The following is a 71,860-nucleotide window of genomic DNA, read 5'->3' as shown; positions in this document are numbered from 1 at the left end:
TCACTGCACGAACGTCGCTAGCTACGTCGAGGACTCCTTGGTGCTCGAACAACGCCGCCTACGCTGGGGACTCCTCGGTGCTCGGTCATCGCCAGCGACGTCGGGGACTCCTCGCTCCTCGGCGCCCAGACATCGCCAGCGATGCCGGGGACTCCTCGCTCCTCGATGCTCGGTAATCGCCAACGATGCTGGGGACTCCACGCTACTCGGTGCTCGGTCATCGCCAGCGACGCCGGGGACTCCTTGCTCCTCGGTGCTCGGACATCGCCAGCGACGCCGGGGACTCCTCGCTTCTCGGTGCTTGGTCATCGCCAGCGACGCTGGGGACTCCTCGCTCCTCGATGCTCGGACATCGCCAGCGACGCTAGGGACTCTCGCTCCTTAGTGCTCAGACATCGCCAGCGACACCGGAGACTCCTCGCTCCTCGATGCTCGGACATCGCCAGTGACGCTGGGGACTCCTCACTCCTCAGTGGTCGGACATAATCAGCGACATCGGGGACTCCTCGCTCCTCAGTGGTTGACATCGCCAGCTACGCTGGGGACTCCTCGGTGCTCAGACCTCGCTAGCTACGCCAGAGACTCCTCGCTCCTCGGTGCTTGGAAATCGCCAGCGACATCGGGGACTCCTTGCTCCTCGGTGCTCGGTCATCGCCAGCGACGCTGGGGACTCCTCGCTCCTCGGTGCTCGGTCATCGCCCGCGACGCTAGGAACTCCTCGCTGCTCAGACGTTGCCAGCTACGCTGAGGAATCCTCGATGGTCGGACGTCGCCAGCTATGTCGAGGACTCCTTGGTGGTCGGACCTCACTAGCTACGTCGGGAACTCCTTGCTGCTCGGACGTTGCCAGTTGCACTGAAGACTCCTCGATTCTCGGACCTCGCCAGCGACGCCGGAGACTCCCCGCTCCTTGGTGCTCGATCATCGCCAACGACGCCAGGGACTCCTTGCTCCTCGGTGCTTGGTCATCGCCAGCGATGCTGGGGACTCCTCATGCCTCGGTGCTCGGTCATCGCCAGCGACGCCAGGGACTCCTCGCTCCTCGATGCTCGGACATCGCCAGCGATGTCGGGGACTTCTCGCTCCTCGGTGCTCGAACATCACCAGTGATGCCAGGGACTCCTTGCTCCTCGGTGCTCAGATATCGCCAGCGACACCGGGGACTCCTCGCTCCACAGTGCTCGGACATCGCCACTGATGCTGGGGACTCCTCGCTCCTCGGCGCTCGGACATCGCCAGTGATGCCGGGGACTCCTCGCTCCTCGGTGCTCGATCATCGCCAGTGACGCCGAGGACTCCTCGCTCCTCGGTGCTCGGACATCGCCAGTGACACCGGGGACTCCTGGCTCCTCGGTGCTCGGACATCGCCAGCGACATCGGGGACTCCTGGCTCCTCGGTGCTCAGTCATCGTCAGCGACGCTAGGGACTCCTCGCTCCTCGGTGCTTAGACATCGCCAGCAACACCGGGGACTCCTCGCTCCTTGGTGCTCGGACATCGCCAGTGACGCTGGGGACTCCTGGCTCCTCGGTGCTCAGACATCGCCAGCGATGCCAGGGACTCCTCGCTCCTCAGTGCTCGGACATCGCCAGCGACACCGGGGACTCCTCGCTCCTCAGTGCTTGGACATCGCCAGCGACGCCGGGGACTCCTCACTCCTCGGTGCTCGGTCATCACCAACGACGTCGAGGACTCCTCACTCCTTAGTGCTTGGTCATCGCCAATGACGCCGGGGACTCCTTGATCCTCGGTGCTCAGACATCGCCAGCGATGCTAGGGACTCCTTGCTCCTCGGTGCTCGGACATCGCCAGCGACACCGAGGACTCCTCGGTCCTTGGTGCTCGGACACCATCGACGATGTCTAGGACTCCTCGCTCCTTGGATCTTGCTACGTCTTGTCGGTGTGCTATCAAGCTGCTCCATGTTGTTCGAATCAGGGTGCTGATCTTGGGCAGCACGTTTGGGGTGTTGATACGCACATATCAGACGACGTTAGCAAGCTTTCAGACTTCTTTGACCCTACTACAAGATTCATTCTTCATCTTCTAGTAGGCTCTGGGACTAAGTAGCCACACTTCCCCTTGCGGTGAATGTGCTTGTTCTCATCTCGAGGCTACGCTCGGGGACTGGCTGCCTGCTCGACTGGTCTTCTACTTTATAACCCTGGCACCACGTGACTACGTTACCTACTATCAGGCTCGGAGACTAGCTATGGGGGTATGGCCCCCGATATCCTCAAGACAAGATATGGGCCACACCATCAGAGGTGGCCCAGCCCACAAGATCAAGGTATGCACGGCGCTGCTTGGCGTGCACCGCAAGACATTGTATAGTACCAAATAGGATACTTTCCTTGTAACTCTACCTCCTCCAGAGTATATACGAAGAGGTAGGGGTCCCCTAGCAGACAAGATACATAGATGATCCATCTAGATCAACAATTCATACATCATGTATTCAACACAATACACCAAAGACACATGACATAGGATATTACGTCGACCAGAAGGCCCGAACCTATCTAAATCGTTGTCTCTGTGCCTTGTGTCATCATCTGGTTCCTGATCACACGCACCCCCACCGACAAATCTACCATCGCGGGATACCCCTCGGTGGACTGCCGAGCATATTCTATCAATAGTAGTCCTGGGTGGCTTCCCCACCGACGAGGCTCACCTGAAGAAGATTCACCGGAAGAGGTCCCCGTATGGCTCCATCCCGATGAAGGCCTCGTGGACGACGACAATGCCGACGACACTCAGCACCCTCTAGTGCGCCTCCTCCTTCGACAGAAGTGGCCCCTTCTTGGCGAAGGTGTCTAGCACCATCTCATCTATGTTGGATGACCTCTAGCTCGACATCACGCTCTAGATTCACAAACAGATCTATGAGTTTTCCTCTTGCTGGCATTACCCTCTCTCACTTAGGAACCGCTGCGATGCATGATCGCATTCTGTGAAAAGGAAGAAGGAGGGGAGGCAATAGCTCAGGAATAGGTGGAGGAATGGGACAAGAACCCTCTCCCACCCCCTATTTAAGGATGAGGCGCAGCAGTTGGGGAAAGGTGAAAGGTTGGGACAAAAAACTCTCTCCCTTCCCCTATTCAATGTAGACAGGAATTCGATGTTGATGGGAATTCGAGGAGACACATCTGGACCGATGGGATGCGCCCTGCTCAATGAGACAGCACCTAGTCAAACAGGATGTGGCTTCGGCATGGCCCACCACTACCACATGTCGGGCGCAAGAAACAAGGCACACCCACATGCAGGCAACTCTCCGCTTCCACAGGCAGGACCTAGAAGGACCCAACGATAGAACCTCCATCAAGGGGAGCCCAACGGGCCTCCTAGGTTGATCAAACAACAAAGGTAAACGCCAAACGAATGGCTGCTGAAAGATAAGCACGTTTGTTTACTTACTTTGCATGTCAATTTTACTACTGAGCCTCCGACCCCTACAACGGCAGGGGCGCAAACATCGCTCAGGGGCTACCGAGAGTGTCTACTTGTTTAGATATTCTCTTCGCCTGACCCCACCTTATGTTTAAAATCCAGAGGCACGATGCGCGGATGTTAAACTTTGTGTTAAACTGGACGAACCGCTAGACCATACGCCCTAGCGGCCACGACATTTTTGTTCACCAGCATAATCAAATTCATAGTTCCTCACACCCCAAGCTTTAGCATCCGCCTTCTTGAAATGGATTCGAAGGGGTCTGCCTACGAAATCACCTTCAAGGAGAAGTTGTCAGGTCGCGCAAGTCAATCGAACAGCTCGGATCGCCGTCGAGAGATAGAAATAAAAAATTGCGATGCTTGTGCAGGTCACACCAGCCCCATCGCAAACGTTGGACCCAAACCCCGCACGAGCATATCCGATAAGAGCTTCTAGTCACTCATGATCACCAAGGTAACATCACTGACCCTCACTCTCATTTCCATTATATCATACATACACCCAAGCATTGCATATGCAATTGCTGCATCTCAACGCTTCGCGTCGCGTCACGAAGCAGTAGTCACCTCATTCAATATGAGTGGCAACGGACTGAGGTTCGAAGGCCGACCCACGAAGGGCTTGAGGCCACCTCATGTCAAACAGAGCCAACAGAGAAAAACTAAGATGAGCCCCAGCGGCCTCGCCTAACCCCGCTCAGAAGCGGATAGGAACGTCTTGACCTTTCTTGTTCGATTCTAACCTCGAGCAAAACCCATAGAATCTCTGTCGAGGAGAGGCCAATAGGCCACCTATGCCTATTGAATAGCTTGGGCATCTGCTGGGAGGCGGGTTAAGAAGTAGTGGAATGCCACCTGAGGGATCTATCGACCCTATCAGCGAATGATGGACCCAGATTCCACACGAACATGCCCGTTAGCGAGCTCATTGAGCATGACACTCGAGTTGTTGAGGCAAGTATAGTTAGCTCAGCCCCTCCGGTTGCAAAAACCAAGGATGGGGTGACGCGTGAAACATGGTCGACCCCTATCAGACCCCAAGGGGCTCACGGGCTCGAGCCATCCAATCCTAGATCGAGAGACCAAGGTCCAAAGGCCAGCCCACGAAGGACCTGAGGCCACCTCGTGTACAACAAGAGCCAGGGGAGAAAACGCAGATGAGCCTCAGCAGCCTTCGCCCAACTAGCATAGAGGCGGATAGGGTCATCTCAACCTTCTAGTTCAATCTAGCCTCTAGCCGATCCCATAGAATCCCCATTGAGGGGGAATCTATTGGAAGGCGGGTTAAGGAGCAACGGAATGCCACTTGAGGGCTTTGTCGACCCTATCATGAGTGATGGGACCAGATTCTATTTGAACATCCCCGTTAGCGAGCTCATCAAGTGCGTCCCTTGAGCCATCGAGGCAAGTGATGTTGTCTCAACCCCTCTTGTTGCAAAAAACATGGACGGGGTGATAGTCACAAAACGAGCCAACCCTTGACCGAATCACTGCCACGCGTGTGGGCTTGAGGAAGGCCGGACTTGCAATGAGACCGAACATATGATCGCAGAATGATAGCTAAAATCCTAAGTTTGCTACCCTCGCTTTGGTCTCTAGTAACATCCGGTCCTAGTGACCGCAAGGGGTCGGACCTCACTCAGGGGCTGATAAAGGTATAAATACCTCCTTTTTCGAAACAGTCACTGCGTCGAACCTCTTCCTCATGTTAAGGTTAGTGGCAAGGTTTGTGGGAACAAATAACTAAGTATGCTTGGTAAGACTGCAAAAAACCCACACCCCGATGGCTATGGTAACTTTGCTCACCAGCATAATCAAAATTTCCCTCTTATACACCTCAGGCCCTACGGTCTTAACGAACGGAAGGGTCAGATTGCATAAGCACCTTTTTTGAATGCAAAAAGGAAAGAAAGCAAGTTCAATCAAATGAAATGAAATTGCGAATTTGTTTAAGCGAAACAAAGTTGCGAATCTATTTTCAAAAAACCAAAAGCGTCGATGCTTGTCCATAGGTTACAGATAAATGTCCATCAAGACTCATTCGACTAACTACCCCCTCTCAAGGAGAACCATATATTCAATTCTGCTCACCAGGGTTTCCACAAAAGGAGTCACTGTCGCTTCTACGACATCTAGCTCAGAGGGTTCACAACCAAGCGTGAAACCAAGGCTCATCGCCTTGAAATCGATGTTGTCATCATAATGCAAGTGGGTGATGGCAAAGGCTTGGGTAATCCCTAAGCGAAGAGCTTCCTTCTCCATCTGATGCACCCACATCATGATATCTGTGGCATGGGCTACGAGCGAGATGGTCCCCTCTGCCTGCACCACCTGTAGGTCATCGTAGACCACGCTAAGAGCAACCTTCAGGATATCGAGCTCGTCGCTCTCCGCCTAAAGAAGACTCCTCGCACTAGCGAGATCTGTGGCTAGTCCAACAGCGGCACCCTCGGCCTCCAGCTTCTGGGCTTTCGTGGTCTCCAGCTCGGCCTAGAGGGAGCGGATCCTCTGTTGTGCCTCACCATGCTCTCAGACAGCCCGGTCGCTCTCCCCTTAGACCGCGCCATGCTCCGAGCGGAGCCTCTCCTCAATATAGCATAGTTTGTCCCGCTCCTCACATAGCCGAGCGACCATCTCAGCGTTCAGTTTCACCCTCTGTTCTAGGGCCATGAACATATCCTTGGCTACCAGCCTGAGATCTCGCTCCTTCTCGGCCTTGGCCAGGAGGTCGATGATCCCCTGACGGGTCTCGGCATCCCGCTAGAGTAGATCATCATGCTCCTTTCGCCCTCTGGTGGCCTTCTCCTGATCCCACTGCGCCCTCTCCGATAGCTCATCAAAAGACTTCTCGATGAGCTCTGCATCCCCGCGGGCCTCGGCCTTCCGCCATCGAAGATCGTCGGCCTCCATGGCAAGGGGAGTTAACTCAGCCACCCTCTATCCGAGCTAGGTAGTCATGTCCCTATGCAGTCGTGCCTCATGGATGAGGCGGTCCAAACCCTCCTTGTGTTCACGAAGGAACCGGGATTTCTCCTGGTTCTGAGTTATAAGAGACTAAAAAAGACGGTGGTCAGAAACCAAAAATAGATGAAGAAAAAAGAGATCGAGAGGTAGGACCAAGTGAATACCCGGCTGGTGGGAACAATTATATCTCGAAGGACGCCACTGGCCTGGTTCAAAGCTTCCAGCGTGGCCATAAACCCCTCGCTGAGCTTCTCCCGCTCCATGCCCTCGGCGGCATTGTCGAGGATGAAGAGTTCCGACGATGGGTCCCACGGACTCACCCACTAAGACGGGGGCTCATCCCGTGTGGGCGGGTGGTGGCCCTCTGATGGTGGGACTAGGGACAACTCACTACCGGTCTCCTTGGCAACCACCACAGTGCCTGAGGGTCCCTAGGCCTTGACCCCCTCGGTCCTGCCCACGGCGAGCGTCGTCTTTGGGGCCATCGGTAGCATGGGACGTGCCGCTGCCTTAGACGCTGCCACCACTGCTCCTGGCTACGACCCATCCATCATAGCCACCATCACCTCCGCCTCTGTTGGCGGGACCTAGTCTAGCTACGCCGTGCCCACCGTGGTCGACGCGATGGGGTCGGCCAACAACTCCCCCTAGCTTGACGTCGGCAGCAGCATCACTTATGTCGCTGGTTGAGCGGTGACCTCTAAGGGCGCCTCCTCAGCCTCGCCGACAACTTGACCCACCGAGGGCATGGGCAACACCGCAGATGGCGCTAGACCGTCCAATGAGGCTATGACGCTGGCTCCGCTCTCACCCAAAACGGAAGCGACGCCAGATGGCGGCCCCCACCTTGCCTAAAGGGCGATGGTCTTCTTGGGCGCCAGTGCTATGGAAGTGCCCCATCAGACCTGTCTCTCGATGCTGCAGAAGAAACAAAAGGCGTGAGTCATTATAAAAAATAGAGAAAAATAAAGGAATCAACAGCTTACATCGATGATGTTGGGCGGGAGAGATGTTTGGGGGGACGAACCCCTAGTTCCCTGCTCCACCTCATTGGGGCAGGACCGTTTTGACCCATCCCCTGCTCTCGGGCCAAGGGGCTCGCCTCCCTCGTATCTAGAGGCACGGTGGCGGTGCCACCCCCCTATCTCGGCACCTCGAGAGCAGCGGCGGATCTGCCCACCTCCACCAGCTCTTGGGGCACGGCAATGGTTCCACCCGCTCCTGGTGGCACCTCAGGCACGGTGGCAGATCTGCCCACCCCCTGATGGTGCTAAGGACGGGACGACTGTCCGGCCTGCCTCCTCCTTTAGCCTCACGGCCTCACCTTCCCTTGCGTGGAATGGGAAGGGTCCCTGCATTAATGAGTGGGTGCCTGTCAGCGTGTCCTCGCTTCCCAAGTCACCCCACTCAATGTCGACGACTACCTCGTCATATTCCTTATCATTGTCACTATCCGTCTCCTCTCCTCGCTCCCATGCTTGCTGTTTCTACTGCTTCTTCTTCCTCTTGAACTCCTTTGTCTTCTTCTCCCACTCGACCATGATGCAATTCACCGCCGCCATGAGTGGGTCCTTCGGTAATAGAGCCGAGCTATCCGTGAAAAGGAGCCTCTTTGGCTAGTCCCGCTATCCCAATATCAGCATCAAGAGGTCGAGAATTTGAGTAAAAAGGAGGCACGAGGAAGGAGAACTTACAAAGTCAATGTACCCTAGTTCCGGACGCATTGGAGGATGCTCCGGCCCTGGATACATGAAATCAAGAACGACACCAGCATCGTCCTTCGAAGGCTCTATCGCCTCCTTGATGCGCTACGCCGCTTCGGAAGGGGGGAGCGCTTCATCGACAAGCGTCGACCCCTCGAGTGATGCTCTGGGCACCATTAGGTATAGGGGAAGCGCACGACTCATCAGCGGTGCCACCCTCCGTGTGTGGTAGACGCCGATGATCCCTGATCAAAACTATCATCAATTCACAACAAAAATTCGTAAAATAATTAACTTAAAATTATGAAGCACTTTCAAATTGAAAGGATCAAGATGCCCAAGAGGGGGGGTGAATTAGGCTAATTCTAAATTCTCTTGCAATAATCAAATCCTACGGATAGCCCAATTAACCCCTTGTGCCTAGAAAAGTGTTTATATCAAACTAAAGCACAACAACCTCGCAACCTAAGTTCCAAACTTACTCTAGCAAGCAATTCTATGGATGTAAAAACAAGTATTGAATTGCTCAAAGTAAATGCTCAAAGTAAGTGCTCAAAGTAAATAGAGAGAGAAAGAAACGAGGCGATGTTTTGCTGAGGTATCAGAGAGTCGCCACTCCCCACTAGTCCTCGTTGGAGCACCCGCGCAAGGGTGTAGCTCCCCCTTGATCCGCGCAAGGATCAAGTGCTCTCTACGGGTTGATTCTTCGACACTCCGTCGCGGCGAATCACCCAAAGCCGCTCACAACTTGAGTTGGGTCACCCACAAGCTCCGCCGGGTGAACACCAAACTCCCAATCACCACCAAGCCGTCTAGGTGATGGCGATCACCAAGAGTAACAAGCACGAACTCTCACTTGACCACGCGAAGCCTAATGAGAAGATGGATGCACACTTTGCTACTCTTGATTTGCTAGTGAGGCTACTCTCTTGGATTCTCAAATCACAAACACCTCACTAGGACCTTGCTCTTCTTGGCACTCACAAACGTGTTTCTCAGCTGTTGGAATGAGCAAAAGATCCTCCACTCACGAGTGGAGCTCCTATTTATAAGGCAGCCTGAAAACTAACCGTTATGAGCTTCTACGGGACGACCGGACGCTCCGATCGCTATGACTGGACGCTCCGGTCAGTTCAACCCGCGAACAGTTTTCAAGTGATGACCGGACGCTGTCAGGGTCTGGTCAGTACCGACCGGACGCGTCCGGTCGCTCTTGGATGCTTACTATAAACGACCGGACGCTGGATACTCAGGGTCCGGTCACCACTGACCGGACGCGTCCGGTCACTCTTTCCCAAGTCTGGACCCTTACTGGAGTCGACCGGACGCTGGCCCTCAGCGTCCGGTCACATGACCTTCCAGCGTCCGGTCACACCAGACTTGATCACCTCAGTCAAATGAACTGACTGGACCCTGCGGCCAGCGTCCGGTCGCACCGGAGCCAGCGTCCGGTCAGTGTTTGACCCTCCATTCACTTCCATCTTTCGAACATATGTGAATGAAGTTTGCTCCAAAGGATCTTAGGCATTCATAGGAGCTACCTAGAGCTAGTTTTAACAAGTGTGCACCACACCTAACTCACTAGACTCAACTAGGTCAAGCTACCCATTCATACCCCCCTTCATAGTATGGCCAAAGGAAAAACAAAGTCCTAAACTACTCTAAGTGTCTCTCCAACTCCAGTTGACACTTAGAACTAGTTATCCTTAACCTTGTCATCCGTCCTTTGAGAACCAAAATGATTTCCATCGTAGGGGCATGACAACCTCGATTGCCCAATAGATCTCCATTACCATGACCTAACTTAATTGCCTCTGCAAAACACACGTTAGTCATAGTAATCTTGTATTGACATTAATCACCGAAATCCAACTAGGGGCCTAGATGCTTTCAATCTCCCCCATTTTGGTGATTGATGACAATACCACCTTGAGTATGTTATGGAGTGAGGTTTTTGACGGGCTTGGTTCATATAAGCTTTTGTCAATAAGAACAAAAGAGTTAGTCAAGCTTATATGACCCAAGCCAACACAATGTACTCAAAGGATATGAATTAAGCATGAGTACAAATAACAAAGCTCATTTGCTTCGAAGTATAAACGCGGAAGCAAAAGCAACTGAGCATTACACAAGTGATATGACATATAGATAAAGCAAAGTAGAAGTCACACAGGTCAAATATCACAACCACGTAGATAGCACTATCACATATATATAATAGTATGCATGAAAGTAAACACACGAATGCATAAGTAATAGTGTATCACACAAATAAAACTCCAAATGTATATAATAAGCTAATACTAGATAACTAGCTCTAGCTCCCCCTAAAACTCGCTCCCCCTAAGTCTACATACTCAAACCCTCTCCCCCTTTGGCGTCAAACACCAAAACCTAGGGGTCGGACGGTGGGGCTACAGCGGACGTGTCGGGCGCTGAAGTACGTGGAGCAAGATGGAACTGGGCGCCATCATCATTTGACCCTGAGCTCTGAACTGACTGACCCTCTGAAGCAGGAAGTGTCGCTGAAGCAGTCTGGGTCTGAGCTGGGGCTGGTGCTGCCTGTGAAGCTGCAAGTATGTCTGTCGTAGGATCTGACGAGGCGACAGACGAGGGGAGCCTCTGAGTAGTCATGATAGCTGGAGCTGCTGTAGACGGACCGACAGTATGCATGTGAGGCGGAGTAGGCATGCCGATCAACTCGCTGAATGATGCTCCAAGACTCCTAGAGACTGACGACTCAGGCACGAATAGTGAGGAAGTCTGCTCTGGTGAGAAACCCGTGTGATAAGGAGTGAACTGCGGAGCTACACCAGGTGAGGCTAACCACTGGGACACCTGTACAGGAGGTGAAGGAAACTGAGCTGGAGGCTGTCCCTGACTCTGAAGCCCGATGGGCTGTACTGCTGGAGTCGTCAAAGTGGTAGGCGGCTGTGCAAGCTAGGGCAAAGTCTATGGCAGTGGGATCCCAATGGCTGTCACTACATGCTGCATGAATCCCATGAGCTGCTGCTGCATAAGTAACTGCCGGTGCTGAAGAAGCTGCTGCTACCGCTGAAACTCGTCCTGACGAGCCTGAAACTGTGCGAAGTTGGCAGCTGTCTCCTATGCCTGTCATGTCTGATCCTGCTGCATTCGCTCAAGAATAGCAATGGGAGCAGGGTCTGTCTGTGGAGCAGGTGGAGCAGAACTAGAGCTACCTCCCTCTGCATCGTGTCTGCATGGAGGCATCTGAGGTATAGGCTGGTAGTCGTCGTCAGAGCTGTCACTGTACTCGCTCACCTCCTGCTGTGCCTCTAGCTCCTCCTCCTCAGTGGCTGCAATCCCTCCGATGATCTCATCCTGCTGAGCTGTAGACTCTAGCATGTCGGGGCGACGGCTAGGCTGACTGGGTGCCTGAGGAGTGGCGTGTCTGATCCTTTGTGACAGGTTGTAGGCTGGGAACTCTGTGGTGGCACCTGTATACTCATCCATCATACCAGGGGGCTTATCAAGCACTATTCTGCGGATGAGGAACGTGATCCAGTGAGCATAGGGAAGCTGCCTGTGACCCTTGAATCCCTCAGCTATAGTGTCCTCCATCTCTGAAAGAAGGAGGTCCCAGATGTCAAACACTGTCATCTGCATGATGGCATTGAGAAGCCAGAGCTATAAGCGAGTCAGGCCCTCCCTGTATCCCAACCTAGGAAGCAGTGTCCTCCTGATGATGGCCTCTAGTATCCTCGCTATAGGAGTCAAGTCACTGGGGTTCCTGCTCGACCCCTCTCCAAACGGCTCCTTGAAGCAATGACGCACTAAATCTGTAGGGGGCACCAACCCTCCATGGGGATGCCTGGGAGGTCCCTGCTGTCCATAACAAACCTCATGCATCTTTATAGGCTGCTCCTGTAGCCTCAGTATCTCTCTGGCCCTGCCACTCGTCACTCTATAGTCTTTGCCTCTGAAAGCAAAGTGAATGAATCTGTGATGAGGATCGATGTAGAGCAAGGCATAAAACTGACGGACCCAAGAAGGTACATATATGCCCGTCCGTCCAATCAAATCTGTTAGTCCTAGCAAATATGACAAGTATTGCCGAATGCTCTCTCCGGCTGCTGCCACAATAGACTCTATCTAACAGACCCTCTGTGATCTGAACACTGCCCCACTGTTAAGATATGTATTGTAGAAATCCTCCTGCAGTGGCGTGTAGAACCCCTCAGCTGCTCTCTCATCCCTCCTCGGAGGAAACCAAACCTCAAAATCAACAAACCGCAGCTGCTGAACCTGCCTGGCTGTAGCGGCCCTCAAGTCGAGGTGTACCACTGGAGGCAGACCCTATGGTCTGGGCAGAGGGCGTGAACCCCTGCGCTGTGTAACTGGCCTCGGTGGAACTGCAGCACTGGTACGACTCGAGCGGCGTAGCTGAGGTGCCGGCTCGGTCTCCTAACTTTCCTGAGTCTCCTGGGCTGGCTGAGGCTCTGCTGATGGGGGCTACTGCTGTGCTGATGGACCCTCCTCAATGGCAACCCGTCGTCCTGCAAGCGTGGTAGTCCCAACTGGACTACCATGACGACGCTCAACATCCTCAATCGCAGCTCTGACTGCAGGTGAAACTGGCTGATCTGCAATGACAACTCCGCTGCGGGAGCCACCTCTCTCGGCATGCTCTGCGGCCTCTGCAACAGCTACAGCTCTCGCTGTCTCTGCGTCGGGGTACTTCCGTTTCTTGGATGTTACCTGCTTGGTTGACTTGCCCTTACATCCGGCTGGCTGACGAGGCGGGGGCCTCCGATCATCATCACCTGGGCCACCACCAACATTCTTGGTGCGAGCCATCTGAACTGACAAGATGGTGAACTGCCGCTGATGAAGATCAACTGTCAAACTGCCGCTTTCGAGGCTTGGCCTCGATCCTTACTCACGAGCTTGGCTCCGAGTTGACTGCCAATAGCCAGACGAAACACAACGGAACCGACTCGCTGCACGATAGAATAGATGGATATACAAATAAATACCATATGTCTAATAGATGCGAAACCCTAATAGAGAAAGCAATGTAGATGCGAATTTGAATCGAGTGGCTTTCTACCTGACGATCAGCGATCCGAGAAGAGATAAGATATCACGCGGGGGATCCTCGGAACCGGGCTAGGGTTAGGGTAAATGTCCAATCAAGGGGATGGTAGGGCTAGGGCACTCCGGTGTGAAGATCGGCCGCCTTGGCGACGGTGGAGCGGTGAGCTTGGGCGTGAGGTGGTCGGCGCGGTGCTGCAGAGGCGAGGCAGGGCTGGAGCTCGGCGGCGCTTGGCTGGCGAGGGGGCCGAGCGCGGTGGCGCGCGGGACGGCGGCACGTGGTGGCTGTCGAGCAGAGCAGGCACAGGAGGTGGTGGCTCGGCGAGGCTGCGGCGGCGTGGCTAGGCAGGGGCATGGAGGCGCGGGCGCGAGGTGACCGGAGCAGGTGGAGCGCGGCTAGCGAGCGGGGGCTGAGCGCGGAGGCATGGCGAGGCGAGGGCACGACGGCGCGGGCGCGAGGAGGCGGCGGCGCGACAGTGCGGTGGCTCGGGCTAGGGTATGACGGGAGACAGAGGTTGCAGGCAGGTTAAGTAATCCCCCAAATCGTGACAGAAAAGGAAACAGGAAAGGAGACCTTAAGACGCGCGAGATCCACTAACCGGACGCTCCGGTGGAAGCGATCGGACGCTACCACCCAGCGTCCGGTCAATTCCAGAGAGGTCCAAATCCTCTGGAATCGGGACCGGACGCGTCCGGTGGTCCATGACCGGACACAGGCAGGGTCCGGTCAGTACAACTTGATCTTCCTCCGATCGACCGGACGCTGAACCCTTCCTGACCGGACGCACAGACGCAGCATCCGGTCACTCCTTCATCAGCAGTTCACTTCCTGTGAACTGACCGGACGCTGGACAGCAGCGTCCGGTGCACCTTTTCCAGCAAATCTTCAAACTTTCTTCGCGCTGCCTGTTCCCAATCAAGTCCCAACTTGAATAAGATCCAAATAAACACCAATTGGGACTGATGTGAGTGACCTCTCTCAAACCCTCATATTTTTCAAAATATTTTGCCTTAGGCTATAATTCTTTTTAAGAAAATAGGCAACAAGAGGGCAAATGGAACAAAATGACAAAACAACATTCATGCATATGTAATGCTTGTGAGTAAATCTAGTTGCTTGTCAAGTTTGATCCAAGGTTAAGCTTCTTCACACGCTTCTCGGCGGTTATCTTAACCATGTTAGACAAGCCCTATATGCATTGCCACAAATTAAACATGTTGTATATTACAATGAATGCAAGGGACAACACAAGCTCAATTTTTAGTGAAGTTACTAAAATCAAGTACATTGAGCTCATTCCGCAATCTACAAAATGTAGCCTCATCTAGCGGTTTAGTGAAGATATCCACTAATTGATCTTCGGATCTTACACCTTCTAGTGATATATCATTTTTAGCTACATGATCTCTTAGAAAGTGATGGCGGATATCTATATGTTTGGTGCGAGAGTGTTGAACCGGATTATTTGCAAGTTTTACCGCACTTTCATTGTCGCACAAAAGAGGTACTTTCTCTAGAACTACTCCATAGTCTAGTAAAGTTTGTTTCATGTATAATATTTGTGCACAACAAGCACCCGTGGCAATGTATTCCACTTCGGCGGTGGACAAAGCCACACTATTTTGTTTCTTGGAGGACCAAGACACAAGTGATCTACCAAGCAAATGGCACCCTTCGGATGTGCTCTTTCTATCAACTTTGCATCCGGCGTAGTCTGAATCGGAATAGCCAATTAATTCAAATAAAGCTCCTTTGGGATACCAAAGGCCAATGCTTGGTGTGTGCTTAAGATACCTAAGGATTCTTTTTACGGCAATTAAATGTGTTTCCTTAGGACTAGCTTGAAATCTAGCACACATACACACACTAAACATGATGTCGGGCCTAGATGCGGTTAAATATAACAAGCTACCAATCATAGAACGGTAGAGAGTTTGATCAACCGAGTTACCTCCCTCATCTAGGTCGAGATGTCCATTGGTAGGCATTGGGGTCTTGATTGGCTTACATTCATCCATCTTGAATCTCTTGAGAAGATCTTTTGTGTATTTCTCTTGAGAGATGAAGATGCCTTCTTTCATTTGCTTGACTTGAAAACCAAGAAAGAATGTAAGCTCACCAATCATTGACATCTTGAACTCCTTAGACATCAATTCACCAAATTCTTTGCTTGAGTCTTCATTTGATGATCCAAAGATGATATCATCAACATATACTTGACAAATGAAGATATGCCCATCAAGCTTCTTGGTAAATAGTGTGGTGTCGACCTTCCCAATGGTAAAGCCCTTCTCAATAAGGAAATCCAAAAGGCGCTCATACCAAGCTCTTGGGGCTTGCTTAAGCCCATATAGTGCCTTGGACAACCTATAAACATGATTAGGATATCTAGGGTCTTCAAACCCGGGAGGTTGATCAATATAGACTAGTTCATTAATAAAGCCATTTAAAAATGCACTTTTCACATCCATTTGATATAATTTCATTTCATGATGTGATGCATATGCAAGAAGGATACGGATGGCTTCTAATCTTGCAACCGGTGCAAAGGTTTCTCCAAAATCTAAACCTTCAACTTGAGAGAACCCCTTTGCAACTAGTCTTGCCTTGTTCCTCACAACAACACATTGATCATCTTGCTTGTTGCGGAACACCCACTTTGTTCCAATGACTCTTGCACCTTTTGGTCGCTCTTTAAGATTCCAAACTTCATTGCGAGTAAAGTTGTTCAACTCTTCATGCATGGCATTGATCCAATCCGGATCTTTAAGAGCTTCTTCTACCTTGGTAGGCTCATAGCAAGAGACAAAAGAGTGATGAGCAATAAATGAAGTAAGTTTTTGAGATCGAGTCATTACCCCCTTTATTGGACTCCCTATGATGAGATCTTGTGAATGATCTTGTAGGAGAGGTGTATTTCTTCTATTGACCACTTGAGGAGGAGGTTGTGGAGCATCAACATCTTGTGCTTGTACCACCATTTGCTCATGGGAGATATGAGTATCTTCATTTTGTACTCTCCCATCTTTTTCACCGTCTTGTGGTACATTTGATGAAGAAGGTTGGTTAATGACTTGTAAATCATCTTCATCATCTTTTGGCTTGATGTCTCCCACCGGGATATTCTTCATAGCCTCCCTCAATGGTTCATCACCTACATCATCAAGATTCTCATGTGCTCCTTGGGAGCCGTTAGATTCATCAAATTTCACATCATATGTTTCTTCAACCAAGCCAGTGGCATGATTAAATACTCTATATGCTTTGGACTTCAATGAGTAACCAACAAGAAAACCTATATCACAATGCCTTTGAAACTTCCCTAGGTGTTGCCGCTTCTTGTAGATGTAGCACTTGCAACCAAACACCCTAAGGAAGGAGACGTCCGGCTTCTTCCCATTGAGCAACTCATACGGTGTCTTGACAAGGAACTTTTGAAGAAATAGGCGATTGGATGCATAACATGCGGTGTTGATTGCTTCCGCCCATAGAGCTTCGGGGGTGTTGTACTCATCTAGCATTGTCCTTGCAAGAGTGATCAAAGTCCGGTTCTTCCTCTCAACTACACCATTTTGTTGAGGAGTATAGGTTGCGGAGACTTCATGTTTGATTCCAACTTCATCACAATAAGCTTCTATGTTTGTGTTGTCAAACTCTTTGCCATTGTCACTTCTTATCTTCTTGAGCTTCACTTCAAATTCATTTTGAGCTCTCTTGGCAAACTTCTTGAAACAAGATGCAACTTCGGATTTGTCATGAAGGAAGAACACCCATGTATATCTTGAATAGTCATCCACAATCACAAGACAATAGAGATTTCCTCCCAAACTCTTGTATGTTGTTGGTCCAAATAAATCCATGTGTAGGAGTTCTAGCACTCTTGTGGTTGACATGAAAGCTTTGGTTGGATGAGTGTTTGCAACTTGCTTGCCGGCTTGACATGCACTACAAAGCTTGTCCTTCTCAAACTTCACATCCTTCAATCCTCTCACCAAATCATTCTTCATAAGCTTCTTGAGTGAGCTCATCCCAACATGAGCAAGCCTTCTATGCCATAGCCACCCAAGTGTTGTTTTGGTGAATAGGCAAGTCTTCAAGTTTGCATCTTCGGAGGTAAAGTCAACTAGATATAAATTGTTGTATCTAAATCCATTGAATATCACTTGATTGTCATCTATCTTAGATACAACCACCTCCTTCTCGGTGAACAAGCATTGGAAGCCAAGATCACACAATTGTCCAACGGATAGCAAGTTGAAACTCAATGAAGCAACATAGAGCACATTGGAGATGGAATGATCATTTGATATTGCCACTTTGCCCAATCCTTTGACCTTGCCCTTTGAATTATCTCCAAATGTTATTTTCTCTTGTCCATCTACCTCTTCATCTAGTGAAGTGAACATACAAGGATCACCGGTCATATGTTGAGTGCAACCACTATCAATAACCCAATGACTTCCACCGGTCTTGTAGTTCACCTACACATAAGAGATTCAAGCTTTAGGGATCCAAGCTTGTTGAGGGTCCTTCACCTTCTCAACAAGTGACTTAGCCACCCAAATTTTCTTAGGCCTACACTTGTTGGGGGGACCTAAGAACATGACTTTCATCTTTCCACTCGAATCTTTTCTAAGCATGTAGTGAGCATTGAAAGCAAAGGGTCTAGCATGCTTGGGCAAGGGTTGTGGTGGTGGAGTTTGACACTCATGAGCAAAGTGGCCTTCTTGTTCACACTCAAAACATCTCTTTGGCTTTGGCTTTGGCTTTGATTGTTGGTGTTGAGCTTGAGCCTTCTTCTTCTCTACACTTGCCATATATCCAATGCCACTTCTATCCATCTTCATGACGGTATTCATGAGTAGCTCACTTTAGAGATGCTTGCCTCTAGCAAACTTGCTCAATCCCACCTTGAGATGCTCTTTCTCCATCTTGAGTTTCTTGTTCTCTTCCTTGAGAATATCATTGTTCTTCTCCTCCTTGAGTTTCTTGATTTCTTCTTTTAACTTCTCATTCTCAAGGATCACCTCTTTGTCATGATCAAGAGTTTCTAGCACAATGGTGTTGTGACTTTTCATCTCTTCAAGATCTTTCATGAGCTTCTCATTGTTACTCTTGAGCTTGACATACTCATCATAGTCATTGCATTCAACCACTTGCTTGCCCTTGCTACTAGATCCATGCTCAATGCTTTCATCAATTAAATCATCACATGAGGTAGCTATATCAATCTTAACAACATGGTTAGTAGCATCATGTGGCTCATTTGGTAAGAATTCTTGTGCAATAATAAGGGTATCATAATTGATCTTTAGAGTTGCATATTCATCTTTTAGCTTATTGTGACTAGTGATAAGCTCATTGTGCACCCACTCAAGTTTATCATTTTTATCTTTAAGCTCTTTCTTAGAAGATTTGAGCTCCTTGAGTTTGGATGATATAGAATCATTTGTTTCCTTGAGCTCATCATTAGCCTTTTCTAATGTATCACACTTAGCTAAGAGTGAATCATTTTTAGCATCAAGTTTTTCATTTGTAGCTCTACTCTTTCTAATGATCTTAGTATATTTTCTTAGTATTTTGACAAGATCATCATAAGTAGGTGAGTCATCATCATCGCTATCACTATCATCATCACTAGCATATTCATCATCACTACTATCATCACTCTTAGTTACCTTGCGTTCATCTTTGGCCATAAGGCATAGGTGTGTAGAGGATGATGGCGATGGTGGTGGTGAAGATGCAAGATCAATAGCGATGGCGGCCACCTTTTCATCGTCACTATCATCATCGGATGATCCACTTGATGAATCAATGTCCGTGAGCCAATCACCGACAATGTAGGCCTTGCCACTCTTCTTCTTCTTGTAGAAGTCCCTCTTTTTGCCATCTCTCTTCTTGTATGGCTTGTTCTTTTTCTTTTCATCTTTATCGTTTGACTCATCTTTCTTGCCCTTGTTCTTGAACTTGACTTTCTTGGGCTTTGTGCATTGATGAGCTAGGTGGCCAAGTTCGCCACAATTGTAGCAATCCATCTCGGAGATTGGCTTTCTTCTTGAGCTAGTGAAGAACTTCTTCTTCTTGCCATCAAACTTGATGCCACTCTTGTTTAGCCTTTTTAGCATCTTGGTGGTCTTCTTCACCATGAGGGCAAGGCTTTCTTCATCATCTTCATCACTTGAGCTCTCATACTCAAGTCTTGCTTTGCCCTTGTCTTGGCTAGCTTTGAATGCTAAGTCCTTCTCTTTCTTCTTTGTAGAGGATGAGCCATCTTGTGGTGTGATGTGCATGTACATCTCATGAGCATTGATCTTTCCCAAGATTTGTGTCGGTGTAGTGGCGGAAAGATCACCTTGATGTAGCACAATCATAATATGCCCATATTTGTCAATGGGGAGGACACTCAAGATTTTTCTCACAACGTCGGATGGTGACATTTGAGTGAGTCTAAGCCCATTGACTTCCTCTACAAGAACATTTAATCGAGAATACATCTCATTAGCACTTTCTTTGGGAAACATCTCAAAAGAATTTAGCTTTTTAATCACAAGATGATAGCGTTCCTCACGCTCACTCTTGGTTCCCTCATGGAGTGCACAAGCGTCCGACCATAGTGCATGGGCATCTTTGTGGTTCCTTACACGATTAAACACATCTTTGCAAAGGCCTCTAAAGATGGTGTTGCGAGCCTTTGCATTCCATTTTTCATAATTCACTTCATCGCCTTGAAGTTGTGCGGCATTCCTAGGTGCTGGGAACCCTTGAGGCGGCTCTAAGAATTCCAACATCTAGAGCTTCTAAGTAAGCCTCCATGTGGATTTTCCAATATGAAAAATCATCTCCCTCAAAGATAGGAGGAGGTCCATCCCCGTGAGACATCTTGCTCTAAGCGATTAAGCTTAAAAACGTGAGCACGAGGCTCTAATACCAATTGAAAGGATCAAGATGCCCAAGAGAGGAGGTGAATTGGGCTAATTCTAAATTCTCTTGCAATAATCAAATCCTACTGATAGCCCAATTAACCCCTTGTGCCTAGAAAAGTGTTTATATCAAACTAAAGCACAACAACCTCGCAACATAAGTTCCAAACTTACTCTAGCAAGCAATTCTATGGATGTAAAACAAGTATTGAATTGCTCAAAGTAAATGCTCAAAGTAAGTGCTCAAAGTAAATAGAGAGAGAAAGAAACGAGGCGATGTTTTGCCGAGGTATCGGAGAGTCGCCACTCCCCACTAGTCCTCGTTGGAGCACCCGCGCAAGGGTGTAGCTCCCCCTTGATCCGCGCAAGGATCAAGTGCTCTCTACGGGTTGATTCTTCGACACTCCGTCGCGGCGAATCACCCAAAGCCGCTCACAACTTGAGTTGGGTCACCCACAAGCTCCGCCGGGTGAACACCAAACTCCCAATCACCACCAAGCCGTCTAGGTGATGGCGATCACCAAGAGTAACAAGCACGAACTCTCACTTGATCACGCGAAGCCTAATGAGAAGATGGATGCACACTTTGCTACTCTTGATTTGCTAGTGAGGCTACTCTCTTGGATTCTCAAATCACAAACACCTCACTAGGACCTTGCTCTTCTTGGCACTCACAAACGTGTTTCTCAGCTGTTGGAATGAGCAAAAGATCCTCCACTCACGAGTGGAGCTCCTATTTATAAGGCAGCCTAAAAAACTAACCGTTATGAGCTTCTGCGGGACGACCGGATGCTCCGATCGCTATGACCGGACGCTCTGGTCAGTTCAACCCGCGAACAGTTTTCAAGTGATGACCGGACGCTGTCAGGGTCTGGTCAGTACCGACCGGACGCGTCCGGTCGCTCTTGGATGCTTACTGTAAACGACCGGACGCTGGATACTCAGGGTCCGGTCACCACTGACCGGACGCGTCCGGTCACTCTTTCCCAAGTCTGGACCCTTACTGGAGTCGACCGGACGCTGGCCCTCAGCGTCCGGTCACATGACCTTCCAGCGTCCGGTCACACCAGACTTGATCACCTCAGTCAAATGAACTGACCGGACCCTGCGGCCAGCGTCCGGTCGCACCGGAGCCAGCGTCCGGTCAGTGTTTGACCCTCCATTCACTTCCATCTTTCGAACATATGTGAATAAAGTTTGCTCCAAAGGATCTTAGGCATTCATAGGAGCTACCTAGAGCTAGTTTTAACAAGTGTGCACCACACCTAACTCACTAGACTCAACTAGGTCAAGCTACCCGTTCATACCCCCTTCATAGTACGGCCAAAGGAAAAACAAAGTCCTAAACTACTTTAAGTGTCTCTCCAACTCCAGTTGACACTTAGAACTAGTTATCCTTAACCTTGTCGTCCGTCCTTTGAGAACCGAAACGATTTCCATCGTAGGGGCATGACAACCTCGATTGCCCAATAGATCTCCATTACCATGACCTAACTTAATTGCCTCTGCAAAACACACGTTAGTCATAGTAATCTTGTATTGACATTAATCACCGAAATCCAACTAGGGGCCTAGATGCTTTCACAAATGATTTAATAGCTCCTAGTGTCAACACATACAAACATGAATTAAATACACCAACAGATAGATCATAATTTTAGGAACCTAACAAAATTTGTTTTGGAATTTTGGACATCTACACGAATTTATATTAATTACCAAAGATCAGCTCAGAATTAAATTAGAAAACCATTCACAAATTCCTAGAAAAAGATAAACCAATCTCCCGCGCAGCCCACGCGACGCAACGCGCTCGCGCAGCGGCCCGCTTCCGTGGCCCACGTGAGGCCGACCCACGGCAGGGAAGCCCGCACGCTGGCATTTTTGCAAAAAAAGACCCTGATTTTCTTCTGATTCACACCTAAGCCCCAATACTATTTCCCCCTCTCTCAAATCTTCTCGCTTAATCCCCTGACTTTATTGGAATTTCCCCGGGCGCACCCCCGACGACTCAGCGCACGGTGGCGCGGCACGGTGACACAACGCGGCCGCGTCGGCCACCTAGGACATGCACCAGCCCACCTAGTGGACCGATCACCATCTCCGACCCGAGCGGCTACGCTAAGCGTCGGTGTGGGTGACATGACTTGCCGAGGGAAGGCTGCAGCGGCGCGCGGCCATCCGCGATAGCGGTGCCATTGTTCTAGTGAGCTGGGGCAGCTACAGACCTAATTGGTTAGCGCGCAAGCATAAGGAGGCTACCATGGACAAGGCCGAAGCGATGGTTGGAGCAGAGGATGACGGTGGAGGGCTGGCCATGTGCGGCCTAGCCATGCGGCGGCGCACTGCTGCGGCACGGTCGCGTCAACGACGACGGTGAGGCGGTAGTGGTTTGACTAAGGCGCGTAAGGCGAAGAGGGGCTCGAGGCGAGTCTAGTGATGTAGCCAATTTGGCTCGAGGTGGTCAAATGGGAGCTGCCCTTGGCGATGGGCGGACTCGACCTTATCGGCACGGTGGCGGGGAAAAGCTCTAAAATTGAAGCTCGGTCGGACACCACTCAAGGCGGGGTGGGAACAGTCGGCTAGGCGGCTTGATGGCAGAGCCAGAGACGCGACAAATTGGGCGATGGTGACTTCTCCTTGCTTGTTCTAATGGCGTGGCTCAGTCCACCATGGCAGCAGAGAAGAGAGAGGGGAGGGGTTAGGTCAAAGCTCAGCTGGTCCTCGCCTTGGCGGGGCGTGACTGGCCACTAGCGAGTCGGCACACGTGCAAGCGCTACGGGCCATCATGGCCAGAGGGAACGTTCGCGCGCCCACGACGGGGCACGGCATGTGCGGCCGCAGTGCCATAAATGACGAGGCGACGGCAGTAGGGACAAGGCCACGTGCGCGTTGAGGCGAGCAGTAGCGGCAGCGACTGCGCCACAACACGAGGCAGGGAGGGCAGCAGCACAACAGCAATGCGATAGCGGATGGGGCAACAGATCGGCATAGCGGCAGCGGCGGCCGTCGAGGCGCAGTGGCCAGTAGCTGGCCGGACAGGCGGCCAGTGGCAGGCGCGGCGGCTAGCCGCAGCCAAACCGTAGCCAAGCCGTGGCCGAGCCAGGTCGGCCTCAGCTGACCAGCACGACGAGCACGGCACGGCGACGTAGAGCGGCCACGCGCACAGGCCAGACAACCCGAGACTGTGTTCATGCACAGATTTTAAAGCGTCTCTCAACACTAATCCAACTCGGTTGCGGCTAAACCACCTTGACCATGATGAAGGAGGTTAATCAGGCTACCATAAGGAGCAAAAACATAGCACTGACATTTAGCTAAATTTTTTAGAATTAGTTCACCAACGTAGCATTGCCATACTTAAGAATTTTTCTAGGTCTTGAGCTGAATTTGATTTTAAGTTCTATTTTTAGGCCATTAGAAATGCTAGCTAGCAATGTTATTTTTCCACGGCAAGTATTTCATTGTCATCTACAAAGTTTATACTTCAAACTTTATTTAAGCATCACACACATGTTCTATAGTATTTTGTTCCATGTTCTATAGTATTTTGTTCCATAAAAATTGGTTTAAACCCCTACTTGACAATTGCCTAAGTTATGGAATAGTTTCTCGTTTAGCATTTTCATTGATCATTTTAAGTTGCAATACTTCATCTATTCATTCCATCACATGCATTATCACGTAAATATGAAGCTCATGACATAGTTTAGTAATTTGTTTATAGCGTAACACTGAGGGTGTTACTGTGGCGCGTCCACTATTGGAAGGCGCAACGCAAGCGACAGGCCATGTTCGGCTAACATTGAATCCGACTTGTTCGATTTCTTTTTTTCAATCAAAATAATATTTTTCTTTCATAATATTTCAAACCTGTTTCGTACAAGCCGAACGGGAGCACCGGGCAGGATTTGCAGGAGATCGCAGCCGCCCCAGACATTCATCTCTTGTTCCAACCCACCCGTTTGCATGTGTGCGCGCGTGTGGCAGCGCGCAATGCGTTGGCTGGCTGGACCATTCCGTCAGAGCCAGCAAACCTTTTTGAGGGGTTCAAAAAATTTGCGCACAGGGTGGGTGTGTTCCTCTGTCAATCTTCAAAAGTTTTTGAGTTTTTCAAACGTCTGGCAGGCTTACTACTGGGTACCGCTGCTGTAGTGGGTTTAATTAATAAGAGGCCTGAAAAAGGCCTGAAGTACAGGAGTAATCCTAAGTTGGATGAAAAAAACTAATGAGATGTGTACTCTTTCATTTACGTGGATAAAAATCGCCCTGATGTAAACAACTCCTGGGCGTCAAAACTTTCAGACGCCCTGTTGATTTTTATCCAGTAGAGCAACTGAGCAAGCGTCGTCGCAAGTCGCAACTGGACGTATCCAATTCCGTGCCTGCCCGCGCGCACAATTCCGTGCCGATTCAGCTACCGAAGCCGCCGCATCCGCTGTGACGTGCGCGCGCCTTGGCGGGTCCATTTGGACGGGACGCTCCTCCTCCTCCACGTACGCTCAGTCGCACGTAGGAGTAGCTAGTGTATGTACGTACTCGGTACTCCAGGAGACGAGACCACAGTAGTGCTAGTGTACGTATATAGTACGTATTTCTTTTTATTTATTTATCAGCAGGATTTGGCGTACGCGCCAAGCGCGTACGTACGACTGATCCATTACAAGCTCTGGGCTCTCGAGTCCAACCAACCAACGACGGACGTACGCGAGAGAGAAATACACCGTACCAGACGACGACACGGGCTGCACTTTCGTGGGGTCGTTTTCGAGGCTGGCCGGGCCGGGGGACGGACGACGACGGCGACGATCATCGGAGAGCAACGGCTCGCAAATTTTTACTCGAGCTAGCGCGCGGCGACGGCGACGACGCCACCGCCCCGACGGCGACAGGGTTTGGTCTTGGTCCGTCCGGCCGGTCGATCGTTTCACCGATCCGCGAATCGCCAAAGCCGGTGGTGGTCTGCCGCCGCGCCGGACCCCGAAGAAACCCATGCGGATTAAAGATATACTCCATCAGATCAGCAGGATCGGCCGACCGATCACTACGTTTAATCTGCCGACGGATGGACGCTCTTGACTGCTTGATCGAGCCGCCCCCCGTCACATCGCTAGGTCTTACACCACACCATGAGCCCGCTCCAATACTACTTACTGTATCTGCCATGTTCCTCTACACACGATCGAGCAATAGGTAGCTAGTAGGCCTAGGGATCATTACCAGCAGTAGCGGCTAGGATTATGTTAAGGACGGCAGGGGGCCATCGCTTGTCCCTGTCGCTGCCGTGTGGTTGTTCTAGCTAGGTTAACAATACGCAACTGGCCGGAAGGACGACGGAACACTTGCGGGATGTTTATTTGCACGTCAAGATCCGATACACCGGCGCGAAGATTGCAGCCCAGATACGGGGGTCGCGTCACGCTGTCACTTGTGTGTTCCCGTGTGGTGCTGGTGCATGCTGGTTGTGGTTGCCGATCGATCGAGCAGAGCACAGAGCCCATGCTCATCAGTCAGTCAGAACGAAACGAAGCAACGCTAGCTTTTGATGCCTTTCTTGTCGTCGCCACAGCCCACACAGACACACGCACAGCGCTGTGGCTGCCTGTGGTGCATGCTGTACGTACGTAGGAGTGCTCGCTCGCCTCTCTCTCTCTTCCTTGTTTCTATTCCCTTGGGAGGGAGGGAGCTTTTGCGTTGCGTTGCGTTGCCCACCCCAGGCGCTTTTCCTTTGCACCCATCATGCATCATGCATGTTGCAGTAGCAGTACTGGTGGATGGCTAGTAGGGCTGCTCCTGCTGGCTGCTGGTGCTGCATGCGCTAGCCACCACCGTCGTCTTTGATGAAAGGTGAAAGACGTTACAAAAGGTATGCTCCCGTTGTACTGGACCGTAAACACGTACGTACTACGAGTAGCCTGTGTTTCTCGCGTACGCGTATCCCTTTTGCTGCAAGGACGGCGTGCTGCCGCCGTGGATTGTTGTCCCAACACATTCAGTGCCATTTTTATCGTGATTTATTTATTTTATCTGTGCTGCATTATTCAGAGCCATACAGACTTGTCACGTCGTCGGAACACGTCGGAAAGGAAACGCAGTATACAGGACCTGGCTTGGGCTAATAATTCGTCCGAGGGCTTAATCGGGGCAGGCAGATAAAAGACCGCCACCCATAGTCTCTCGGTTTTCTTGCGCTGCCTACGTAGCGCAGGCAGGAGCCAAGCAAAGCTTTTCTCTCTCGATCGATCGAGTCTCGGCTGAATCTGAATCAGAGGCTGGGGTTGGGGTTGGCAAGTGACGTCTTGTCCGGTCGGAGATAGTGAGTGTTTGTCGCACAAAACACCTCGTCCGTGAGGTCCCTTCAGCTTTATGGGGTCTCACTCTCACTCTCTCCTCGTGAGAGGAGATGAGGAGGCCGCCGGCCGAAGCGCTCGGCGCACCGAGATGAGATGACCCACCGCCGATCGATCGCCTGCGTGGTGAAAACGCGGCGGGAAGGAGCCTTGCCCTTGCAGCCTTGCTTGTATGGAATTGGGCATCCGGCCAAGCGAGACGGGGGGTGATAGCTGATAATGCAGCGGTGTCTTTGCTGGTTCGGGGCAAGCATGCATTATGATGTACTGGGCCGGGGGTGGCCGGTGTGGTGGGGGCATGGCCATGGCATGCCCAGTCACCAATCACATTGCTGTCTCCAGGTCCGGGGCCTGTGATTGGAGAGCCGATAGGGGCTCCATCGTCTACAGGCCAGCAGTTTTCTTTCTTTCTTTCTACCGCGCGCGCGCATCTGCGCAGCGCACTGGCGATGCCTGACTGCCCCAGCGCCAGCGGCCTGTGTGTGCGTGGAGGTGGAGCCGGGCATCTCTCATTTCGAGCGGAGCTACTCAAACACCGGCAACAGTTTAGCCAGTGCAAAGTTACCAGCTTTCTAAAGAAATTAAACAGGATCGTCTCAGCCATCTGGGACTGATGATGTCTCTATGTCTTGTTTGTTTGGCTGAAAGTACTGTTGGCTGATTTGTCGTGAGACAAAAATAATATTTATTGGCTGAAAAAGTACGGCTTATAAATCGAACGCGTCTGTTGATGGTTACGTACGGAGTTGAGGGGAGCACAACTTGGGCTGGTTCCTATTAGCACGGGCGAGCTCCTGGGTGCCCCCGTGCCAACCCAGACTTAGCGCGCGGGTTGATTTTTTTTTTTTTTGGAGGGAAAAGAAGAAAGAAAAGAACCACCGAAACCGAACTCGCGCGGCACGGGTTGGGCCTGGACCGTACCGTAGGCACGCAGCGCACCGCACCTGCGCTGCGCCTATCCTATCCAGCCCGGCCCTACAGTAATATTTCCCGTGCCCGACCATGTGAGACAGGTCGCTCGTAGCCGTAGCGGTCGGCGCGGCACATGTGTAGCCGAATCTGACGCCGGCCCGGCCCGTTCCTGTCGCCATCGCCTCGCTACTCGCTAGCTTGGCTTAGCTTTGCCGAGCTGTACGCGACCGTGCTGAGCTGTTGCGGTTGACGGGTTGCTGTGGCTGCGCGAGCGAGCGACTGGTTTAGCCGGCCCAAATCAGGTAGCCAATAGTATTTTTCTCTCACAACAAACTAGTACCGGTCAGCCCAAACCAACCCAGAAACCAACCAGCGAACAGGCCGCCTGTGGCTGTGATCTGATTCGTCTCGGCCTCTCGGCGGACGGGCGGGCGCACGCACCGATGGCGATTGGGGCCTTGGCGCGGTCGGCGGTTCCATGTGCCGACCTGCTAGGCACAGGCAGCTGGATCGATCTCCAGTGGATCGTGGATTATTTACTGTTGACTGATTTATTGTGAAAGAGAAATACTATTTCAGCTTATAATTCACGATATATGGCCTGCCGAACAGGCTGCTCATCCGTCGAGGCGTGGGGACGGGCGCCCACGGCCCGCCCGCCCAGCCCAGCCGGCCAGAGCGCCATGCCCCGATGAGCTCTCGGAGAACGCAATGCAATAAATAGTCCTCTTGGGAGCTCAGGCATTTTGTCACTGAAAAAGCAACAAGCTCTTGCATGCATCGTCAGCAAGGATGATGATCCGGGGAGATAGCATCTCTCCGTCTCAAGCTAGCGAGGGTGGTGAAACGAGCGAGCGAGAGAGACGGAGCAGATGGCAGTCAACAAAAGGCCCAGCCCAGAGAGGCACATCGAAAGCGAAGTGTGCATGCATGTGTACGGATATAGATTAGATTAAATTAATCCGAGTTGGTTTTGTCGGCCGGCCGGACGCGTGTCGCGCGGGCGTGCATCTCTGCAGCGAAAACATCAGATCAATCAACGAAGGAAAACATGGGATGGGGACGAGAGCATGCATCGGTTGGGAGCTGGGACCTGCTGTGGTTTCGTGAGTGTGAGCGTGCAACTGCAAAGCAAGGAGAAGCAAAGTCGAATTGGAGATTGGACTGAAAGAGGGAAAGCAGCCATTGCTAGCGTCTCTGCCTACCTAGGTGCGGGAGTAGAGGGAATCGAAACTGTGGAGGGCGTGAGAGGTTCGTTTCTTTTGACAAAAGAATGACGCTGCTCTCTCTTTCTCTCCCAGTCTCGAAAGGTACATCTGATTCAAGTCGAACTATTTTACTTTTGAATAAATTATAAAGAACAATATAAACAATTACGAAATTTCAAAAATAGATGTACTATAAGAATGTATTTCATGATAAATTTAGTAATACTCATTTAATATCAAGAATATTTAAACAGAAGATTGTACTTATTTTTCTTTCGAAAACAGATGGAGAATATATGAATGCCACCACGAATTAGTAAGGTTTGAAAGCTACAGAAATGTGAACCTGACTATTAGTACTAATTTTCTTTGCGAGTAGGTGACCAGCCTAGTGTATACCAATCGTGCCAAGGTCCGATCGGTAAGCTTCACATTGTCAGAAAACACTGCGAGGCGAGCCGCGAGCTAGCTACAATAACAAAATCAGTTAACCGTCTAGTCAGTTACTGGTCACCGCCTACTCTCCTTTGCAAGAACGACCCACGCGCGAGTAACTGTCAGCTGAGACAGAGATCTCGAAAGGTGCAGTTCACCAACCGGTCGGAGAAAACTGCCCCGGCCTGATGAGGCCCCCGTGTGGCCGTGTGTGGAGGAGCAGAAGTTTCAACGCCGCCACAGAGACGCCGCGAATCCTCCTGCGCGATCACAGTGCTATCCATGAATTCGCCACAGATCGAGGTGACGCGAACGCCGAGCAGCGGCAGCGCAAAAGGCCCACCGGCGGTACAGCACAACTCGGCTCGGCGTCTCGGCGGCTCCTACACAAATAAAGGTGCAGCGGCCGCGAGCGCATTGCATGGGCCCCCTCCAAGAAATGGCGTAAAGAAAAGCGAGCGCCACCACTGCAGCGGCCACATGCTGTGGGTTGCTGCTGGCGCCCGCCCAAAAGAAGAAGAAAAAATGGTCGGAGCATATGGTCTGTTAGATTAGATCTGGCCGCGGAAAGGCACGCGGCAGCAGCATGGTGCATGGCTGCATCCTGCATGGAACCCGAAGCCTGTCGCGCGAGATGGTCCTCGCGATCGGTCGGTCTGCGGCTCTGCGCTTCCTGCGATCTCGCTCGAGACCAGCCTGTTCGCTCGTTGGTTTTATCCAGCCCAAACCAGTCAGTCAACCGTGTTTTTCTCTCACAATAAACCAGCACCAGCCAGTCCAAACCAGCCTAGAATCCAACCAGCGAGCATGCCGCACGAGGAGGAAAGGGAAGCGGCGGAGGGAGGGACAGCAACGACGCACGCGCGGAGACAGGCTTCGTCCAAGTAGTTGCGTTTCCGGCAGGCGGTAGACCCATATATGATCGATCGAGATGCATGGATGGAGGTGAATACAGTACTCAATAATAATGCAACGATCCAGTCCAGCCCAGAGCGTCACATGGGGGTAGGGCACCGCCCGAGTCCCTCCCGACCATATACTGCTTGGGTCACTTGTTGGAGAGAGAACTGGGTACGTTGTGGAATTAAGGCCTTGCCGCTGCCGGCGGGGAGGGACAAGATGTCTCAGCGACGATGCACCACGAGTAGGACACAGTAACTCTAATCAGAGGGCACAAAGCAGCTAGCTAGTGTACGTGAGCCTGCGGAGGCCACGGCGACTCGTCAACCGAGCCTCGAATACTCTTTATGACGGTCCGGAGAGTTGTCAAACCCCTCCTCATTCTCGCCTACGTACAGCCCCGCCGTCTCGTCTCTCACTCAAGCCTGAACTGTGGTCACGGCACAGTTCTGTTGATGTGCGTTGCGTCGCATTGCATGGTCCCGGCGGACCCGGATCGGGGGGGGGGGGGGGGGGGGGGGGGGGGGGGGGGGGGCTCAGCCTAGCCAAGCGCGCGCGGAGCCACCGAGCTCCGAGCAGCAGGAAGGAACACGTACGGCGTACCTACCCGACACACGGGCCCCATTGAGCTTACCATATATTCGGCTTTTTTTTTTGTTGAAACAGTGTTTTTCTCACATAATAATTCAGTTAGAATAGTGTTTTCATTCAGTTTCAGTCAAAATTCTGTCAGCCGAACGGGGAGGGAGGGCTGGCCAGTTGGGGCCCCGCTGGCTCGTGCTCATGCTGCTCCTGTTGAGTGTTGAGGGCTTGAGGCTAGGCCCCCCCCATCCGTCCACTCGGTGCGTTCCGCATGATGTTGTCTGACTGTTCACTTCACGGCTTTCAGTTTCGGTGGTACCTGGTGCTCTCGTCCTTTCTGGGCTCGGGAGATATGATTGTGATCGCACAGAGAAATTCCATGGTACTCGTCGCCCCAAATAATAGTTCCGTGATAATAAGGCCCCTATATATGGCCCATGGTAACCCGCTGAAGAAAAACCTTCAACGTACACATCTTGTGCAGAATTTCTAAATGAAAATATATTTATCTTTTTTTAGGGAGCAAAGGAAAATATGTTTACCTTTGCGACCTGGTTTGGTTAGCCAAATGCCCAAATACTCTCCACTATAAAAAGTACTCGCAGCTTTGGCAACTGCCAGTGTGTATGTTCAGTTGATGCCGGACCTTTCTATACTGACCCGCTCGTGCAAGGGGGGATGTTTTCTTTGCTCCAGCTTCGCGAAAAGGGGCTGAGCTTCGGGTTCGGGTCCCGATCACGATTAGTTTACGACCACACGCACGTACGGCGCCCTCCTCCGTTGGGCAGGGCGTGGTAGTGGAAGCCAAGTCAAAGGAGCGCTCCTCCACCGTGCGGGTGCGGGTGCGGGTGCGGCTGAGGGTCGCTTTTTCACTTCCAAGTTCCAATGATCGAGAGAACGCATTAGGCGCCGGTTGACCGGTCCCATTCGTTCACGTCGTCGTCAAGGAGCAGCACTGGGAGAGGGGAGGACGCCGGCACTGCCGTGTTAGCCTCGCCCGTGTCGCCCCGCCCGGTACCGGTCAAACCAGCAGCTGTCCTCCTCCAGTCCTAAGCCCCTGGCTGGCTGGTTAGATAGATTTTTTTTTTTTGAAGAACTGGTTAGATAGATAGGCGTAACAACTGGAGCAATCAGTAATTCTCACGGCTGCAACTCTGTTCGCCGTGGTGAAACTGTAGCTTTCTTCTCGCAGGGCGCCGTTGCTAGGCTTCACGCGATATGACAGCACGGCGTCGCGCTTCCGGCCCTGTCCCATTCGCAGAAAAGCCATGGCTGATAAATCAGGCTGACAAGGCGAACATGCAACGTCCAATGTTCGTAGCTCACTAGCAGTAGCTGAGTACTATACAATCAGGGTAACGAGCTAGGCTGGAGCACAGTAGCGCCCCTGTACATGGCCCAAAAACAACCCAACAGCCTACGCCTAACAATAGCAATCACCGAGTCACCCATCCGTTGGAACAGGAATTAGCCTCAGCCCTCAGGGCCACTTGCACGCCCACGCACAGGACGGGGTATCTCTTGTTAAGCAATCCACCCACATACGATTAGGCACGCATCATTTGACGCAGACAGCCGCTATTATAATACAGGAAATTTCAGTGACACTGACAGCAACAAGCAAACAACCGAAACTGAAAGGGCTTAGTTCAGCCGGCGAAGCACGGCCTGTTTGGTTGGCTGGATCGTATCGTTACTGGTTCGTGAAGAAGTACTGCTGGCTAGTTTGTGTGAGAGAAAAATACTGTTCCGGCTGAAAATTTACGATAGTTTACGACAAGCCACAGCCAAACTGCGCGTCAGCACATGGCGGCCTAACAGCCTCCACGAGCGACCTCACCGGTGGCAGCCCAAAAAAAGCTGCAGCTCCGAACGGCAAAGAGAGATGGGTACAGGTAAGCATGGCAAAAAAAAAAGTTTTATTGGCAAAGCGTTTGAACAAATAATTGGCGGAACCATATTATACATGGTGGGGATCGCGGACACCCGTAAACCACTTTTGAAGACATTGTTTACCACAAGTCTATGATCAACTCCCAAAGACTTGAGTTTTATTTTGCTTTTCCAAAACTTTGGGAGGGAGAAACAGCTAAAGTGACCCTTAACCTGATCACTGTGTTCAAATCTGTTCCCAGTAGCTCAAGCTGTGATCATTAGGTACCTTGTGAAAGCGTAGAGCATCTGTCGGTTGAACTCAGATACTTCAATCCCACCCCCCGGACACGCACAACTTGTGTGCACAAAATCTGAGGTCACCACATCTTCATGCAGAAACAAATCAACTTCATATTTACGGAAACAACTTCTTTAACCTGTTAATGGCAACACCAGCCGTCTTGTTCATTGGTTCTAGAACAAGGGCATGGTTGAAATCTGCAGATAAGACATGGTCACAATCAAATCAAGTTCATTGGTTGTCAAACAAAACAGACAATTCCTTGCATATGGTATTAACTAGAGGGGGAAAAGGCAAGACTGACCATCAACGGCGTCCTTATAATAACCTAGCATCTCCCTTGCAGTGCCTCTCCGTAAATAAGCTTTCACGCTCTATCAACGACAAATGGATTGAAGTTAGAATATATAGCAAATAGCAAACCGATTATTTCGGGAAAAATTGCAGTACCTATCGAAACATCAACCAAAATCAAATGTGTCCAATGTATAAAAATTCGAACAAAGAAGTCTACTAATGATAAGTACAGTACAAAATCATTGGGATGTTTCCCTGCACATCCATATGGAAGTTTTAATACAAATTGCAACATCATAGGTTCCATTCTAATTTCACATGTACTGAATACATTAGAATAACATCCATTGCACATTGCTCTGTAATAAAATGCAAAAGCCCAAAATACAAAAAAGCAGGGCCTAACCTTTGGATCAAGGTCGATGGCACTTGTGCAATCTGCCTCAGCCTGACGGTAGCTGAAAGGAACCATCAAGCAACAAGTGTTGAAAAAACACTTATGTCAAATCATTAAATTTTTTAAGAAAAAAGATGCTAGATAGGGGGAAACCATACCTAGTTAATTCTAGAAAGGCAGCAGCTCTGTTGCTGTAGTATGTAGCCACTTTTCCATTTAACTTTATTGCTTCAGTATAGAAATTTACTGCCTTCTGCCATTGCTTTTCCTTAAATGCAGCATTACCCTGTCGAGAAGCAAATGGTAAAAAGAAAACTAGTAAGAACAATGTTAACATACTAATCCTCCAAGAAAGATTTGGTTCGCATTGCAACATAGTGTTACTAAGTGGTAATACTTGATTGAGCAGGGCATATATGAGAAATAAGTATGCCCAAGACTGTTGGCCCAGTAGGACTATGTATCTTAAGTGAACTACCATCAGGTTGTTCTTTGATACATTGAATGCACAATAAGAAAAATTAACTTTATTTGATGCCATAAGGTTCTTCTAAGTGAACATTGTTTTATTGCTGTTAAGCCAAAGTGCTACTAGAGGATTTGCACGAGTTAGAAAATTTTACATCCTACAAGAATGTGCAATAAGAAAAACTAACTTTCTCTTTAGCAGCTTCAGCTGCTTCTTCATTCATCGCCTGTTTACTTGAAACGCTAGATTTCACTAGTATTTCCACTTGCTCTTGGATGGTCGGATACATGGTTTGAGTGGTGTCCAACAAAAACCGATCACCACCATGCCTAGCAATCAATGAAACTGAAATGGGACACTTATCATGTGTACCCAAAGGAATAGAAACCTGAAATGGTCATCAAACAGCTGAGCATTAGTACAGATCTAAAGAGTGCTTACTGGAAAAGTAAGCACACACGCTATGCACCTAAAGCTAGGAACGACAGTGAAACTCGTCATCTTTATTCAGACCCAACGATCCATACACTCACCAAACATTCTCGCCCAAATTCTAGTAGCATATTTATTCCATAACAAGTGTCAGTGTATGACATGGCACTATCAACTAAAAAAAATAAAGGCATGTTATCTATTCCAATGACTACATATATTCACACCAGGGTTCAGACCTAAATCTTAAAAGTAGTGGGCTTCATTTACACAAGTTAAAGTAGTGGCTACATATACTCAAAGTATTTGAAAAAAAAAATAAAGAACTTTCAGGTCTGGCATTGTGCTACTGATTGAGCCCATGTAATAAATCCTCTGTCCCCTTCCCTTGTTTCCAAACATTGTTTAATTCTGTTGTTAGAGTCTGAGTAATCTGCTACACTTTGGAACAACTTTTGCAAAGATTCTATTTCACTCCGAATAAAGTTTGCACTACCCTATAGGCTACAGTGATTCTTTTCTCTAGAAGATCTCAATAAACTTAATTATTCTGGTAGCTTAACTCATGCTGTGTAAAGGTCAACTGATCGTCACTCTAGGACTCTTCATTGGCTCAACAGTGCTTAACTACAAACTTCAGACACTCTACAAGCTGTTATGCTTACCATATGACATGCATTTCATGAGTTTATGTCCATGATAGTAGTTGTTATATTTATTACTTGTTAGAATTTAGGACTAATGTTCAGTGTCCTGTTCAAAATCCCAATTGGGACAAATGATTGCAAGCTTGCAACCTCATAACGAAAAAGAAAGTTCAGCAGATCATTGGAAGAGAAGGAAAAACAGGTTCATATAGTTTATGTGCTAGTAAACCCAAATTATCAGTGAAAGATGGTCTACAGAAATACTGTACCTGGCAACACCCTGACATGCTTGCTAAAGACAAAAGGCATAGTGTCTGAGAATTGTAGCTTTCAGATGAGAGTTCCTTAGCGTTAAGCTTTGGGGGGCACCCCAAAGCAGTTGGAATCACCAGAATCCCATCATCCTGTGGATTAGCACATCATCAGAAAATAAGGCATTAGTACTACACTATTAAATACTAAGATGACAACAGCACATTCAGTGGTACCATTTTTCCATATATATACAGAAAAACGATGGATCATAGAACACAAACAGTATTGGCAAAAGTGCATGAGAAAGGAAAAAAACAATCCATTACAAAGATCAAGCAGGAAAAAAATTACAAAGGATTCTTTTTCCACAAAAAGTAAACTCAGTTGTTGCACACACTGGGAGACATTACAGTATTACACTTAGCTGAAACATCACACCAAGAAAATTTCACCAAAAGTACTTTCTACAATGTTCCTTCAAGTGGTTAATTGTACATTCTTATTAGTAAGAAAAAAACATGGAATGTATCAGATTCAACTGTGAAGGGATAACAAAGAACAGAATTGTTCTCAAACAAAAACAAACATTATAGAATTTGATCACACAGTGTTTCTGATAAACCATTAAAGCTTAGGTTTTTTTTTGTTTGGGGTTGGGGGTGGGGAGGGGGGGGGGGGGGGGGGAGAGAGATAATAACTTGCCAGGCCAAATTTGCCATTTATACACATGTGAAACATATGATACAAAGTTTCCAATGGCATATGCAAAAACCTATAAAACAGGTTTTGTTCCCTATGGTGGTAATCCAGACATATCATCCATGCCAAGGTTTTCAAATGATACCTATCCAGTAAAACTACCAGTAACGATCATAAAACTGTGCTTGCTAAGCAATAAAAAACATTTAGTAATATTGTTAGCAACCGCTATCATGAGCTTGCGACTAAACAAATAAACAATAGTTCATTCTGAAATCAATGTCCCAGTACCTTAAGAAGTTCACTTAGAGCAGAGCGTGCTTCTTTCCTCACATCTTGGCAGCCATCAATATCTGAATCACCATCCTCAGACAAATCATTGACTATGCCAGCATCCACAGCAGGCTTAACTGAGTTTATCCACTCCACATGCTGATCTTTGAATTCCCGCCTGGATCCAATTCGTGAATTAACATTATTACACCAAATGATGGCAAATTGCTAAATAAAGGATGACAAATACAAAGAGCTAACCATTACAACACACAACTGACAAGTTGAATTACAATCAAGTAATAATAGATAGGGCATAACACATTAACAATAGATGTGGTGGGTGCATGGACAAAATTTGCAATCATTTTGGACAACTAAAGCATTTGCAATCATACACCACAGAATTTGCAACTACACTCTGCAGGTAAAAAATCCTAACTTACGGCCCCTTCAGAAGAAAGGGAATGCTCTACAACTTTTTCTATTTTAATTAAAATTTCAACTAAACACCTAATTATTTGGATCCTAAAACAATCTTTCCAAACAGGTCCTGAGAGCTATGTGTCAAAAACCTATGAACAGGCAAACAGTTCAACTAAAGTTGCTAGAGTACTGGAAGTCATAGATTGAATAGTACAAATAATATTCCACATCCAAACATCACTCCTTATTTCTTTAGCAGCAACAGTATGACTGTTAGGAAGACACATACTTGTGAAGTGATCTCATGGCATTACAAAGTGCTAACAACAGACGGAACTTTGAATCACCATTCTTATGCCCATTTGAATAGTTACTCAGGCCGGATATTCTTGAACTCAAATAATTTTCGAGATTCACATGACGGACTTGTCCTAAAAAATAAACAAGAAATCATTCCCATTAGGAAGTTAACTGCCAGAAAAGAATCCAGAAAGTTTTAAAATAATGAAGGAAATCACAAAGAGTAAACACATACTTCCAAAGAGCTTCTCCGCAGATTTTGTCACCACCTGAGTAAGTCTCCTAGCAGGTATCTTCGAAAGTTCAAAGCAATCATCTGCTATGTAAAAATTTCTAGGTTGGCGAATACCAGCATAAGGAAGTCTGAGAAGAAGATGCCCAACACGATGCAACACACTTGGATCCCTTGCAAACCAACCTGTAACAGAAGAAATAAAATATTGGGCCATGCCGAGTTCAATAAGATTGGATTCAGAGCACCTTCTGAAAAAAGTTACACCAGGAGAAATACTTCCAGCAAATACCTATAGTGTCGAGGCTAGGTGCAACAGGAATGACACCACTGCTGGAAACCACAGCATGTGAAGGCCTGAATGCCAAGACACCACAATAAGCACCTGGTACCCTTACACCTCCAATCGAGTCAATACCTGCCGAACCACATTTTCGGTAGCATTAATTAAATGAAAATAACACTGTATTATTCTCGGTCTCCTGTAACAATTTATATTTTTTCTGTTAACACACTGTTCTGTGCGTTTTTTCATAAACATTAGAACTATTATATAAAAAAATTCAAAACTAGTAAGCAAACACCTCTTACCAACCAGTATAGTATTTATCAGCAGGTTAACACCAGTCTTTGGTTCCCTGGTAGGATCTTCATATATATATTTTTTTTACTTCTATACATCATAATTGCACAATCTGACTGAATAATTACCATTAGCAAAGACACAGCATAAACAACGGACATCATCTCAATGCATATACAGCAAATCAAATATTCAAAATGTGATAGCATAACACCAGGCAATGAAAGGAAAAGAAGGAAATGGATGTGACGCATGCACGCATGGATACTGACGGTTCTTTTTTCTTTTTTCTCATACAATTTATTCCATCCTTTCAAAATTTCGTCCAGTTACAAGATTATAAAGAAACTGTCAGACTGTGGAACAATTGGGAGCACATAATACTGAAGAGTCAACCCTAAAAGAAAGTTAGCAGAGAAGATACTGAAGACCTTTTTGAAAACAAGTTTTTAAAGACCGTCTTTGGGGAACAAACTTAACGACTCTTGAATGTCAAAATCTTTGCATGTGTGACAACTGATGGTGGTATGCAATGTGAGAGTGAAATCTATCATGCTGTCTTAGATGGCAGCAGAAAGAAGTCAAACAAGGCTTTCAAAACTGAAAGTGCTGCAGACCTTTACACAAAAGCGTAAGGTTTTGGGTGAACTGGTTGGTGCACCAAACTCAATATTGACCAATAGCCAAAAGTCAAGTTTGAAACTTGTCTTCGACAATATTTAAAAAATGCTACCCATGCCATAGGCCTTTGGAGTCTAGATATGTGAGGAGCGTCAAAGTACACTTGTTTGGGCATTTAGATGAAGGAACAGAATGTAATGTTAGGATCAGGGATCAGTGTGTTATTCAGAAGCAGTTCTATGGTAATAAGAGAAGGACACCCTAAGTAGACCAAATAAGAGAGCTGTAGATAAGCACATATGCAGTATAATTCAGAGCTGCAGCACAATAGTTGACAGCTACCAACTCTATATAAAAGCCATTTTTTACAAGAACTGAATCATAAGAAAAGAATATTTGCACATATCAAGAGATATGTAACGGTTCCAACTCTAACTGAGAGCAAATATGTCTCTAGATTGATTATCAAGAGTACAGGGTACATATAGGCAAGGATCCGGAGGGTTTATAGAAACACCCAATCAACGGTGATCCTTGCCTTATCAATCTAACTTAACCCCTAAGGCACTAGCCGCATGGGCCTTAACACCAGGCCCATAACAGCCCTATCAGGCGCCTATGCTAACACGCCCCCACAGTCGAATCGTCAGCCACTCTGCACGTTTAGACTGGACCTGAACTCCGTGAACACTGAGGTAGGCAGCCCCTTGGTGAAGATGTCTGCATATTGCGAAGAGGTGGGAACATGCAGAACACGAAGGTCACCAATGGCGACTCGCTCCCGGACGAAGTGAAGATCAATCTCGATGTGCTTGGTGCGCTGATGTTGCACCGGGTTGAAGGTCATGTAGACGGCACTGATGTTGTCGCAGTACACCAGTGTGGCGCGCCGAAGAGGGGCATGCAACTCTAGGAGAAGCTGGCGTAGCCAAGTTGCCTCTGCAACTCCGTTAGCCACCGCGCGATATTCAGCTTCAGCACTTGATCTTGATACTGTGTTCTGGCGCTTGGAGGACCAAGAAACAAGATTGTCACCAAGGAACACTGCATAGCCTGAGGTGGACTTGCGAGTGTCCGGACAACCAGCCCAATCAGCGTCGGTGTAGACGACAAGATCAGTCGAAGTGGAAGGTCGCAGCAGGAGACCGAGGTGGAGTGTGCCCCGAACATAGCGAAGAATCCGCTTCAGAGCAGCGAGGTGAGGACTCCCGAGGGTCGTGCATGTGAAGACAGACCTGCTGAACAGCATATGCAATGTCTGGGCGGGTGAATGTCAAGTACTGAAGGGCTCCAGCAAGACTGCGGAAGTCGGTAGCATCAGACACAGGGGCCCCCTCAGCGGCAGCAACCTTAGGATTGGTGTCCACTGGAGTAGAGCATGGCTTGCACTCAGCCATTCCGGCGCGATCGAGGATATCCAGCATGTACTGTCGCTGTGAGAGCAGGAGTCCATCACCACTTCGCTGAACATGCATGCCGAGGAAGTGATGTAGTTCACCAAGATCTTTCATGGCGAATTCTCGCTGAAGTGCTGAGATGATCCGCCGAAGAAGGTCTGATGATGAAGCTGTGAGGACAATGTCGTCAACATATAGCAACAAGTAGGCTGTGTCGGAACCACGCTGGTAGACGAAGAGTGAGGTGTCTGACTTGGCTTCAACAAACCCAATAGACAGCAAGAAAGTAGCCATTCGACTGTACCAAGCACGAGGAGCCTGCTTCAGGCCATAGAGTGATTTCTTCAGAAGGCAGACAAAATCCGGATGAACTGGATCTTCAAACCCGGATGGCTGCTGGCAATACACCGTCTCAGTCAAATTGCCATGAAGAAAGGCGTTCTTCACGTCCAGCTGGTGGATGGGCCAGCGACGGGAGAGCGCCAAGGACAGCACTGTGCGAACGGTAGCCGGCTTCACCACAGGGTTGAAAGTTTCATCAAAGTCGACACCGGGCCGCTGGGTGAAACCACGGAGGACCCAACGTGCCTTGTACCGCTCGAGGGAGCCATCAGACTGAAGCTTGTGCTTGAAGATCCACTTCCCAGTGACAACATTGGCCCGGGGCGGACGGGGCACAAGATCCCAGGAGTGGTTCTGCAGGAGAGCACGGTGTTCTTCCTCCATCGCCGCTCGCCAATTGGAATCAGCAAGAGAGCTACGGAAGGTCTTCGGCACCGGAGAGAGTGGCACAGCATGGTAGGCAGCAGGCATCCGGAAGCCGCTCTTCGAACGGGTGCCCATAGAGTGCTGGTTGGCCACCGGAGGGACAGCAACCGCGCCCTTGGGCAGCGGGGCGGCTGCTGCAGGGACCGATGAAGAGGCCGCTAGGACGACCGGTGGAGGTCGCGGGCGACGTGAGTAATGGTACGTGAAGTCGCGGGCCGAGCGAAGCGGTGGAAATCCCAGTGGAGGCCCGCGGGGCGCCTGAGGAGGCGCGGGAAACCCTGCGGACTGTGCAGGGGACGTCGAGCCGACGCGCAGCGCGGGCGGGACGTACAGCAGCCGCGGGGACGTGCTGGCCGGTGGGGAGCCGCTGGGGGCCACGCGTGGCCCAGGAGGGCTTCCTGGCGCCTGCACCGTGGCCGCGCGTGGCGCGGAGGGGGGTCGTCGGTGACCGGAGCGCAGGCGGGATGTAGAGCGCCGGCACCGGGACGTTGTCAGTAGCCTCGGGCGCCCCAGGCACAGTCACAGAAGGACTGGCAGGGGCACTGGTGTCACCGGAGAGTGCCCCAAGCTCGGCCACACGAGGACCGGCAGGGGCAGCAGGAACATCGGAGGTGCTGGGAGACATGCCTGCAGGAAACAACGTGTGCGAGGGTCCAATAGGAGCTGGCACAACATCATCAGTAAAATCAAGAAACTCGAGTTCCGCTGGATTGCTGGGACCATGACGCTCAGCAAAGGGAAAGGCCGTTTCATCGAAGATGACGTGCCTGGAGATGATAACTCTATTGCTGGAGAGGTCAAGGCAGCGGTATCCTTTATGGTGGGCGGAGTAGCCTAAAAAGACACATAGAGCAGACCTAGGAGCGAGTTTATGAGGAGTGGTGGCAGACAGGTTGGGGTAACACTTGCAACCAAAGACCCGAAGATGATCATACGTAGGCAGCTTTGCGAATAGTGCAAAGTGAGGCGTAGAGAACTGGAGAGTCTTGGTAGGCAATATGTTGAGGAGGACAGTGGCAGTGGAGAGGGCCTCCACCCAATAGGAGGGAGGCATGGACGCCTGAAAGAGCAGTGAGCGAACAACATTATTAATGGTACGAATAATGCGTTCAGCTTTACCGTTCTGAGGCGAGGTGTAGGGGCAGGACATGCGAAGATGAATGCCCTGAGCGAGGAAGAAGTGGCGAGTGCTCGAATTGTCGAACTCTTTCCCATTGTCGCACTGGACAGATTTGACACGTGTGTCAAACTGAGTGGAAACGTGGGCGAGGAACTGGGCCAGCGTGCTGAAAGTGTCAGATTTGAGTCGCAGAGGAAATGTCCACAAGTAATGAGTGCAGTCATCAAAGTATAACCAAGTAATATTTATAACCAGAAACACTGACAACCGGGGAGGTCCGCAGATCACAGTGAATAAGATCAAACTTGCTAGACGCACGAGAGGTGGACGAATGGAAGGGCAATCGAACATGACGCCCTAACTGACAAGCATGACACAAGTCTGAACAATCACTAATATGACGCAAGGTGCTGGACGCAAGCTTTGACAACGCCTCATGGCTGGGGTGGCCAAGTCGCCGGTGCCACAGCGGGGAGGAGTGCTGGGCGACAAGGGAATGAGCTGGAGGTAGGCAGGGGGTATAGCGGCCCAGAGCTATTGCACCTGACGATCTCGGTCCGGGAGGGAAGAACCTTCACAGAACAACCAGCGGGGTCAAACTCCACAGAACAATTATTGTCGATGGTAAATTGGCGAACAGAGATGAGATTCTTAATAAGTTGTGGTGACACAAGAACATTATTAAGACGTAAAGAGGAGGACAACTCTGTGGAGCCAGTGGCGGTGACAGGCATGATAGACCCATTACCTACGACAATAGATGAAGGAGTAGGATACCGCAAAGGAAGAATATGTGAAAGAGAGGAGGACTGAGAGGTCATGTGGGAGGTAGCACCTGAGTCGAAGTACCAGTCACTGGACGGAGGTGGAGTCAGGGACGTGGTACTGAAAGCGGAGGCAAGCGCCGTCGGATCCCAGGAGGGAAGGCCGGCCACGGGGTTGTAGTACCCGGGGGCGACCCAGTGTGCGGCGCCGTCGGGTGCAGCGGCAGCAGCCGGGCTGTGGGTGACGAGCGCCTGCTGCTGCTGCTGCGCGAGGAGCGCCTGCTGCTGCCTCTGCTGTTGCGCCTGTAGATGAGGGGGCACCGGGATCGGCGCCAGCGGAGGGCGGGGGCCTCCGGGCCACATCTGGATGGTGCCCGTCCAGGGATTGTAGTAGCTGGGCCAGCGTCCACCGGAAGTAGGCTGCTGCTGCTGCTGGCCGGTGGGCTGCTGCTGGTTGTGACCAGCATAGGGGCGCGGCCCCTGTCCACCGCCACCACCTCCAGTGCTGCCACCGCCTTTGCCGCCGCTGCGCTTGTTGCGGCGATTGTTGGAGGACTTGGAGCCACCCCCAGTACTACTGGAGCCCGAGCCGGAAGACGCAGGGGCGGTGCTATTCGCCGTAGAGGTAGCAGCGAGAGCGGTGGCGGGAGCATCCTTCCTGTTCTCCAAGGTGAGTTCCTCAAGGATGAGGTCGTCGCGTGCCTCCAGGAAGGAGGGGAAGGGACGTGTGCGACGGAGGAGGGTGCCGGACGTGGCTGAAACGCTCGTTGAGACCGCGAATGACGTTGAGGACAAGGGTCCGGTCAGTCACGGCCTCGCCGAGGGCGGTGAGATCGTCCGCCATCTTCTTCAACCGGCGACAGTAATCGGTGACGGAGAGGTCGCCCTGGACGAAGTTCCGAAAGCGCGTCTCCAGGTGGATGGAGCGAGCCTCCCGGTTGCCGAGGAACTGAGACTCGACGGCAAGCATGGCGTGCGGTGGAGCCTTGGGAAGAGATGATCTCCGCCAAGTCGTCGGTGAGGGTGGCGATGATCTAGGCCTTGACGACACAGTCCATCCGATCCCAGGTAGGAGAGATAGGGACTGGAGGCTCCGCGTGGACATGATCCCGAAGGGAGAACTTGCCAAGGATGAGCAAGAACTGATCACGCCAGCGGTTGAAGTTGCCGGAGTCGACGTCAAGGACCGTGGTGACGTGATTGCGGATGTTGTTCACGGCGACGGCCTGGGAGTGGAGCTGCAGCAGAGCCACGGCCTCATGATGGAGGAGGGCGGCGCGCAGATCGGGAGGTGGAGGAGGGCCGCCAGGGTTCGCGCCAGAAGATTCTGGTGGCGCCATGGCGGCAGCAGCGGCCGCGCGCGCCTGGGCCGCGCGAGCCAGGGCAGAGCTGGCGCGCTGAGCGGCCTCGTCGCGGGCCTTCGTGGCGGCGGCGGCTTCCTCCTCGGCCTCCTGAGCGCGGCCAAGGGCTGCGTCCCGGGCGGCCACGCGTTCGCGCTCGATGCGCTGGGCATCGGCGGCGGCAGCGTTGGCGCGCTCCTCTGCGGTGCGCTGGGCGATGGCGTCGTCCTGGATGGTGGCAGAGGAGGCGTCGGTGACCCTGGGAGAGGAGGGAGGGGTAGGCGACATGGTGCAGGGGAGGGTGCAGAACGGCAAAGAGAAGCCGGTGCGAGGGGAGAGTGGACGCGCGCGACGGAGTGTCGACGGCGCGGAGGCAGCGGAAGAGAGGTCCCCTGACCTAGGCGTCAGATACCATGAGAGCAAATATGTCTCTAGATTGATAGATTGATTATCAAGAGTACAGGGTACATATAGGCAAGGATCCGGAGAGTTTATAGAAACACCCAATCAACGGTGATCCTTGCCTTATCAATCTAACTTAACCCCTAAGGCACTAGCCGCATGGGCCTTAACACCAGGCCCATAACAGCCCTATCAGGCGCCTATGCTAACACTAACCTAAACATTTGAAAAGAAATCTCACTGTTATATCAAAACTTAATGATCCTTTCTTATATTCCACTTTACAAATGGTTAGTAGGATTAAGCCCCCTTTTGCAACATATTGTGTGAACAGTGTACCGAAAGCACAAATTCTCATTAAAGGAAAACATTAAAGGGGGAAATATCAAAAACATATGCAAGCATTCTTCAAGATCCAAAGCATTTTTTTTATTTTACTATGAGTTGCATGCAAACTGAAACTATTTTTCTTTCTTTCTTGGAGCTTAGAGATGGTTCAGTTGGGTACCCACTGCTCATAAAGTCATAACACATGTGATATTAAGATAACTAAGAAAGCTTCAGTCCAATAATAACCAATGCCTCTTGAATAAACAAAGCTCGTAACATGCACAAGCTGTCCAGAAATTCTACAAATATTTATTAAAAATTGATTAGCTCACCCAGGGCAAAATCTACCATGCCACCAGCAACTGCAACAGCTGATCCGCTTGAACATCCTCCTGGTACTCGATCTGGAGCGGCAGGATTTGTTGGTGTATCAAAATATTTATTCTCACCGTGGATACTGAAAGGATAATGTGCATTAAGTCAAACACACAGAATACAGCTAAAAAAGATATCCTAGTAAATGCGACAAGCTTTTGTTGTCATTGTGCATATGCACAAAAAAATAGAACCAGCAAGGGATAAGGAGAAATCAGCTCTACAAAAGAAATGTCAAGGAAAAAGATTTTACCTGTATGCCATCTCATCGATAACAGTTTTCCCAACACAAATAGCACCACCATCAACAAGAGCTGAAACCACTGGAGATGTTTGCACTTCTGCATCATGTGTCTTTGCCCATCCAAGACTGCCAAAACTTGTAATATAATCACTGACATGCAATCTGCAAATCATCAAAGCACATATTTGTTCTCAAGGGTAAATAATGCAAGATGACAGGAAGCACCATTGCAGATGTACTACTGATCTACCGGTTATCAGTTCTAGAAATAATGACATGTAACTATTTCATGCAACACTGGAAAGAATAAATTTGACCCCCAGATAGGGCAAGCATTTATGTTAAATTTTCTTTCTCATGATTTGTGTGCAACAATTATCAAATATTTTATCAACACCTACAGATGTAGTGTGCATCACAAAACAGCAGCAACCTTTAATGCGCCCCCCCCCCCCCCCCCCAAAAAAAAAAAAAAAACATGAATGTTTTCAGAGAGTAGTGAGGACAAATCTATATTCTATATTTATAGATTGGCATAGGTATTAAATATTATTTTTTTTGGTAGGGTAATAAAGTTCAAGAAATTTGTAGCTGTTTCTTAAATACACGAGTAGAAGCAATATTACCCTTGGTTCAGATACTAACTCACTGGGCGGTTGTCACTACATAACCAAGAGGCCAAAAGTAGTATGAGGAATGACTAATTATATTATACCTTAAAACTAGTTTAGATTTTAGAATACCTTATTTCAAGCAATGGCTTTATGACAGGTAGCATTTATAGAACATACTGCTGCAGATACAATGAGATGGTTGGCATGCAAAGTATCATGTTGAAACTGGTAGAACAATATTCTTATGTCTCAAAGTTCTCAACGCAAACCACTTTGACAATTCTTTAAATGAAGGTAAAGCCCTGTCTAATTTTATGGCAGGTAACTGTAAATCCCATCATCAGGTAAAACTCTGTTCCATCAGCGTTGCTAACGCCCGGATGCCGTGTCCAGATCTAGCACTAGGACGCAGCATCCGCCATCCATCTGTCCTATCCCTTTGATCCACAGTTCATTTAATTTATTCCACGAGCGATAGCATATCTACTTCTAATTAATCCAAGTACAATGGGACTGTCATCATTCATCCCTTTGCCTCCACATCTGCCTACCTCTTGCACAATCGCTGTAGCTCTAGTGCTGAATTCCAGGGCTGGGTTAAAAAAAAACACCCCTCACCCCTGCTGTTACAGTGACGCAGCTGCAGAGATATAAGTGACCTGCAGCCGCATCCTGGTTGCTCCTGGACAGATGCCCTGTGTGGACGGGCCTTCAGGGTTTTTTCTCGGTCCTGCAGCAAGAAAATCTCTTCTTCGCTTAATACCTGTGTCGTCTTTCCTCAAAGGGCTGAGTTTTTAACATCCAAGAAAACCCATTGCAACAAATCATTTAAGTTATTGAAACACTCCATGAAAAATAACGAAACAATGCCGCAGCAAGTGCTCCATGGAGGTTCTGTTGGCCAGGGTGCTGCTGCCGTGCACGGCACCAAGGCTTGTGTCGGCGTTGCTCTTGACGATCAAAATCTCCTCCAGGCATGCTCAGATACGCCACCTGCTCCTCTACCTTCCCCTTCCCCTTGACCTACGAGGGAGCAGGAGCAGCCGGGCGGGACGCGGCCAGCAACCATGGCAGCCAACTCCTCCATGTTAGAGTGGCGGTGGCATTGATAGGGGGACATGGATGCTGCTGTTTGGTTCCTGCCAGATCTGGTCTCTGGTATCTCGGATTTGGCATGAACAGCACTAGGTTGTTGTTTGGAGAGATGAGGTGTGAGGAGAGCATGGGAGTGGATAGAAGCAAATGGTGTATTGGAGAGGGATGAAGCATGACGAGCAGGGGGTCAATGAAAAACGAGTGGTGGAGTTTGATGGTGGAAACCATGTGTTTTAATTAATTGGAGAAGTGGGCCTACGCCGAAGGAGTTTCCAATGCGTTGGACACACAATGAGGAGCATTTGTGCTGTTCCATTCATGTTCCTTTGCAGCCTTCATTTTGGTATCAGGAATCATGCATAAAGCTGTCTGATGTGAGGCAATTTATCGGTTCCAATAGCATATCCACGTTTGCTTGGCAAAAATAGTTCTGTCATTCATGCTCCTTTGTTGATCCTTTTTGGCTCAGGTAAGTCAAGCACGAATTTGTCTAGTGTGAGGAAATTTACTCTCAATTGACAGAACGTATCCACTTTTACAACGTAACTAAAGAAAACACACAATCATGTTATGCTGCAATAGGTAAGAGCAAAAGTGTGCTATACTGTGGCATGATGGGCATCCAATGCACCATGTCCAATGAATTTGTATCGCCCTAGCTCAGTGATACCAGCCAAAAATTCCACCACTCACAACATCGTAAGTGATACGGATAACAAGCTAGAATTATCCGATCATGAAGCTCTAAAAAGCCTTCCACCGATCCAAATCCGACGCTAAAGCATAGAATCAACCAAACACGAGGGTCAGGGGTCGCTGGAACTTACGCGTCAGCGATGGCGAAGCAGAGTCCGGTGAGCGGGTGGGGCGCTTGCGGTGGCGGAGGCTGGAGCGGCGGGAGGAGCTCGAGGCGAGCAATGAAGGCGCCGTGGTCAGGACGCGCAGGGCGCCTCAGCCGCCGCGCCGCCAGGAAGACGCCCGCGATGCCAAGGCCAAACAGTACCCAGAGGTTAGCGGCGGCCCCTGAGGACGCCATGGACGAGGATAGCGGGCTCGGGCTCGTCTACTCCGCGCGGGCAAGGGGGAATTCGAGGGCTAGGGTTTTAGCACGGCGCCCGGGGGTTTTGAGGCGAGCGTACGGGCGCAGAGGAGGACGATGGACGGCGAGGCCTGGAAGCGGAAGGCGAGGCGGCGTGAGAAGAAGAGGCCGCGTGGTGGATGGATAATACCGCGGGCGATTGGCTTCTTGCAGACCTAAAACACTGAGAAGATACTGCGCCGAAGAAAACAATTTAAGGAAAAGACAGCTTGTTGAGCTAGTTTGATGACTTATTTTAAAATTGTTCTAATTATTACTGCCTCCAGCCCAAATTATAAGGTCATTTGAACTTTTTTGAAAAATCAAAATATTTTAAATTTAATCAAATTTAAATAATAAAATGATAACATTTATGGTACCAAATATGTATCATAAGATTCTTCGTTATCTGTACTTTTATAGTATACACATTTAATGTTATAATTTTTTATAATTCTTTCTATAACTTTGATCAAACTTAAAATGTTAAAGTTGACTTTTTAATTTAGAACAGTTGGAGTCAACAAGATATTTTCTACAACTTACACGCCAACAAATTATTTAAAACCAAGCACATATCAGTTGATTTTAAATAATTTGTAACTTTAACTCGGTTTATTAAGCTTGGTTTAAAATTGTGCATCAAACAACGCATGAAACTATAATAAAGTACATGTGTGATGTATGTTTTGAGTGTAAAGCTTTACTGGTCAGCCCCTAAGTTTCAAGACTAGGTTCCAGTCAGCAAAGTTCTCACCACGGAAAAAAACATCAGAAAGAGAAAGTAGTGAATTTAAAATATGTTTAAAATATTTTGTGAGATTTTTAATCACAAACAACATCAAATAAAATTTGTTTTAAATATTTTTGTGATAACGAATTTTTTGTGTAATTCTATAAGCACGCACATGCACATTGCACAACATACTTTTATAGCACCTCCTAGGAATTAAACATGTTGATCGAGATTGACTAACTCATCACACGTGCTTTGTCAGCTTGTAGACATCCGTTGAGAGAATAGTGCAATTAAACACTAAATGATAAATTTAGTAAAATGCAAGCATTTGTACCAAGTAAAGAACTTAACCCATTCAATCATAAGAAACATAACCATAATGCTCGGCTCACTACTAGCATAAAGTTGAATGCAAAATTGCAAATTGCCAAACGTTCCAGTAATGAAGCCTCGTTTTTTTTCCTTGTCCACGTGAAAATGAGAAGAATACTTGAAATGTTATTTTCTATTTAAATCTAGCCGGAATTAGTTTTGCTTCGACATTGATTACCTCAGCTAACTTCTTTTACTGGCACCAATAGTTCACAAAGCGTGTTAATCAAGTTTTCGTATTCATCATTACAGTACGGTGAGGCCATATGAAGTGAACCTATCCGTCATTTGCATTTGCCGCGCGGGGACCAATGCCCTCCATTAGAGAGGCTGTTCCTTCATATTTGCAGAAAATTCTAGTACTATTGATAGCTAGGACCACGGAGAGTGGAGTCTCGAGCTGCTGAAAAATATGCAGCATGGCATCCTCATCAAAACACAGTACTAAATCGATGGCTCCTGTATTCGTCTAATCGAATGCTCTACCTCCTTTGAGCGTACTACTTTCGCATACTCGATGGTACTGTTAGTTGTTTTCTATTTATAGCTTTGAAAGGGTACTATCATTGCACTGCGTTTATTTGTTCGCTTTCTATTCATAGGTTTCGTTCCGGCTCACATGTGTGTCTGCAGAGTTCAAGAAATGAGCTCTAAGAGCAAATCCTTAGTAAAAATAGATGGCTAAACTCATGATTTAGCCAACATCTAAAATAGAAATTCCAGAAAAAAAAACAGAAAACTCCAACAACCTTTCTAATATGGTGAGATGAATGGCTAGCGGCACATGCAAGCTATATTTAGCATGCGAGAATTCCGGATATATGACTTGCTATTTTAGAAAGCTAAATACAATATATGTTGGACTCTCTCTTTTTTCCTAAAATAGTCAAATATAGATTACACAACATGGATAGCTCTTCTGTTGGAGTTGCTTTAATATAATGATCCATATAGGGCCCCCTTTTTTATCTCCTGCGTCTAGATATGATCAGGAATTTCAATGATGTATGGTCCCAAATGGTTTGCGGTTGTGAATAGAGAGTAACTCATGTAGTCACAATAGTTATCCTTTTTTGGCCCCATTTGCATGCCTTTAAACCCGGCTTGATCCGTTTCTTTTTCATCCGGAACAGTGTTTTTCTCTTCCTCCAGATTCCTCCAAGCGAACGGGGCCTTTGTATTGGAGCATGTCTATCCGTGCCGGAGTCACCGTCTCAGTACGACAGTTCGTGTTTGGTTGAATTCCGTAAAAACCCAACCAAAATCATGGCAACTTAAAACTTAGGCTTATCAAAATTAAAGCTTGTCAAAGTTAGGACAAAAAAATACAGATATGTATTCGGTTCAGTGCCATAACATAGCAGCGAGCACTTTCTCCTCTCGTGAGATTGAATAAGTTTCTAGCGAGATTCTTGCCATAATTTTGGCTATAGAAATTGATGTGCCAATTTTTTTGTAATAAATCAATGGGTAGCCAAAAATTTGTACGAATGCCTTAATTTTGGTTGGGTAAGTTTTAGAACACAACTAAGTAGCAGTCCTTGCACACAAATTGCTGAAGTAATAAAAGGAAAAAGATATAAATAGAGAAGAATAAGACTCGATGTTCATGATTTGCACCTGTGCTGTAATTTTAATAGTCATGTGTGCCTACCAACCAGATCTTGTTCATGGTCTTGGTTTCTTTGACTTGGTAGAAACATTTTTTATGGAATCCTTGTGTGGAAAAAAACCTATGCTCAAGATTTGAAGACATGATTTGCTGTTTTATCGAACCAACCTTTCCGAACACTGAAACCTGTTGTTCCAAATTAGCTGACATAATTCATATGCCTGAATCTCATTCAGAAAACCATCCAAATCTTTTTTTAGCAGTGAATTGTGTTGAACTGTCTTATATCTTTTGGGCACGACGATACCAGCTAATCAAATTGAGTGGATATGTATGAATGATGATATTGTGTCCATCTTTTTTTAGACAATACGCCCTACTGCTCTGCTGTAAACCTGTTCTTCAGGTGTTCTCTCCTCTAGTGGAGCAAATTCCCAAGCGACTCCGCACATTTGAAAAATTCAAGGTGATTATGGATCATTATCTGACTTTGCTTATTTGTGGTGATTATGGATCACTATCTACATTCGCTTATTGATTTTGACAGTTTTGCAATAAGCCTTCTCTGCTGAAAATGGATGCACGAGCAATCTGTGCCTTCATCTGTTCCTCTCAGGTTTTGAACTACCTAGACTGATACATTTAAACTTTTGAGGCTTAAGGAATTTATGATGCACAAAGCTTAAGGAATTTGTGCTATAATACATGCATTTTAACTTTTGAGCAATATGTGCTATAATAAGATGCACAAGTCATGTCTTCATTTTATCTATAAACATTTCTTCATCACATTTTTGCTAAGTTTGCCTTTACAATTTGCAGATTCATTTGGCCCCAAGCACCCACTTTGATTTTTAGAGATACATCAAATACTTTTTCTACATATTAATTCCATGAATAATTTAAACTAGCTTAATTCCATGAATAATTTAAACTAGCTTGTATCCATCAGCCGAAAACAACGGATATTGAAGATCACCATCCTATTTGCATTTTGCAGTACAACATTGTGAAAGGTCCTAATGGTTAGAGGGGGGTGAATAGCCTATTAAGAATTTCTACAACAACACTTAACAAACCAATTAGACAATTATGAGGCGAAGCAAGTGTTGCGCTAGCCTACTAAAAAGCAAGCCACATACCACAATTCTAGTTTATATAGTTTTTATCCACACAATAGCTATGACACTACACTAAGTTAGTGTGCTCTCAAAAGCTAACTAAAGAGCCACACTAACAAAACTAACAAGCTCTCACAACTAGCTACACTAAAAAGCTTAACAACTAGTTTACGGTAAAGTAAAGAGAGTGAGCAAGAAGGTTATACCACCGTGTCGAGAAAGGAGCCAATCAATCACAAGAATGAATAACAATGAAGACCAATTACCTCGGAATCAAATGATGACACAATGATTTTTTATCGAGGTTCACTTGCTTGCCGATAGGCTAGTCCTCGTTGTGGCGATTCACTTACTTGAATGTTCATGCGCTAATTGGCATCACACACCAAACCCTCAATAGGGTGCCGCACAACCAACACAAAATGAGGATCACACAAGCCACGAGCAATTCACTAGAGTACATTTTGGCTCTCCGCCGGAGAAAGGTCAAGAACCCCTCACAATCACCACGATCGGAGCCGGAGACAATCACCAACCTCCGCTCGACGATCCTCACTGCTCCAAGGCATCTAGGTGGCGGCAACCATCAAGAGTAACAAGCGAATCCTACAGCGAAACACAAACACCAAGTGCATTTAGATGCAAACACTCAAGCAATACACTTGGATTCTCTCCCAATCTCACAAAGATGATGAATCAATGATGGAGATAAGTGGGAGGGCTTTGACTAAGCTCATAAGGTTGTTATATCAATACAAATGGCCAAGAGAGTGAGCTTGAGCCGGCCATAGGGCTTAAATAGAAGCCCCCACGAAATAGCCGTTGTACCTCTTCACTGGGCACAACATAGGGTCATCGGACGCTCCGGTCCAACGTCCGGTCACGCGATGCGTGCCACGTGTCCCCTCTCATCAAATGTTGATCGCCCGATCTCAACGGTCAAGTGACGACCGGACGTGGCAGCTCAAAGTGACCGGACGCTAAACCCCAGCGTCCGGTCGTTTCCAGTAAGCATCCAGAGACGACTTTTCACGACCGGACGCGTCTGGTCATGCTTGACCGGACACAGCTAGCGTCCGATTAGTCACCCTCAACACTGTGTGTTGCCACGTCAGCAGGACCGGACGCAGCCTTCCAGCGTTCGGTCAGTTTGTGACCCAGCGTTCGGTCAGAGACCGACGCTGCGCGCCCTCTGCTGCCACTGACCGGATGTGCCGGTCCAACCGAGACCAGCATCCGGTCACTTACAGTGACCTTCGTCTTTTCTATTTAGGGTGCCGGTGAAGTTCCTAACCCTTGCTCAAATGTGCCAACCACCAAGTGTGTCACTTTGTGCACATGTGTTAGCATATTTTTACAAACATTTTCAAGGATGTTAGCACTCTACTAGATCCTTAATGCATATGCAATGAGTTAGAGCATCTAGTGGTATTTTGATAACCGTATTTCGATACGAGTTTCACCCCTCTTAATAGTACGACTATCGAACCTAAATATGATCACACTCTCTAAGTGTCTTGATCACCAAAATAAAATAACTCCTACTATTTATACCTTTGCCTTGAGCCTTTTGTTTTTCTCTTTCTTCTTTTCAAGTCCAAGCACTTGATCATCACCATGGCATCACTATCATCATGTCATGATCTTCATTTGCTTCACCACTCTACCTATCTCATAATCACTTGATAAACTAGGTTAGCACTTAGGGTTTCATCAATTCACCAAAACCAAAATAGAGCTTTCACATTGGGCTGCCATCGATGCTCCAGAATGAAGCTTTTGTTGTATCAAACTATTTTAGAACTCAATGTAAACTTGAGTTCTGTGGTACAATTTGACCACAAATGTGGAGGACGCTGGATGGTTGATTGGTTGGGAAGCCCGTAAAAGTAGTGGCACCTGATGGAGGGACAGGAGGTGCAGCTGGTTGCGCGACATCGTAAATAGTCCGTGTCCAGCCTTGTGATGGCGCCGAGATACTAGAGCTTAACTGTCATCGAGAGCAAGTGTCTTGGTAGGTTCAGAAGGTTGCCTTGTTTATGTTAGAAATGACTTGAGGTGGCGACAGTCATCACTATTGTTACTGACCAATTATGAAAACATTGAAATTTTTATGCATCTTGCAACGCACAAAATTTTGCACTGCGACATGAGAAACATTGCATTCAGGAAACCAAACGATACACATGAATTGGGGATGCAAATCGAGAAAGACCCAGGGTGGTTAGAACCCAAAACAACACCTCAAGTGACACACGACACACAAAGACACTAGCACACATTGAGGGCCAGGTATTATTTTGTTTCCGTCGTAACGCATGAGCATTTATATAGTGTATTACGAGATTGTTATACTGCTTTTAATTGCAAAGTGATTATTCTTCCCTCCATCTTAGGCAAAATTATTTGTGAATGGGAATATACTAATGCAACACTCGTACACTAGCTATGCACGTAGTTTAAATTTAACAAATTGTTAGTCAAATTCAATAAGATTTGACTCTTTTTGAATACTAAAAATACGTTTCATAAGGGTTTGTTCAAAACGTAGGAAGAACTTTCTGTTTTTACATTTTTCTGTAAAATTGAACTCATTCATACGAAATTTTTATATGATTTATGCATTTCGATCGGATCCTAAAAGGGAAACGACGAGAGTATACCTTGTTCTCGTTTTTTAAATAATATGGCAGACTTTATTCATTCATGATAGCTACACCATTCGCTAGGAAATCAAGAATAAAGCTCGGGGGCTCATCGTCCCAAGTATAATTTTGCTTCGATTGTATCGCTCTTCTAACTAAATTTTGCGCTGCTTGATTTGCCTCTCTATTGCCATGCTCGATCATTATATCCTAAAAAACACTCCAAATTATATTGCATTCATCATATAAAGCTGCCGCTGAATTTGCTGTGAATCATCCTTTCGTCGTCTGAACGACCTCCATACAATCTCATTGAATAATTAACCGGTTGCACCCAATATGTTGTATACTGGTATCAATGCCTATTTGTTTGGTTATCTAATTATGACATGTTTTGCTGGCTCCTCGCCTGGATGTTGTCGTCTTTGTTTTGTGGATGCAAAAAGAGATTTGAGTTGAGCTAATGTTCTATAGGTTATTTCATTTTTATTCTAATCCGAACTTTTAAATTTTGATTATGTTTTTTAATACATTCCATGAAGAATATGTTGTGGATGTTGGTTATTTTTTTTTTTAAATACTTAAAAATACAGAATTTGACTTAGAACAAAACCAAATTAAACTATAATATAGAAACAAGAGACTATATTTGGGCTTTTTCTAGAGACAAGCATATACTTGGTTAACGACTTTTTAATGTTTTAATTTAAAGAAAACCTAGGCTTCCGGGGAAAAGAAGTTGTGAAAGAGTGCAAAGACCGATTGCAAGTGGAAGGAAGAGAAGGGAGTCACCTTCTCCACGTTCGGTGGATGAGAGACACAGACAGCAGACAACGAGAGGAAAGGAAAACTGAAAGGACTCCTCATGCAAGAGGGCTACGAGCCCCAAACGGATTCCGAATAGTTTTTTTCCTTTTCTTTTCATTTCTTGTTTTTTTAGAAACATTCCGAAGAGTAGGGATGAAAACGGCACGGTTATTTTCCGACCATATTCGAGACCAAATTCGTTTAGAGGGGTTCAGATCTGTCCGTATCTGAGTCCAGATATTCAACGTCCGATACCGTATCCGTATCCGAATATTAAAATCGCATATTTATGATATCGATATCCATCCGAATATTGAAATCGCATATTTATGATATCGATATCCAATTGTATCATATCCGACATGATTGATACTATCCCTATTCAAATTTAAATCAGACTAAAATATGAAAACAAATATAATATCAATGTCGATCCTATCCGCTTTCATCCTACTGCTACTATCCGTTTTCATCGCTTTGTTACCTCTCGGCCCAACTTCAGCTTGGCCCGTTTACACCGTGCTCGGCCTGCCCGTACCCATCGCCAACCCTAACCCAGCCGCTCACCCCATCGCAACCGTTGGATCCTCGTCCGACGCCCAAATGCCAACCCCATCGTCATATATAAATCCTATACGCTCCGCCTCCTACACCGCTCCACCAAACCCTAGTCCCAGAGCAGCCGCATCCACATCCACACTACCTGCCTCTCTCTCGTTCCGTGGCGGCGGCGGCAGGATGGCGGCATCTACGGCGAGGACGGTGAAGGATGTCAACCCCCACGAGTTCGTCAAGGCCTACTCCGCCCACCTCAAGCGCTCTGGCAAGGTAACCGTGTCCGACTCGCCCACCGTTGCTACCCAGACCATATCGAAACAATTTCACCGTTTATGTTGTGTGCCTTCTGGACATTTGATTGGTAGGTTGGAGTGTGATTTGCTCACATAACTACTAATTCGGATCTGTTAGGCATAAGCAAGGCCGTTCTTTTGAGTCTTAGGCCTCCGTGGCAGCTTTTCTTATTCAAGTCTAGATCACCTGTGCATAAAAGCCTGTTTGTAAAGTGGTTTTTTCTTGTCCATATGCGTGGGTTTTAGGCAATTTTTTACTGTACACGCTGAAAATTCCCTGAGCACTCATCTATGCAGGCCTTATATGAGTTGCGATTTATTTTGTTTTCTATTGATATCCGTCAAGACAGTGGTTAGCCCTTGGGTGTGGTCTGAACCTTTGCTCTGATTCAGGAAGTTGAACACTGATTCCATTTCTCTCATGCTGAATAGTAGGCTGCTTATTATATTTAGCTCAAGTGCTGCTATTATCGAGCTTTCTTTTTTATTAGGCTATTAATTCAAAATCATAGTTAAAGCTTTTGTTACTTCAAGAAACAAGTCTGTGTTGTATTGGCAAGCAAACAGTCTAGAGTTGAGGTTGGGAAAATGTTTCCTAAATTGCATCGGTTTTCTGGTATCGATAATGACTATATTCCTTTCTTGGTATTGATAATTACTATATTCCTATGTTGCTATGTGTAATTCCTTATAAGTATCCTCTGTCTTCTGTTAGATGGAGCTCCCTGAGTGGGTTGACATTGTGAAGACTGCGAGGTTCAAGGAGCTCCCTCCTTATGACCCTGACTGGTACTACACCAGGGCTGGTAAGGGATCTTGTTTGTTTGGTAAAATCATTTAGTAGTATAAACTTCAATGTCCAGATTTTGCACTCTAGCAGATTTTTAATTTTCTTCAACTCCAGCATCCATTGCAAGGAAGATCTACCTGAGGCAAGGGATTGGTGTCGGTGGCTTCCAGAAGATTTACGGTGGCCGCCAGAGGAATGGCTCCCGCCCACCACACTTCTGCAAGAGCAGTGGTGCCATTTCACGCAACATCCTGCAGCAGCTGCAGAAGATGGGCATCATTGATGTCGATCCCAAGGGGTATTTGAACTGCTATACCCCTTTCTTACTGACGACTTTTTCTGGCTGTGGAAGTTTGCTTATTGGACGTTGTGTTGCAGTGGAAGGCTCATCACGTCGCAGGGAAGGCGTGATCTGGACCAAGTGGCTGGAAGGGTTGCTGTTGAAGCTTGAGCAGTCTCATCTTCGGTTCCTATGATGTCATGTTTGATGGTTGAGATGGCTACACTTTATTTGCACTTTGGATTAGGGTTTTTGAGTTAAGAGAACTTTAAGGTTCAATGCATCTAGCTATGGCGCCCCACTATATTTTCCGTACCTATGTAGTATTTAAACTCATTCTGGAACCGAAGAAATATGTTTGCGAAGTGTCTGAGCTGATATCAATGACGAGTCTTCCTTTTGGTACAGATCTTATTGATATAGCATTGAATAGATTAAGCCCTTGTTTAGTTCCTCCAAACTCCTGAAAAGTGCATCATGTAAAAAGAAGATTCTTCGTCACATCAAACTTGTGGTACATGCATGGAGTACAAAATGTAGACGAAAATCAAAAACTAATTGCACAGTTTGCTTTAACTTTGTGAGACGAATTTTTTAAGTCTAATTAATTAATGTTTGGATAATAATTCATAAATACAAATGAAATGCTAAGGTAAGGAATCTTCACTATGCAAAGCAAAGTTTGTCGCAAACTTTGCCCAACTAAACACCCCCTGAGGTCTATGCGAATTCCTATTTCTTCTCAGTTGCCTAAACTGTGGTTTTTGAGGAAAAAAGAGAGGCATTATTACATTTCATTCATGCCATTAAAGAAGTACGGAGTAACTTGGCGTCCCCTCGCGTTCAGCAAGCTCTCACAGTTCATGTACTGACCATCCTAACTCTATCATTGTGCTGTAAAACGCCTCTGAAGTTGAAGTTGTCACTCTTGACTAAAGTCTCCTTAAGAATCCCCCACGTTTGTGCAACGTTTGTAAATTTGTAGATTGGCCGCTGATCCTAATCATCTTGCTTCGGCTTTTCCAGTCCTATGTATAATTACTCCCTCAACTAGAAGTTATTGGGGAAATGTTTTGTGTGTCATTAAAAAAGATCGTAATTCTCTTGGAGTCATTGGAAAAGTTTAGTGGTCTTCAGTACCATTGCAACTTTTTTTTTGTGCTCTCCATGCCACTGGCGTCAGTTTAGGCTCTAATGGTGTCAAACTGTAGGTGTGAAAAGTCGAAAATATCTTTAAGTCTAAATATGTCATTATTTTTTTGAACATCTTAACGACTTTAAATGAAAAAACTCAAAACTAGAAAGTTGTAGGTTTCGTCGAGATATATAATTTTCATATAAAAATTATCTTTATTAATTTCGGAAAAAGATATGATTTTTCTAAGATATATTAATCATATTAAATTATATTTTTTTACGGAATTAAATGAAGATATTTTTTATATGAAAATTATAGATCTCGATGAGATCTTTCTAGTTTTGAGTTTTTTTTATTTGAAGTCGTTAGATGCTAAAAAATTAATGACATATTTAGACTTAAGGGTATTTTTGACTTTTCACACCTGCAGTTGACACCGTTAAAGTTCAAACTGACGGCTAGTGGCACAGGAGAGCACAAAAAAGTTAGAGCAGTAACGCTGAAGACCGCTAAATTTTTCTAGAGACTCATTATGATCTTTTTTTTAATAGCACACCAGAAATTCCCCCGTAGTTATTCGGAGGCCAACTGAGGCCTGTGCGACTGTACTCCAATCAGAGCTGCACAAATCAGTCGCTGTCTGTTCCCCACCCCTCCGTCCTCAGCTCTTCGTTCTCTCCGGCACCGTTTGAAACCAGCCCTCCGTCTCCGTCCTCCACTTATCGTGCTCTCCGTCGTCGCCCCCTTCCTCTTCCTCCTCGGCGCCTCCCCTTTCTGTCGTCGCCCCCTCCCTCGCTTCCCCCGATCCCATCCCACGCCGCCCTTTCTCAGATCGTCATCGCTCGTGCGTGCTCAGGCGGCAACGACGGATCTGCTCGCCATGCGCGCATCCACATCGGGTCCACCAACACTAGCGTCGAGTCTACCGCCGCCGACGCCGGATCCACCGTCGCGGTGCCATCAGTAGGCAGGTTAAGCCATGTGGTGTCGTCCATGCTGCCTCGCTTTTTCGTCAAAGCAACACTGATGATGGCGAGATAAAGCTTTCTCCAACTGAAAGACGAGGTGGCCAAGGTGATAGGTATGTGATGGCCCTAATCTCCACCCCCCTCTCTCAATTGTAGTTTTGTTTTAATCTCCAATTTCTCTTTATTTTCTACTCTCAGGTCCCGGCAGTGGAAGTCCCATGCGGCACAAATGGATTATGGCACTCAGCACAACGGCTACGCCGTGATGGCCTCCAGCTACTGGAATTTGTGGCGTTCAAGCCGGTTGAGAAACATCTTGTGCAATGCTGGTTCGTGGCGTTCCCAAGCCTGGAGAGCAGCAGCATGTGCAACCTTGAAGCGGCCAGACTCAATACGTTACTCTGCTTTTTGCATCCTGCGTATTCGATGATATGTCTCTGTTGTGATGCTTCACTTTGTCAATTTGTCTGTACTTGGTTTTTTGTTTGCTTTGTAGTGAAATTAGGGTACCATTTTGGTGAAAGTGGTAATGCTTCACTTTGTAGGGATTCAAATAAGCTGAGCTGACTGCATAGTAATATGTGAACCAATATGCTTGACTCTTTTTCTATTACAGTGCTGATCGTAAATCTCTTCACTGATGCATCTGTTATTCTCATATCTTTTTTCTTTGCTTCAGAACCATGGGACCTAGAGGACCTTAATTTGTCAGTTTCCTGACGTAGCAAGTATGCAAGATGAATTATTTTTCATGGTAAGTTACTACCTGTGATCATGTGCACTCGGTTCCTGTTGTGTGGTTTCTAGATGGCCTAATAAAGTAGTTACCTTGGAAATTTTGATCATTCCCTATAGTTTGCTTTTTTAGCTCCAAAAAACTTAGCTTTCCATAAATTAGTTTAGAACAATTGGTTTGTATGTTGAATTTTTTAGTTGTCCCTTAATTTGTTTCATTCAGAAAATTATGTATGCATGCTGGTGCTAATGGATCAGGATTATACATTTGACTAGATATGTACTTTGCAGATGTTTGGACTTGCAACTCATCGCTCTGTGTTGTGCTACGCAGATAAACTCATCATGGTGTGTGGATCCTATAAACATGATATGTGAATTCTTTTTGTTCTCCAATTACCGCCTCAATGGTAGGAATGAACTTTGCCTCCTCCTTATTTCATCTATTCTAGCACATCTTTTTCTAGCTATATAAAAAGAAACTTGCTTTTTTACAGACCAGTTGGTTTGAGTAGACGAAAAGGAGAGGTTACTACAATTGTATCCTTTTTTAATGTTAGTTGAGGATATACTCTTAAGGTGAGATTATAATAGTCAAGGCAAGCAATGTGCCTTTTGTATTGATTAAAAATTATATGTTCACTTATCTGAGCGGATTCCTTTATAATTCTAAGTCTGAATTGTTAGTTGTTTTCCCCTTCTATTCAAAATAGGATCATATTAAAAAAGATGCCTCTATGCCTAGCTCAAAATTTTTTCATGTAGTCAAGTCCTACTTGAAAAAGTCAATCTTAGTAAAGTATATAGTGCCATATTTTGCTGGCATGGTTCGGGTTGTTTAATTTATCCTTTTCATTTATGGAACAATTTCTACTTTTGGAACACTCAGTAAGTGTAATAAATCAAACTAAGTTTTGTTGGAGTTTCAATTCGTAAGACCTAAAGAGGCTTCCCCTGTTTGTCTCATCTACTCTGGCATCTATCTATGCATAATGCTCTGATAGGTGTTACATTGTTATGTTCCTACTTACTATAATATGATATGATGACACCTGATATGTGTATGTTCTCAACTTCAGCTAAAGTGTTTGGTTCATCTTGGTATAGAGAAACTGTTTAGTTTGATGTCATGATATTATGGGAATTAGCAACTAGGAGGTAGAGAAGTTACAAAATTTGTTTTATTGGAAAACAATGTGTCATCCTTAGCCATATCGGTTGCCTGTCCTTCTGCACATGGTCATTATGCGATTCTTCATCTTAATAATGTAGACGTCATGTTCAATTTATTTATCTATAGTATATAAATTTGTAGTGGGAGTTCTGTTTACTGCATGAGTTAGATCAGTAACTGGTTTTATTGCCTTCATTTTTACTACTTATGACTTCAGATTCTGAGTAAAATTCATGTGAAAAATCATATATAACAGCCTAAAACCAATAAACACACATTGTTACAGCAAGAAGCCTAGAACGATGTACTGGTGATGAAGTCGTCGCCCCATAGCAATGCACCACCTATCTACACATATCAACACGTATGGTCTAAATCGATATATTAAACCAACATAATTACCATGGCCGTGTATAGCAGGTGCACGCAGCGAAGCGCGCGTATCGTGCTAGTCTCTAGTTACGAAGGGTTTGGCCATGGTTAATGTCATGTCTTTATATTTTGTGTTGCAATCTGTCTGTTTCGCGTGCAGTCACTCTGCTGTGATTGAGAATCAAGGTCTACTGGCTGGGCTCGTCACCAGCATTATTATTACAATAGGAGACAGTGCTCATGACTCTGTTCAACATTATATTGCATCCATTTGCTGAGAGCTTATCGAACATGGTGAGATTGTGATCAGTTCAGCAAAACCATGTTTTTAGCTCGTAACTGAGAGTATTTCTGAGAACAGTTCAACATTATGTTGCATCCATTTGTTGAGAACTTATCGAACATGATGAGATTGTGATCAGTTCAGCAAAACCATGTTTTTAGCTCGTAATAACTGAAAGGATTTCTGAGAACATGAACAACTATTCAGTAAACCAGCACATTTTGGGCCAAGTAAAAATTAGACCTAGCTCATCTTAGAGCATCTCCGAGAGTTTCTAATATTTTCTTCCCAAAACCATGGTGTTTTTCAACTAAAAAAAATTGGGAGGAATAAATATGTGCATCTCCAACGGTTTCTGAAAAAAGTGACTCCCAAAATATCGTTCAATGGTATTTTTTTAATTAACATCATCTTCTTCCTCCTAAGAACAACCACGTACACAAAAGCTTTGTGACTTCCATGGCTGGCTTCCTGTGTACAGAGATGCATCCCTCGGTGAACGGTGATGAACTTCTGGAACGGCGGGAAGAGCAGCCAGAACAGCGGGATGTGCTCGCGGAACAGCCTCGTGGTGTAGCCTCACGGCGGACCCGTTCTGGCCACACAGGCCCACCGCGAGGCCGGCGGAGGTCACCCAGCCCGAACTTGGGCGGGATGTTCCCGGCCAGCGAGGCCGCGGAGCCGTCGATCATCACGTACCCGTCCACCGTGAACGTTGGCGTCCGTGCTGTGGGCCGGTAGATGGCGGCGTTGCAGACGAGGGAGTCGAGCGGCATCCCAGGCGGCGGAAGCTGTCCACGTATCCTCCTCTTTTTTTTTTTTTTTTTTTTGATAACAAGTACTTTTATTATTAGCAGTAAGATGCTGCAATTAGGGAGTACAGGTCCAAAGGTACATTCTGCAGTGCCATGATCAGAGGGCAGCTGCAATCGTGATTTGCATTGGTACAACAAAATGTTCTATGATTACATTGAGGCTCAGAGTACCTAAAAGCCTGATTGGCTAATAGATGGGCAGTTGTATTGAGGTGCCTGTCAATCTTGAAGACTTTGCTATTGGAGCCAGCCACCGCATTGAGGAAACTTTGGGTGAAAGGCTTGATGTCCCAGCGGGGTGGTGTGCATAATTGTGAGCCATTGAAAAAGCGGACAAGGAGCTGGCTGTCAGTGAGAAAAGAGGCATCTCTTATGCCTAGCAAAGAAGTAATTCGAGCAGCAAGCGCTATAGCCACAGCTTCTGTCATAAGGACAGAAGTAGCTTGATTGATTTGCGCTTTGATGAAGTACTTGATTTGGTGACTTGGGTTCAGGGGCTGGTTTAGTTCTTAAAATTTTTCACCAAAAACTATCATATCAAATCTTGTAGCACATGCATTGAGTATTAAATATAGACGAAAAAAAACTAATTGCACAACTTGTTTGGAAATCGCGAGACGAATGTTTTAAGACTAAGTAGTCTATTATTAGCCATAAGTGCTACAGTAACTAACATGCGCTAATGATGGATTAGTTAGGCTTAATAAATTCGTCTCGCTGTTTCCAAGCGAGCTATGTAATTAGTTTTTTTTATTAGTATCCGAAAACCCCTTCCGACATCTCCAAAACATCCGATGTGACATCCAAAAATTTTCATTTCGCGAACTAAACACACCCCAGGATGAAAATTCCTAGACCAGCTTTGCGAGCATTGATGCTACAAGTATTCAGGTCGCTGGGCTGCCGAACATGCTGATTTTTTTTGAGAGAAAAACACTGCTCCGGCTAAAAAAAAGACCAACCAGCCATATGGCCAGCCATATGTGGACCTGCACAAGAAAGCATGGCACCCCTCGGTACCTGTGCATTTATGACCATAATGTCAGCTTCCACCGCATAATGAACCTGCAAAACAGATCTTTTTTTTTCTCGAACGTACCTCAGTCATGGATTTCATTAAGCAGAAGCAGACTTTTTTTTAGTTACGAAGGACTGGTAGATAATCTTAGAATTATCAGCGCAATCCTACGAACACAAACGATACAACAAGACAGCACGGGGAGGGGGCCTCCACCACCAAACCCTTACAGACTGAGCCTATTATAGGAAGACAAAAACACATTGGTAGCATATGGTGTAGTGTAGCCGCGATAGCCACGAGGCGAGCTTCCGGTAGCATCCACCAAGGAAGCCAAGGGAGCTGACACGACAACAGCGGCAAAGCATCCGCTCAAGAAACGACCACGACGGTCAAGCATCCGCCGAAAAAGGACCATTACGGCAAAGCATCCGTAATGAGGGTCATCACAAGCTCTGCAGCTGAATGAGCGTGGAGACCGACGCGACGAGGTGGCCAAGCATCCACCCAAGCAGCAACAGCGGCAAAGCATCCGCCAAATAACCGAACGACAGCGACAACATCAAACACCGAAGGACAAACCAATACGAAGATAGAGTTAAAGCACAGATAGGCACAACAGGGCAAGCAACAACACCGACGAACGACGCGTGGGGAATAGAGTTGTGGTAGCTGGAGTGCCCCAAACGAAGCCTTCAAGAAGGGGATGGCATCGCGGATGCCAACATCGTTCGGAGAAGCACATACCAGATTTTTATCCATAGGATGAACAGAGCATCGGCGACACCTTGAAGAAGGTTGATGACGCATGCTGCGCCAACGCCGCCGGCCCAGATGATCACCCTAGCGGCAGAGCCGATGGCACCCACCCAAGGCCATGGGCCAGCCAGCCAGCAGCAAGCCACTGCTGCCCAGCTATTGAGCTAGGCTCCCCAGGACGCGGTGAAAGGTCCTAATGGCTAGAGGGAGGTGAAAAGCCTAATAAAAATTTCTACAACAACACTTAACAAAACGGTTAGACAATTATGAGACGAAGCAAGTGTTGTGCTAGCCTACTAAAAATGTAAGCCACCTACCGTAATTTTAGTTTCTATTGTCTCTAACCACACAATAGCTATGCCACTACACTAAGTTAGTATGCTCTTAAAGACTAACTAAAGAGCCACACTAACCAAACTAATAAGCTCTCATAACTAGATACACTAAAGAGCTTGATAACTAGTTTACGGTAATGTAAAGAGAGAGCAAGATAGTTATACCACCGTGTCGAGGAGTGAACCAATCAATCACAATAATCAATATAAATGAAGATCAATCACCTTAGAATCAAATAATGAACACAATGATTTTTTTACCGGTGTTCACTTGCTTGCCGGCAAGCTACTCCTCGTTGTGGCGATTCACTCACTTGGAGGTTCACGCGCTAATTAGCATCACACGCCAAATCCTCAATAGGGTGCCGTACAACCAACACAAGATGAGGATCACACAAGCCACGAGCAATCCACTAGAGTACCTTTTGCCTCTCTGCCGGGGAAAGGTCAAGAACCCCTCACAATCACCACGATCGGAGCCGAAGACAATCACCAACCTTCGCTCGACGATCCTCGTTGCTCTAAGCCGTCTAGGTGGTGGCAACCACCAAGAGTAACAAGCGAAACACGAACACCAAGTGTCTCTAGATGCAAACTCTCAAGCAATGCACTTGGATTCACTCCCAATCTTACAAAGATGATGAATCAATGATGGAGATGAGAGGGAGGGCTTTGGCTAAGTTCACAAGGTTGCTATGTCAATGCAAATGGCCAAGAGAGTGAGCTTGAGCCGGCCATGGGGCTTAAATAGAGAGCCCCCACGAATAGAGCCGTTGTATCCCTTCACTGGGCACAACATGGGGTGACCAAACGCTCCGATTATATCGACCGGACACAGGAACTCAGCGTCCGGTCGCCTGATGCTTGCCATGTGTCTCTTCTCTTTAAATACTAAGCGCCCGATCCCAACGGTCGAGTGAAGACCGGATGCAGCAGCTCAAAGTGACCGAACACTAGACCTCAGCGTCCGGTCATTTCCAATAAGCATCCAGAAATGATTTTTCATGACCGGACACACCCAGCGTCCGGTCACACGGTGACTCCCCTATGCGCCGCCATGTCAGTAGGACCGGACGCACCCTGTCAGCGTCCGATCACTAAGTGACCCAGCGTCCGGTCAGAGACTGTCGACAAAATATGGTCGACAGTCTACCTAGGGGTATATCCAAGGTAGTAGATTATTGGTAGATAGATGTGCAAGCTATAAACAAGATGGTGACGCAAGACAGACAAGATGTTTTATCCAGGTTCAGCCACCATGAAGGCATAATATCTACATCCTGTGTCTGATTGTATTACTATATGTCAATGAGAGATGTTTTTTAGAGGGGTCCCCTGCCTGCCTTATATAGTCTGGGGGCTAGGGTTATAGATCTGAAAACTAATCCTAACCAGTTACAATTGCCATAGGTGGCTGGATAAGGATTCCTATTCTATCCGACCAGGATCTTGCTTGATCTCTAAATCTGCTTTGATTCCTTACGCGGGACTCCAAGCAGATTGGCCAGGCCACGTGTCGTCTTCTAGTGGGCCAGACCCTCTGGTTCGGGCTGGCCTAAGCCTAGCCATAAGGATATAGGGGTTAATACCCCCACAGCTAGTCCCTGAGCACCATGTATTATGTTGCGACACGCCGTTCGATCTTCTTCAACTAACGCGATCTATCTTCATGTCAACTCCAACTGACTGAAACATTGACCAAGCAAATGTGCCAGTATTCTAGTCAGCACAGAGAGTAGTAGACCACAATTATAGCTGAAGATTGCGGTTTTCCGAAGAATGCATGGTGCTCTAAAGAAAAAAGAAAAAGATTCCTTTCCTGATCAAGTGTGCCCACTTGTATTTCTAAAAAGAAATATAAGTGACCCTTGTACAATAGTAGTTATGGCCAATGGTCAGAGCATAGGGGTCGATAAAATAAGCACATTCACCGCAAGGTGAAGTGTGCCCACTTTGTCCCCGAGCCTGGTAGTAGGTGACACAGGCACGTGGTGCCAGGGTCTAAAAAGAATTCCCACTTAAGTTGAGAATCCAATCATCGTACAAGCGATACGAGATGCATCGGCAGGTGCATCGTACCGATGTAGTCCCTGAGCTTGCTGGAAGGCGAGGTATCAGCCTTGTAGCAAGGTCTAAGTGAGAAAAAATAAATGCCTCTTAACTGTATATGAGTACAAATCACATGTAGCCAAGGAGAGGGGTCTCTGAGCAATGTTCGGAGAGTGGTCGGGGCAGTCCCCGAGCACGAGAGTGGTCAGAACAGTCCCCGAGCACGATGGTGGTCTGGACAGTCCCCGAGCACGATGGTGGTCTGGATAGTCCCCGAGCACGATGGTGGTCGGAATAGTCCCCGAGCACGATGGTGGTCCGGACAGTCCCCGAGCATGATGGTGGTCTGGACAGTCCCCGAGCACAAGGATAGTCACGACAGTCCCCAAGCACGAGAAGTGTGGCAAAAAACCATATGCCACTTGTACTATTATTTTATGTATTTATTTATTTACTTGCTCTGTCAAGTCTAATCTGACACATCTGGTCAAAAAAGTAGACGGATATAGCACGTCATATTGCCTTTTTGTCTTACCAAGCAAACAGTTGCGTGGCACCTGTAAGTAGGTGCGTCAGCGTGGGCCCTCCCACACTGGTAACGAAGAGGCGCATATATTGGCGTAGATCTCGAAGCTATGAAAACAACCATCTGTGGCGCATGCGCACGTCTCCCAACAATCCCAGGTAGATGAAACGACATAACTCTTGGGTTAAATACAATATAGGATAGGTAAGTTACTTTTTACTGAACCCCATTGCCATTCGCAGCCGCAACTTTCTTCTTCCTCTTGCCAACCCTAATACATCCGAAATCGCCACCAATCAATCCTCCGCCATTTCCTCGTTCATCAGCAAGGCAAGATTCATGGCGAAAAGTGATGCACAGAAGAAAGCAGGGGTCATGGTGAAGGAATGGTGGAAATTGAGAAGCAACGAGCAGACCATTGAAGACCTCATCACCATGGAGTACTCCACAACAAGGAGCTCATAGGATAGCATGCGCCGGAGGGCGAGGGGTACTCCGATCCACAACTAGGTGAGATCGTGGTGTTCGAAGACTTCTTTAAACAGGGATTTGGGGTTCCGGTACATCCTTTTCTTCAGGGGCTCTATCTTTACTATGAGATTGGGATTTGCAATCTGCATCCCAACTCGATCCTCCTTGTCGCCACTTTCATACATCTTTGCGAAGCATATGGCGGCTTCCAGCCCCATTTCAATTTTTTTCACCATCTTTTCTATCTACGGAAGAAAGGAAGCGACGGTTCAAAGATAGCCAGGGGTGTGTACCTCAACCTCCATGATGACATGAAAGCCCAGTACCTACACTACCCATGGAACACGTCGCTTGACGACTGGTACACGAAATGGTTCTACATCCGCGAAGAGCCGAATACGATCACACTGTGCGACGTGGGATACATTCCGGAGAAGAGGACAAGCTAGTCAGAGAAGCCCAAGCACCTAGAACAGATTCTAGAAATATTTGGAATGATCTCGTGGAAAAAACTAGATGGTCGGAGCGTGGTTGGGAGCTTCATCAGCTAACAGATCCAGCCCTGCCAGAGGAGAGTACATCCTGGCTATGAATATCAAGGTAGCATGGACCCGACGAGGACGAGGCAGGGGGCGCTTGACAAAGTCGAAGTCAAAGCTAGAATTGGAGAGCGATTTAACTTAGCTGATCCAAATTATGCCAGATTGAGCGACATCGAGCACGCTTTCAAGCTTGCCCGACCTCCCCCAAAGGTAACTCGTCTTGCCTTATACCCATAGTTTTATATTATGGTGGGATAAGTGGAAACTTACTGTGTTCACCCATTTTTGTTACCTAGGTTAATGGTCGGGATAGAGCGATAGTGTTTGTGTTGCCACCCCCTGGAGTGGAGTGGCCACAAGGAGCTAGTCCCACTGCCCAGACCAGCGTCGAGATCGAAGACGAGGACGTCGACTGAGCGGTGCTCGGAGCTGGAGAGGAGGCAGCGGCCCTAGCCACTGGTAAGCGGATGGCTGCCCCCAAATAGCCGAAGAAGAGATCAGCAACCACCCTGCTCACCGGGGGGCGCTAAGTATCAATGAGCCTGAGGGGGCCTAAAGGAGAACCCAGCCAGCAAGCATCGATAGGTGATTTTTGCCTAGTCGGATGATGACGCAGAGGAGGGAGATGATGTAGACACCTTTTAACTTGTCCCTCGAAAGAGGAGGAAGCAACTGGAGTCAATGGAGCAAGGTATCTCTTCCGTGCCTATGGGACCCACATTGCCAACGGTGGTGAAGGATGCAGCCAAGTCGACCTTGGGAGTACATGGGCAAGGAACACGACCGGCGACAGGAGCGACAACTTGACCGAGCATGCCACCGACCACTACAGCGCAAAGGGCAAGCGGTGGAGGGGTTGAGCACCAAGGCCCAGCGATAGTGCTGGATGTAGAGGGAGACCAGGCATCACCCGCACAACACGTGGAGCAAGTACGGCCGAAGAGACGCGCCTTCGCCACATCATTCCGTGCATCCAACTTGTAAGTATTTGTAACCTTGACATAAGTTAGCAATTTGCATTGAATATGGTTGCCTTCTGAACTTATCTCGGATGTACTAGCTCGACGTCCACAGAAAGTCCAGACCAGCTAGCCGGAAGTAGCATGGCTCCACCAATAAGTTCAGAGCAGACTGCCCAGTAGCCGACCACCGAGGAAGCCATAGCAGAAGATCCGTCGGGGCCTCAGTAAGGGAGCAGTCAGACAATAGTCCCTGAGCAGGTGGTCGAGGGACCAACTGAGCCGAGCACGAGTGCTCCGAGCGCTAGACCTGCTGAGGGCAACACCTCAGCGTCGAGGGTGATAGAGCAGACCAAGGAGCAACAACCAGAGGTGAGAGCACAACCCACATTCATTGACGCTGAAACCCGTGGGAAGGCTTTGGTGATCACAGATGCTGCTGATGCCGGACTAGCACCAGGGCCCAAAGAAGAGCCCGAAGAGGACGAGGTGGAGGAGGTCCTGGGCCATCCGCAAGACAAGCGACAACATATTTATGTGTTGCGTTGGTGGAATGACCAATGGGTTGTCCATGAGGAAATCTCGGAGGTCGAAGAAACCAAGAAAGTTGAACAGGCGGCGAAACGGCTTGTGACGAAAGTGCAGGTAAGCTTTGCTTCACCACCTAATATTGCTATCTAGTCAAGCTGTCTTACTTAGCTATCTACACATAGGACCTAATGAAGACCGCAAGGTACCACAGGAAATGATTTGACCAGATCGAGGGGATCACTGCAAGCAACAAGGAGCTGACGGCGGAGGTGGAACACTTGTGCCAGCGACTTGAAGCCGCCAACCATGAAAAGACGGTGCAAGAGTCCCAGAACCAGAACCTGGTCATCCAGCTCAGTAATAAAGAGTGGGAAAGAACAAGTAAGTAGCCATTTTATCATACCGACTACTGACAAGTGCTGTTGCGTTGTTGGTAGTAACATCTGTAGTGCAGGCTTAGAAGCTAAAGTGATCCATCTCCGAGAGGAGAACAGTCGTGCGGTCGTGGAGTGTGATCACCTGAACAAGAACAACAGAAAACTAGTGTAAGATCAGTCACAGCTCTGGGACCACATGACCAAGATGACAGAGGAGCTAAAAGGTAAGTTGTTCAAACCCCTTTGCTCATTTTTGTTGCCTGCCGTAGTTTGGCGTGGTCTGAAGTTTTAATAGCATGTGTGGTTTGCAGTTATAAAAGTCAATGCAAAGAAGCATCTAGAGGCCATGATAAAAGACCATGATGGCTGGAAGGTGCAATGCCAAGAGATCATCAAGGACCGTGACACCTGGAAAAGCCAGTGCCAGGAGGTGGCAATGGGCATTTTGCCGGTCCTTAACCTCATCGATCTGGCACTAGTAGAAGATGTGCCAAGGACCCCATAGCTGGGATTGATCAAGAGATGCCAAAAGGCATGGGGATGGTTCCAAGAGTTCATGAAGGAGGCAGGAGAGTACACAGGTGCACATGTATTGAGCATGGTACATGCTCACTACCCCCTGATCGATCTTAAGCGCCTGGAGGCTGGATACCCGAAGGAGGTAGATCTAGATAAGGCCGAGGAGCTACGGATGACCCAGCTAGACTTGTCGGTGAAAATAATTGGTGATATTAACCTGTGTGGAGGTGCGACACCATCTGTACAGGAAACACTATCAACAAGTTAGCTGGGAGCGCCGTCATTTTCAAGCCAACCGGCGAAGCCTGCGGTCTCGACTAGCCAGGCATCGGCGGGGCCATCTTCTTCAGCTCGATCAATGCTAGAGTCCTTGAGACCCTTGCACGATGTCAGGCCCAGTGAGCAGCAGGTGCCGCGTGCCCCGACTAGCTAATAGTATAGGTTATAGCTGTAGAAGAAGATGTAGTTGTGTTATTGTAAACTTGGACCTTTTCAGGCAAGCTTGTAATAATGTAACTGTATATCAGCATAAGCTTGTTTGTTTTATAGAAAACGTGTTTAAGCTCGGATATTGTGTTGGTGTAACTAAGTTAGAACACGTTAGTGTTCTATTTAGTTGTACCAGTTTAGTCGACACGTCATCCTGAAAGGTTTGTATGGCCCTAGTTTGTCTTGTGGTTGGAGTATGAGGTGCGTAGCTTGTGCACACATAGAAACACACAAGTCAAACCAGAGAGCACCTGCCGATCACCCATAGCATAGAGAGCAGATCCCATGCATGCGTTGGGAGGAATCAGAGACAGGGCCTGCTCTAAAAACTCGAGAAGGAATGGTGGTCGGTTTTAACTAGTTGAGTTAGAATAACAATAGACTTCGAAGTGACACATTAGAATGGTTGGAGAAATCATAATAGCTTTATTGAATTAAATCGAAAGTATAAGAGGGGTACATATCTTAGTAGTTAAGCATAGAAACACCTAAGCTTGTCGATGTGCCATGAATTGGGTACATCTGTACCGTCTAGGTGAGCTAACCTATAAGATGTTGGGCGTGTAACCTCTTGGATCATGAAGGGCCCTTCCCATGGGGTTGCGAGTTTGTGGACGCTAGCCTAATGTGTCTTCCACTTCAGGACCAGGTCCCCAACCATGAAGAACCGCTCCTTGACGTTCTTGTTGTAGTACCTGCGCAAAACAGCAAGGTATTTGGTTGTATGTATGCAAGAATCGAGCCGCTTCTCTTCTGCA

At 47.6% G+C, this 71,860-nt stretch overlaps 2 protein-coding genes and 1 long non-coding RNA gene across 4 annotated transcripts; 2 read left to right on the top strand and 1 right to left on the bottom strand.

The window, feature by feature from the left end:
• Positions 1-32,393: 32,393 nt before the first annotated feature.
• LOC136449706 (outer envelope protein 64, chloroplastic-like) lies at positions 32,394-47,991 on the bottom strand. Of its 2 annotated transcripts, none has more exons than XM_066449899.1 (13): positions 47,575-47,991; positions 45,048-45,200; positions 44,752-44,876; positions 37,387-37,512; positions 37,098-37,280; positions 36,852-36,993; positions 36,155-36,314; positions 35,179-35,313; positions 34,018-34,218; positions 33,520-33,647; positions 33,371-33,422; positions 32,972-33,041; positions 32,394-32,864 (listed from the first exon to the last, which is right to left on the bottom strand). In XM_066449899.1, the coding sequence occupies exons 1-13, from the start codon at positions 47,781-47,783 to the stop codon at positions 32,782-32,784; spliced, it is 1,767 nt and encodes a 588-aa protein (XP_066305996.1). In that variant the 5' UTR covers positions 47,784-47,991; the 3' UTR covers positions 32,394-32,781. The 2 variants fall into 2 exon arrangements, with proteins under 2 accessions (XP_066305996.1, XP_066306067.1); XM_066449970.1 differs by having other exon boundaries at positions 45,048-45,164.
• Positions 47,992-55,770: 7,779 nt separating this feature from the next.
• LOC136474836 (small ribosomal subunit protein eS19) lies at positions 55,771-57,407 on the top strand. Its single transcript, XM_066472411.1, has 4 exons — positions 55,771-55,949; positions 56,688-56,778; positions 56,877-57,060; positions 57,141-57,407. Exons 1-4 carry the CDS (start codon positions 55,860-55,862, stop codon positions 57,211-57,213), a joined length of 438 nt encoding a protein of 145 aa, XP_066328508.1. The 5' UTR covers positions 55,771-55,859; the 3' UTR covers positions 57,214-57,407.
• A 1,943-nt stretch (positions 57,408-59,350) lies between these two features.
• Positions 59,351-60,426, top strand: LOC136474830 (uncharacterized). Its single transcript, XR_010763029.1, has 3 exons — positions 59,351-59,902; positions 60,218-60,293; positions 60,381-60,426. It is a non-coding gene; the product is annotated as an uncharacterized lncRNA (long non-coding RNA).
• The last annotated feature ends 11,434 nt before the right edge of the window (positions 60,427-71,860 follow it).

The sequence above is a fragment of the Miscanthus floridulus genome, chromosome 1 (assembly GCF_019320115.1).
Source record: "Miscanthus floridulus cultivar M001 chromosome 1, ASM1932011v1, whole genome shotgun sequence".
Lineage (NCBI taxonomy): Eukaryota > Viridiplantae > Streptophyta > Magnoliopsida > Poales > Poaceae > Miscanthus > Miscanthus floridulus.
This window is presented reverse-complemented; position numbering and strand designations above follow the sequence as displayed.

Coding starts and splice junctions, on each gene's coding strand:
- LOC136474836 (XM_066472411.1), top strand. CDS start 55,860: ATGGCGGCATCTACGGCGAGGACGGTGAAGGATGTCAACCCCCACGAG. Junction 56,779..56,876: donor CTGGTACTACACCAGGGCTG/GTAAGGGATCTT, acceptor CTTCAACTCCAG/CATCCATTGCAAGGAAGATC. Junction 57,061..57,140: donor ATTGATGTCGATCCCAAGGG/GTATTTGAACTG, acceptor GTTGTGTTGCAG/TGGAAGGCTCATCACGTCGC.
- LOC136449706 (XM_066449899.1), bottom strand. CDS start 47,783: ATGGCGTCCTCAGGGGCCGCCGCTAACCTCTGGGTACTGTTTGGCCTT. Junction 44,877..45,047: donor ATCGATGAGATGGCATACAG/GTAAAATCTTTT, acceptor TTATCCTTTCAG/TATCCACGGTGAGAATAAAT. Junction 36,994..37,097: donor TGCGGAGAAGCTCTTTGGAA/GTATGTGTTTAC, acceptor TTTATTTTTTAG/GACAAGTCCGTCATGTGAAT.